Genomic DNA, 69,763 nt, shown 5'->3' with positions numbered 1-69,763 from the left:
GGCACCAGGCATGTATGCGGTGCACAGGCCTGCATGAAGGCAAAACACCTGTACACAGAAGAAAAAGAAAAAAAGACAGTCCCCCACAGACGTGTCACAGCCTGACAACCCTTCGTTGAGACTCTCCTCCCCCATGATTCTAGGTTGTGTCAAGTTGATAATTAGAACTAATACCACGTTCCTCCCACCCCTGCCAATGAGTCAGCACTTCCCCAATCCCAACAACCGCAGGCAAAGCCTTTGCCTGTCATTGGTTCCCGCTACTGCCCCAGAGTCCCATGTAGTGTGTTCTGCAGCTCCCGCGCTGGAGGCGACCCAGGAGCCTGGCCTGGGGTGTGCCCTGTGTTTGTGGTGATTCTCCTCCTCCTCTTCTGCCAGAGGTTCCGAGCCCACAGCCACACTGCACTTCCGCCCTGCCTGTCTTCCAGCAGATAGAGAAAGAAGGCTTGTACACACTGTCCCCTCCCCCAGTTTAAATCCTCGGGCCCCCCAAGCGGCCACCTTTGCCTTCTCTCTGGAAGTGAAATGGTTAGAGTGTCCTTTCCAGAGCCCCCTCCAAGGGAGAGGCCGGTTCCTACTCCTACTGCTAAGAATAAGAGAGAGCTGTGTCTGGATCTTGATCTGGGAGGCCGCACGCAGCCATTTGTGTGCACTGCCAATGCTCACTGAGAAGTCACAGCGCTGCCAGCTTTGAATGGGCCCCACAGCGGATTCGGGTTGCAGGTTAAGATTCTCTGTCACCCCATGACCCTGCAGACTCGATGGTGTGTACGTTCTTAGAGTAGGCATGTGCTGCGGTCTTCCCAGAAGACCTGAGTAGGGAAATGCTTGTGTCCTGCTATCATTTGGTACAAGCTCACGTTCACCTCTGCAGATAGGAACTATCCTTTTGAGAAGCAGCTTCTGGCAGGCCACTGGGTCCTGGAAGGGACACCACAGCTGAGCACACCAAGTGACTAAACAACCTAAGCTTTCCCTCATGAACCGGTATCAGCCACCCTCCGTCTACCCTTCCAGGCCTTGAACAGTAGCACGATTTCCTCAAGAGAAAGGGAAAGGGCGTGGTGAATACCGCCTGTCCTTCTGCAGCATTGACGTCTCTCTTACCCTACCCCCGAGTTCTCACAGCGGACTGCTTCCTGGCGGTCAGTTGATAGAGGCAGAAGGACCTCTATCCTGATACCAGAGTGGAAGTGGATGGTTGCAGCCCAGCAGGGCAGGCGTTGCAGAGGCAGATGCTTCTAGAAAAAGGAATTCTAAGCAGTACCTCTCAGAAGGTGGCCCATTTCACCAAGATGATCACAGAGGTTTTCACCAAGATGGTCACAGAGGTCCAGAAATATGGCCGCATGCCCATGAAAGCATACCATGCTTGGTGTCTTGCCTGGATGCCCAGGAGAATGGTAAGAGCTGGAAGATTGGAAGCAAGTAGATACCTGTGGAAGGACATGTGGCTGGAGCTCGCACAATAAGCACAGGATGGGAGGATAGTCTGGGCCTGCAGACAGTGCGGACAGCACCACTGTCTGGGACCACTGGACAGGTGCTGTGTTTTGGAGATGGCAGGCATTCTCTTTGCCTGGCTACCCTTGTGCTCAGTCAGTCAATCACTCACACACAGACTGGCCATGGCTGTAGGTTGATGTCATTATGCAGGTGAAGGCAGCTGAGATTAAAAATGAGACCTGTCATTGGACGAGAAGGAAGGGAGGCGGGAACAGAGGTTTTGAGGGAGATGCAGGAGAGAAGGAGCTGGGAGACCATGGCGGCAGATGTTAAGATTCTTCTCTGTGCATAGATAGATACAGGGTATTGATATTTTAAGGGGTGGGTGTGTACAGGATTTTATGCTGTCTAGATGGACAAACTATATCTTATCCATTGGATCAGAGGTTATTGTGTGGTGTGTTTTTTCATGTGGCGACTTAGTTGAGTTCAAGAGAAGGTGAGGTGGCAGGACGCACCAAGCCCGCCACAGAATTGGGATGTGTATGCCTGGTGTGGTAACAACCGGCCAAGGGACCTGTGAGTGAAAGCACAGCAGTGTGGCCACGCTGGAACGGCTCTCAGACTGCCCACGTTAGAGTACCAAGGGGGCCAGCGTGGAGAAGCTGAGATAGATTAGTGCTAGTTCCTATGGCCAGCCAGAGCTGGAACTTGTGAGAGAGTGACTGCCCAGGTCCGAGGGAGCCTGGGAGAGTAGTGCAGAGCCGTACGTGCCAGAATTGGTCACCGCTTTATTTTTTACTGTAACACGTGGTACTGAGCTACAGGTTGAAAATGGACATAAATTAGCCTTCCTCTCACCAAAAGCTGACTTAGAGTTCCTGGGATGACCCCACTCACCACAGACAGGCTAAATCGAATGTCTCCACTGTGGCAGGGAGAGTGCTTTTAGAACTTATTCTACCAGGGGGTGGGGGAGGGTTGCCTTCCCTGACCCACAATGCCCTGTTTCCAGTCTTGCATCTCACTAAAGATCTGATGATATGGCAAGAGAAATGTGGCTAGCTCTAGACCCACACGCTCCGATGCGTTTTCTTACCCAATAGCTGGAGTTGCAGGACCGGGGAAGGCTGCGTTCCAGGGTAGCTGGTGGACACCATAGTGCTGCTACAGTTCTGAACTACAGGGCACAGCCAATCCTGAGTGTGTGCCCCTGCAGTGGAACAGTGGGAAACCCCGAGTCCAGGAGAGCAGAGGTGGACATGGGAGTGTCCACTCCCATGATTACTTGTGCCCCAGGCACAACACTTGCTTTCTGTGATGGGTCATCTTCACTGTCTATTTGATTAGATTTAGAATCACCTGGGAGACACACCTCTGGGTCTGTTTGTGGTGGTCTATCTTCTTCAAGTGTAACTAAGGAGAAAGGACCCACCTTGAGTGTGGGTGGGGCCCTGGGGACCTGGACTGAATTAAAAAGAGAAAGAGGAAGCTAACTGAGTGCCAGAGTATCTCTCTGTCTCTGTCTCTGTCTCTCTGCCTCTCTCTCTCTCTCTCTCTTTCTCTCTGTGTGTGTGTGTGTGTGTGTGTGTGTGTGTGTGTGTCTGTTTGTCTCTCCACAGTATGAACTGCTGCCTCATGTTCTTGTTGCCATGCCTTCCTGCTCCAGCAGATCTCAAAATATAAGCCAAAACAAGCCCTTCCTTCAGTTGATTTCTGGGTATTTTGTTATAGCAATAAGAAATGTAGCTCACTTCCCAGTCTGAAATTTTGTGCTTTGATTATTTATTTATTTATTAACATTTTGTCTCAAGGAGGTCAGAAGAGCACATTCCAGATCCCCTGGAACTAGAGTTGATGGTTGTAAGCAGACGTGTGGGTGCGGGGAATAGAACCCAGGTCCTCTAGAAGAGCAGCAGGTGCTCGTAACTGCTGAGCCATTTCTCCAGCCATGGACTTGGATGGTTTAGAGATTATAGTTCCAAGTGGGAGGACGTCAATGGTGTCATCGAGTTAGGCATTCATTTTGAGCTTCTACTACTGGTACTATATGCAAAAGCATGGTTTGTCTCCTGGCTAGAGAGATTGGTACTTAGTGTTCAAGGCACACTGGGCTGCTCTTCTATCATGATGGCCCAGAAGATAATGTATGGAAAAGGGACGACTTCCACCTCCAACCATAAAAGATCAACAGAAAACCACAGCCACCCAAGGACTACTGGGTTATAAGTCATTTTCCCAGTACACTGCCCCAACTGGCTGGGGCACTGTTAAAACAGACCTGTAGGCAGTGGGCTTGCGTGTGTAGCTTACTCAGGGTGAACAAGGGTGATATGAACCTTGGAGCATGGGAAGGGACTTTTCAGGTGGATGTACATTGGCTGAAGCTTAAGGTCCTGGGAATGCTTCATTTGCAGAGAGGCATTTAGGTGCTTGCTGGGCAGGTTTTTATTGGGAGAAAGGGAGTTGAACCTGTAATTTTCTCAAGGACTATGTGACATTCCTTAGGTAGAGGATATGGGGGAGGGGTCAGGCTCCCCAGATAAAGACAGGCAGAGAAGAAGAAACCCCACTAGAAAAGAGAGTCCTTCATTTTGTTCTGAGCTCAGGGAGCTGTCTGGTCATGGTAGACTATGAACTCAATAGCAGGGTTTCCCAACAATAAAGATCAGTGGTAGCCTCGGGGTCAGTTTCAGAAACCGGTCGGACTTTCTTCCCTCTGTGTGTGTGTGTGTGTGTGTGTGTGTGTTGTGTGTGTTTGTGTGTGTGTATGTGTGTATATGTGTGTGTGAGTATGTGTGTGTGGAGTGTGTTTTGTGTGTGTGGTTGTGTGAGTGTATGTGTGTTTGTGTGTGTGTTTGTGTACATGTGTGTATGTGTGTGTGTTTGTGTGTGTTTGTGTGTGTATGTGAGTGTGTGTATGTTGTGTGTGTTTGTGTGTGTATGTGAGTGTGTGTATGTTGTGTGTGTGTTTGTGTGTCTGTATGTGTGTGTGCATGTGTGTATGTGTGTTTGTGTGTGTGTTTGTGTGTGTATTTGTGTGTGTGTGGTGTGTGTGTGTGGTGTGTGTGTGTGAGTGTGTGTGTGTGTGTGTGCGTGTATGTTGAAGGCAGAGTAGGAGGCTAGTGATGCTTACCCTCACATCTAATGTGTATATTACGTATGTGAAGCAGGATTGTGGATGCTGCAACTAAAGGAGACTCCAGTAGAATCTGGCCTTGCGCCTCCTCCAGAGTCAGGACTGAGAAGGGCTCTGAGGCTCTCATTCTGGGAAGAGGACCATGTCCTTTCATGGGTGTTTACCCCACTAGCACCCATATGATATTGTTCATGAATAGATTATTCATTAGGACTGAGAAGAATCTTAATGGATGCCCAGTATTGTAGACTGTGCTGGGCAGTTTCTGGGTCTGCAAATCCCATCCTTGCCCTGTCTTGACCATGGCTATTTTCATGTGTCTGAATGCTTCGCCTGCCCAGTGCCTGCAGAGGTCAGAAGAGGGTACGCAGTCCCCTGCAGGTGGAGTCACAGATTTGTTGTGAACCACTGTGTGGGTGCTGGGAATTCAACCTGGGTCCCCTTATGAAAAACCAAATGCTCTAAAATTCAAGCCATCTCTCCATCCCAATCTTTTTTGTTTGTTGGTTGGTTGAGAGAAGGTCTCACTTAGTCCAGGCTAGCCTCAGACTCACTACCTGAGGGTAACCTTGACCTTGATCCTCCTGTCTCCACCTCCCAAGTGCTGGGATTACTGGTGTTCAGGCACTGGGGGGGGGGGGGGGGGGGAATCAAACCCAGGACGTCATGCATGCTAGGCAAGCACTCTGCCAGCGAAAGCTCATCCTCAGCCCTATTTGTTTTCTTGTAACCTTGCTGAAAACACACACATTTTTATACTTTATAATTTTTTGTAAAATAAATAAAACTATGGGTTTTTTTTCTGGAATAATCTATATTTTCTCGTCTTTGAGCACTTTAACACGTTTCTCCCACTTAGTAATTAGGATGAGGACCTGTGCCATGGTTCACCCCCAAGAGCAAAGGTAAGCAAATGGATGCAAACATACTCTGTAAAGTTAGGTGCCCAAACGAAGTGGATGTATGACTATGCCAGAAGCTTTTGGCTGGAGGCGAGGCTGTCTCTGTCTTCTCTGTCCTTCTGTCCTTCCTCAGCCTCCCAAATGCTAGAAAAATAGTCAGTGACCACCTTGCCAGGTGAGCTTGCTCTCCAGAAGACCCGGATCTGAACCTCGTATCTCTAGCCCTCCGTCCTGACTTTAGAAATGAGAGTTGAGTAGAACCACACCGTTTAGAAATGAAAAGCAACTGCTCCTCCCGGATGCTTTATTGGGGACTCTAAGCATGAGCGGCAGTGACACCCAGACCCTTTCCCAACATGCAGAAGGCACAGGAAAGTGAGACCTGGGGGTGGGGGTTGTGTGGAGGAGAGACCCCACTGCATGCAGTATGAGGAGTTCCTGGGGGAAAAGGGAAGGTGGAGGTTGTGAGGGAGGCACCCCTGTTCTTGAGCTGAGAGTGACCTTAGGAGGGAAGGTCAACATGGCTTTTGCTGAAAGACCCACCCTGAAGGGCGGGAACTCAACTCAAGGTAGGAGTGGCTGATGGCTGCCGCCTCAGGGGATTTCTAGGTAAGTGCCAAACCTCACCAGCTGGCCAATGAGGAGGAAAGGGGTGAAGGGTGTGCCCATGGAGTTAGTTGATCCCAGCCATAGATGGGTACTGGGGTGCCACTGCTTGGCTTGAGCCATTGCTGTCTCAGTCCATGTCCAGGAGAAGAATGGGACCCCTTTGGTCTTCAGAGGCTTTCCACAGGGCCTCAGGCTCTCCAGTCCCAGACAGAGGTACTGGTTAGATGAGTTGAGTCTCCGTGTTGGCTTTGTCCTATAGAAGAGGTCCCTGCCAAGAGGGAAGGGGAGGCTGGGGTCAGGCTCTCTGGGTCCCCAGCACCTCCCAGAACCTGGGCCCTGCTGGGTGGAAAGTCCTGGGACTCACCTCAGATCCTAACCAGTCCCCACAGTAACGTCTCGAGTCCTTGAATCAGAAGAAAAGACATTTGGGTTTCCTTTCTCTCGCTTTCTCTCTCTGTCCTCTGGTAGAGCCGTGGCCTCAAATCACGGCGTTGACATTGTCTACTTCTAAACTATGGAATGTTGTCACACTGACAATAGAATTACTAGGAAGAAGGGGCAGGAAGTTCTGTCCAGTGCTCATGGGACAGTGAGTAACTGAGAGGGATTTGGGAAGCACACAGTACAGAGACACCGCCAGTCACACACCAGGCCCCAGCCTGGCTCTAGATGTATTTTTTCTTGAGGTACCAGTAGGCAAAGTAGCCCATCCCACCCAAGGAGCCCATGAGGAAGGACGCCCCAAAGAATGATGGCGGTTTCCGCTTCACCAGTCGGAACGCATTGGGGATAACAGCAGATAGCAGGGTTGTGTGGATGTCGCCCAGGACTTTCCGGAAGGCCAAGCGTCTCTGGACCCTCTCAAAGAAGGACTGCAGGTTGGGCCGGCTGCCGTCTTCCCAGTATTTCTTGGACAGTCCGAGGAACTTGAGGCGATGCAGGGTGGCTCCCAGGAGGACATCCGCCAGGGTGAAGGCACAGCCACACAGCCACAGCTCACACGTCTGCCCTGGACAGGAGAGGACACATGGTGCTCACCTTCTTGGAAGCCCTGGCTCCTCTGGTCTGCCTGCCAGTGTCTCCTGAGGCCATTCCCTCCCGAACCTCTTTAGCAGTTTCTGCCACATCCTCACACCTGCTGCCTTCACTCTTCCTTCAAGTCGACTGACTTGTAAATTGCAAAGATCTGTCTTATATTTTTCCTGGCTTGGGTTTGGTTTGCTTTTTTTTTTTTTTTTTTTTGAGACAAGGTCTCGTGCAGCTCAGGCTGGCCTCCGATACACTATGTAGTTAAGATAATCTTGACTTTCTCATCCTCCTGCCCACACCTGAGTGTTAGGATTGTAGGCCTATACCACCACACTAAGTTTATGCGGTGCTGGGGAGTCAAACCTGGGACTTGGTACAAGATAGGCAACCACTCTACCAACTGAACTATGTTCCCGGGCCTCCTCCCTCCCTTCCTCCCTCCCTCTCTCCCTCCCTTCCTCACTTACTCCCTCCCTCACTTTCTCTTTCTTAATTTGGAAACAGACTCTAAAGCCAAAACTGGCCTCAAACCTGTGATCCTCCTGCCTCAACCTCCAGAGTGCTGGAATTACAGGCTGCATCACCCAAAACTGTAGGCTTACAGACCTAGGCTGTCTGGCTGATAGCTCCACCTAGCGTCACCCTGTACTCCAAATTAAACCTGTCCAACAGAGAGTTCTGGAACGCTGCTCCCGAGCTCACCACACCCGGGTGCAGTAGTGTCTCTCCACCCTTCTTTCTTACTCAATACCAGAGCCCAGGGGCCACCAAGAACAATTTCTTCCATTGCGCACATAGTCAGTCCACCAGTACGTCTGATTAGCTTTCTCTTCAGAGCACACACAGACTCTAGTGTCTCTTCTGGCACCATCCCAGCCTGAACTACCACTCTCTCCTACCCCCGTGATCGCAGTGTTTCGTAAATGGTTCCCTTGCCTCAGCTCCTGCCTCCTTAAGCCTACTCACAGTACGGCACCCACAGAGCACACTCAGCACACAGATTCTGTCATGATCAGCTACAGAACTCATATACATAAAATAAATGAATAAACAAATCTGTATTTTATACGAGTACACTGTTGCTGTTTTCAGACACACCGGAAGAGGACATCGGATCCTATTACAGATGGTTGTGAGCCACCATGTGGTTGCTGGGATTTGAACTCAGGACCTCTGGGAGAGCAGTCAGTGCTCTTAACCACTGAGCCAGCTCTTCATCCCCTTAAATAAGTCTTTAAAAAGGACCTAAGTGGGGCCTGTCAAACTCGCGCCTCACTGTCAGAGCAAAGGCTTAGCTGTATGCTCTGCCCCATTCCCTTCCAGGCCCCAGATTCTGCTTCCCTCTTGAGTCTTTTTTTTGGGGGGGGGGTTCTTTTTTTCGGAGCTGGGGACCGAACCCAGGGCCTTGCGCTTCCTAGGCAAGCGCTCTACCACTGAGCTAAATCCCCAACCCCCCCTCTTGAGTCTTAGCCACCACACTGATCTCCTGCAGATCCTCATGCCAAGCCCGGTCTCACCACAGCTCCCTGCACTGGCCGTCTCCTGCGCCTGCAGCAGTGTTCTCCTACGGCTCTATCTACCTCCACCGTGGGTGTTTGCTGTCTTTTCAAGGGGTGTCATAGACTGTCAATCTAAAGCTGAGGGGACTGAGGCATAGCTCAGTCGGTAGCACGCACCGGGCCCCAGGTTCGAACCCTTGCCCTGAATAAACCGGGCATGGTAGAGCATGCCTTGTAATCCCAACATTTAAGAGACGGGAGTGGGAGGATTAGAAGTTTTCGGTCATTCTGAGCAAAGCAAGCTCAGAACAAACGTGGGTTACCAGCTGATGGGCAGAGTGGCATGGAGGGGACACCAGGCTAGAGTTGCTGCAAAGGTGTGGGGTGGGAGAGAAGCTGGCATGTCAGGATCCCAGACCTGCTCTGCGGCAGTAAGAGCCTAAAGACATCCCCTCAAAGGGTCCTGTGAGACCGTGAGGGCTAACGGTCACCATACTGTCCTCTTCACCCACAGAGGAAACGCATGCCACGTGCTGCCACCCCGGGTACGCCGAGTGTCTTAATGATTCTGTCATTCTCCCCACTGTGTAGATGGGAGACCAAGGTCCCAGCACAGAGTGGGACTTGTCAAGGCCACTGCAGCCCTAGAACCCAGGTCCGCCTTCCTCTCCAGCTCCTGATCCTAACCAGCTGGCGGGGCTCTGGGATCTATGGCTGAGAGAAGGAGGCTGGGGGTTGGCAGAGTGGGTAGGGCAGGCAGGTGGGCTGACCCCTTTATCGATGGCATGGCACCTACCCTCATTCTCCAGTTTCCTCTTCTCCAGCTCTGCTTCGATCTGGTCCAGCACCATAGCCAGCTCCCCGAGGATCTTCTTCAGGTAGCCCACATCGTCGTGCTCTAGGATCTTGGCCTACAGGGCGGGACAGGCAGGAGATGTGCTCCAGTGTGAGCTGGTCTCATGGGAATCATGATATCCAGAGATAAAGGAGTGTGTCTAACATGCACACACACACACACACACACACACACACACACACACACACACCTGCCTTCAAATACCCACCTCCAGTATGTGGCACCACTGACTGTACCCTTATCCAAGACTGAGCTCGGCCATTTTGCCCACATTCCCTGTCATGGGACTGGGGCAAGGGAACCACTGCTGTGTGCTAGGTGCACCGATGTTCTTTGCCCAGAGAAGGGCTCTCTGCCAATGAGGAGCCATCTTGCTCAGAAGCACACGGAAGATGATCCCCACCCCAACAGGCAGTCTATAACCAATGGCTAACTGATACAGGGTACTGAGGCATGGCCAGCCATATGGTGCCTTTTATATTCCAGAGCTTCTGGTGGGGCGAGGGGAGGCTCAGCCACATCCTCTTCCCTACCTCCCCCATATCCTTGGGACAATCTCTCCATACTGTCTGACGCAAGAACCTGCACTCAGGGACAGCATAAGAAACCAGAGGCAGGGGTAGCAGTGGCTATCCATGGCCCAACAGCCAAGATATGATGGCTAGAGGAGACATGATTGGGGAGCCAACCAGTACTTTTTCCAGGTCAAAGCATCTGCTGATCCTCCATTTAGAATCATTTATGCCTATGTCTGTGGGAGGGATGGAGGGAGGAAGGGGATGTGGGCAGGACACTTACTATAGTTGCCCTTGTCTGTGGGAGGGAGGGAGGGAGGGAGGGGATGTGGGCAGGGTACTCAGCATAGTTGTCCCTGTCTGTAGGAGGAGAGGACAGAGGTAGGGCACTCACCATAAGCTTCTTCTGTTTAGAAAGGTAAGGCTCAGAGAGCTGTGGTTCTTCATGGTCCAGTTTCATGAGGTCTGTGGTGGCGTTGGCTAAATGTCCTAGAACAAAGTAGGAAAAGTCCTGTCCCCCTGTTCTCTGGGGCCTCTCCTTTCCCACATGACTACGAGAGAGGCACCTGCCTGGGGCATAAGGGCCAGCAAACCTTGCTGAAGGCAAGACCTTGAAGAGGAGGGAGAGGAAAAGGAAAAGGGAAGAGGAAGAGGAGGAGGGAGAGGGAGAGGAAGGAGAGGAAAAGGAAAAGGGAGGGGGAGGAGGAAGAGAAGGAAGGAGAGGGAGAGGAAGGAGAGGAAAAGGAAAAGGGAGGGGGAGGAGGAAGAGGAGGAGGAAAGGGAGGGGAGAGAGGGAGAGGGGGGAGACGATGCTGGATATGTATAGAACCTGAAACCCAGAGCTCTTCACCTTTCCAGAATCTCTTCCACCAAATGAAACCAGCCCAGCCTGGGGTGTCCTCAGAGCCCCTTACCTTAAACCAGGCCCTTTGGGCTCTTCTTCCAGCACTCCTCACAGGACATTCCCCACAGAGATTGTCATCACTCACTGCCTACCTGTGATCACTTACTTAGATGAGTTTCACAGGGTTTGCTATGTAGTCCTGGCTGGCCTAGAACTCGCTGTATAGACCAGGCTGGCCTCAAACTTGTGATCCTCCTACATCTAAGTGTGGCATCACCCTATTCATATCCACCTCTTCCAAAGAGCTTCTGTGCAGAGCGCTTGGCCTGCCCTCAAGAACCATGGGAGGATTCCCCCTCTCATCTATCTATCTATCTATCTATCTATCTATCTATCTATCTATCTATCTATCTATCTCTATATATATTCTATTGAGCTGCCCCAAACCCTGTCCCCACTGGGTACATCTTAGACATACAAATAAATTCCCATGTCCCAGACCACTCTAAACCCCAAGGACCACATCTCCTTTCTGGAATAACCATGTCCTCTATTCCTTTTTTTTCTTTTTTCTTTTTTTCGGAGCTGGGGACCGAACCCAGGGCCTTGCGGTTGCTAGGCAAGCGCTCTACCACTGAGCTAAATCCCCAACCCCTCCTTTTTTTTCTTATGATTTATTTATTTTTGCAGAGCAGTGGTGGCGCACACCTTTGATCCCAGCACTCGGGGAGCAGAGGCAGGCAGATCTCTGTGAGTTCAAGGCCAGCCTGGTCTACAGAGCAAGTTCCAGGACAGCCAAGGCCACACAGAGAAACCCTGTCTGAAAAAATAAAAACAACACACAAAAAACGATTTATTTATTTTTGATCTTTATACATTTGGGTGTTTTGCCTGCGTGTCTATACACATGTGTAATACTCTAAGAATCCAGAAGAGGGTGTCAGAGCTTCCAGAACTGGTGTTAACAGTTCTAGCTGCCCTGTGGGTGCTAGGAACTGACCCTAGCTCCTTTGCAAAAGCAACAAGTGCTCGTACCCGCTGAGCCACCTGTCCAGCCCCCATGTCCACTATTCTCGAAAGCCTCCTTCCAGATCTAGCTGACCATCTCCCCTTTATGAAGCTCCCCCTATCTTCCAGGCCCCACCTCAGAACCTTTGTTCCCAGTATATGCTCTGCAGACCTCTGCCAGGAGATGCAAAGCCGCCAGCCAGGGTTGCAGCAGCAGCACAGCTCTTCTGTGGCCTCTGGCAAAGGCGTTCCTTGCACAGTGCAGCCTACAGCCTATGCTGTTTGCCAGATGTGATGATCTGAATGTTTGTATACGTATCTCTTCTCACAGCCTCTAAGCTCCTGCTGAGCTGCAGCTGTTTGAGACTCACCTCTGTCCCCTAAAAGCCCAGCACAGGCCTAGGCCAGAGCAGGACTCAGTGATTATTGAGGAAAGGAAGGGGATGGGCAAGAATGTGAGAGGCTTTGGACCTCTGTATCTTTCCTCTGAGGTCTCCTCACCTACCTCCTCCCAGTAAGGCCTGGTGCAGCCACAGTTAACACTGTCCGCTGGCTCCTCCATGCCCAAGCTGTATTAACCCTCACTGAGGTTTTATGAATGTGAAGGTCAAGCCAATCTCTCTCTCCCTCCATGGCTGCTCTTGTGCCTGACTTTAGTCTGTGAGAAAGACCTTGAACCACTTTCATAGTCACTGCAAGCTGGCTTGCTCTTCTGCACCCTGTGAGGTCTCCTGTTCCCCCATTCTTGTGGGATCCTGAAATGATCTCTGCTTCCTCAAAGGGGTGAAAATTGGGCCTGCCCTGAACCCCACTGCCTTCCAGATCCCATGAGATAGCTCAGGTGCCCACAACCCTGCCAGGCCACAGCACCACTCACTTAAATGACAGCCAAGGTGTCACACTTCCTCTCTCAGGGAACTTCTCTTTGAGAAATGTAGAGCTGCCCATGTTTCTCTGTAAAGCTCCCCCTCCTCCAAACCTTCCCTTCAGATCCACGAGAGACGCTGCCACTGCCCCATGTTCCACTCTGCCTCCACTAGACTTTCTTTGGCTCTCTACACCCTGCACCTGCCCTGCACCTGTCCATCTTGCACCTGTCCTACACCTGTCCGCCCTGCACCTGCCCTGCCTGCACCTGTCCTGCCCCACAAGCTGATGTGATCCTCTTCTCCTTTCACAAATGCTCCCATTTGTTCTTGGATGTTGCCATAATCCCAGGTCCTAGGATTTTGAGACCCTGTGTTGTCCTGACCCTGATATTGGAACTATATTTTAAAATGTTTTAACTGATTTTTGTACAGTTATACAGGCATTAAAACTTCATAATTAAAAACACAAGCTAAAGCAAAAGACATGGGATAAAAATAAATCTTTGTGGTTAGGTAGGGTGACAAAGATGTCCCCAGCACTTGGAGGCAAAAGGATCAGAAGGTCATCCTCTGCTATGTAGTGAGTTCAAGACCAGACTGGGCTACATAAACTGTCTCAAAAAAACCCAAACAAAGCCAAACCACAATTACCTCTCTATCTTTAAACTCTCAGCTCTGTTTCTTGTACACCTTTCCAGAAACATCCCTTACACAGACAGCCTGGGCATTCTTCAGGACTTGCTAGAGCACGGCACACTACATGCTGGGTCTCTCCTGTTTTTCCACCCATTAGTGTACCTTCGAGAACATTCCATATGACTATCACTTTTTCAATATCACAGCGCCTTGATAAATTTACTCAGTCTCTATCTCGTAGACACCATAGCGATATTTCTCACCATGTTGGAGTGAATCTCTTCCCCTAACACCCAAGACATGGTTTCTCTGTGTAACAGCCTTGGCTGGCCTGGAACTTGCTTTGTAAACCAGGCTGGCCTGGAACTCACAGATCAGCCTGCGTCTGACACCTGAGTTCTAGGATTAAAGGCGTGCACTACCATGCCTGGGTGATATCTGTGTGTGCACTTATCAAGTGCACAAGTGTGACTCAGGACTAATCTTCAAGGCGTGAACCTTTTTGGCTTTTGGTACGGAGATCTCCACCCCCACTCCTGGCTGTCCAAGTTTCCTTATCTTGCACTGTCATCAGCTGACCTTGACTTTACTCGCAGGAGTGGTGACCCTGGGGTGGAAGAAGCTGTGTTATCTTTGTCTGTTAGCAGCTTCATTCAGGTTGTGGCTGACTGAATGGGAACACCAGCATAGATAGCTCCTGAGTCTTCCTCACAGGACTCTTCGAGTTAGGGCTGAGTCCCACAACTGGACCCCTCCCCACCTTTGTACAACAGTGGGACAGAGGAGGATGGGAAGGAGAGGAGGTGACCACTGACTGAGTATGTAGGACCTCTCAGACATGGTCATGGCTCTTCTACCTATAGGACCACCAAATACCATAACAGAATCTAGACTCAAATCCCCACGAATGAGTAAACTAGTGTTGGGCCATCTGACTGGGTCTAATTTTCATCCACTGACTATAGGCAGACTGGTGAGGAGAATATATGGGTGACTTTAGATCAGAAAACAGAGACCTACTGGGTGCCTTGCCATGGCTGGGCAGCCTTCTATAGAAACCTCAACCCTGCTGTCACTCAGTGTTCTTGGCTACCTATGCAGGGCCCATTCCTAGTCTTTGACCTCAGGTATCTGCAGCTGGGTGTCCCCAGGGGCTCTCACAGACTGGAGAGAAGAGCTACTAGTGAGTAGACCTCTGTGCATATCTGAATAGGGTGGCAGGAGCGGGGGTGGGGGTGGGGTGGGGGTGGGGAGTGCACCGGGAGGAAAGATAAAAGGGAGGGATCAAGGGAGGGAGAGGAGGATGAATAGACTCAGGAGGAAGGACTTTCCACAAGGAAAGAGGTCCCGGGTGGCGGGGGCATCCACGGGGGCAGCACTCACTGCGGATCTCAGCCGTGGCATACTTGGGGATCATGGAATCTGTGGTGAGCTCGGGGTGCAGGATGCAGCCGTGCGTGTAGGCGTCCATGGGCAACGCATCCAGCAGCTCCCGGTACTGCAGCACTCGGGCGTGTTGTGGGCTGCCTGCCTCGGGCATCAAGGCCACCACATGCTCTGTGGATACCAAGCAAGAGCTGGAGCAGCGTCCATGTCTGGTCCCACCTAGATATTCACCCCCTAGAAACCCGGAGCCCCCAAAGTCGTACTCAGAAGTCCCCGAACAATATTTCTAGGATTCAGCCCGCTGGCTATCAGGAATCCTGGTGACCCAGTAGCTGCTCTGGGCTTCACTAAGCTGGACCTCAGGGGGCCAGCACCTCTCAGTACCAGATAGTAGCCAGGTGGAGATATACGCCCAATGTTGCCTGCTTTCCGTGGGCTGCAAACCTGGATGACTTGGCATAGTTATATTATATTTATTCATATTTATGCTTCTTCATTTTGAGATAGGATCTCAGTATGTAGTATAGCTTGTTCTCTTCAAGTCTTTTTTTTTAATTTATTAATTATATTTAAACACAGATCTCATTACAGATGGTTGTGAGCCACCATGTGGTTGCTGGGATTTGAACTCAGGACCTTGGGAAGATCAGTCAGTGCTCTTAACCACTGAGCCATCCCTCCAGCCCCAGCATGGCTTGTTCTCAAATTGGAGATTTTCCTGTCTGGCCTCCAAAGTACTGGAACTATAGGGCATAAGCATGCGCCACCAAGCCCAGAAAATGTATATATATATATAAATTTTAAAAATTTATATATACATTTTACATATATATATGTATATATATGTTAAAAGTTGCTGTTTTGAGGTTTTGAGGTGGCACAAGCCTTTAATCCTAGCACCTGGGAGGCAGAGGCAGGGGGCTCTCTGTGTGTTCCAGGCCAGCCTGGTCTGCATAGTGAGTTCTAGGCCGAATTGTTTTGAGTTGAGATGGGGATCTCATGCATGAAGTCCAGCATAGCTTTGAACTCAGCTGTGTAACTGTCTGGCCTTGAGGTCCTGATCCTCCAGCCTCTCCCTCCTAAGTGCTTAAAGTACTAGCATGTGCTACCACATCCTACTTGCACATTCTTGTTCTTAAAAATAGTACAAGCCCGTGCCCCGGGCCCACTGTCCTGGCTGCCTGAACTTCTGCCACAGGAAGCAAGCACCTGAGCCTGCAGAGGCCAAAGGGTGGGAGGGAGGGAGCAGAGAAGTTCAGGGTTCCACATTGCCCAAGAGGATGCCAGGGGTTCTTGGGAGTCTGGTCCTGACTATTATTAGAGGGTTGTAGGGTTTTGGGCCCTGAGAAAATTTGATCCTACCTATGGGAGCCTAAGGGAAACCTGAGGGCCACAGCTGAACCTGAATGAGGTCCTAGAGAAAGAAGAGAGCTATACCCCAATTGACCTGGGTTACCTGGGCCATGCCTTCCCTGGGGTACCAGGGAGGGGGGTGTGGCTCTCAGGCATTTAAGCCCTGACAGTAGCCTCTTTGGGGGGGGACACTGAATCCTGCTCACGGCTCAGTGACTTGCTTAGGTTCAGAGATGCTGTCTGAGCCCATGGGATCCCCGCCCACCCCATGGGGCCATGACCTACCTCCTGTGAAGGTGCGTTCCACATAGTCAATGATCTGGTCGTAGTCACTGATAATGTTGTCTCTGTGGATAATGACCGGGACCTCCTCACCCAGGTTGAGCCTCATGAACCAGGGTTCCTTATGCTCACTCTGAGGCAAGCTCACGTCTCTCTCTTCACAGGACAGGCCCTTCTCAGCAATCACCAGCCGCACCTGCAGGTGCCAGGGTCAGAGCGGGGGAGAGGCGGGTGGACACAGGGGACACTCTGCCCGGGTGGGGGAGGCATGCAGGAAGGGAGGTCAGAGGTCATACACAAGAGGGGACACTTGCTTGCAGCCCATTCTTGGGCACTTGAGTGGGGGCTAAGGCTCAGGGGCATGTGCTTGTGGATTGGAGAGGAACATAGCCAGAGGCTAGAACACAGGGCAGTGCTAAGGGGCTAACATGTTGGTCTGGGCTTTCATCAATGCAGATGTGGGCAAACTGCCTAAACTTCTAGGGCCAAGTGGAAGTATTAATAGTTCTAAGTCCGTGTCTAGCATACAGATGGGCTCAGTTCATGCTTAGTGTTACCACGATGAAGGCACTCGGCCCGGACTCCAGGGGTGGATCTGGCCAGGGAATTCACAGAAATTCCAAGTAGCATCGTAACCGAGAGCTAAATGCCTCCACTGATTTGGGGGACAAAACGAGGTAGGGGATAATGTACCCATATCCACATTGTCCCAAGTTGTTCCAAACACCTTCCCATCTCGACTGCCTGGATAGATTCCGGCAACAGCAACCAGAGGTAGATGGATGGAGGGGGGAGCGGCTAAAGCTAAGAGAGGGCAGGCATCAATCCCAACATCACACAGCAGCTTAGGAGCCAGCCTATAACGTGGTGGTTCCAGACCAGGGCCCTTTTTCTTTTCTTTTCTTTTCTTTTCTTTTTTTTTTAAGATTTATTTTATGCATGTGAATACGCTGTCACTGTCTTTAGACACACCAGAAGAGGCCATCAGATCTCATTATAGATGGTTGTGAGCCACCATGTGGGTTGCTAGGAATTGAACTCAGGATCCTTAGAAGAGCAGTCAGTGCTCTTAACCGCTGAGCCATCTCTCCAGCCCCAAGGGCCCTTTTTCTTGAGGGTTTCCTCTAGGGAATTCCTGGGGCTAGTCTCTCCTGAGTCTTCCCTTGTCTCCAGGGGCCCAGCGAGGGGGTGCACTCTCCTGACCCAGGCTGTGTTTGGGAGCTGGAAGATGCCCCAGCTGCCCTCACATATGAAGTGAGACTCAGAAGGAGGATGGTCTCGTCCTAGACCCTGGAAACGGGGTCATAGTAATCCACTCCTATACCACCCTCCCCTCTGGTGGCTCCAGTCCAGGGCCACGAGGCCACCCACGAAAGAGGGTAGAGGCCAATTCTTGAGCACTTATGTCCTCCCACTCCATCAAACATGGGCCAAGCATTCTAATCCCCTCCAAGATTCCAGGTTTAGTATCCGAAGGGGGGGGGGGGCTGGTGTCAGAATCACAGGTTTGCTGTGTCTGATCCAACCCAGAAGACTTTAAAAGTCTTATTCTGGGAGCCTCCTGTTGTAGGACATCCTATGTTCCCCTCAGAGGGCTGTGGGAGAAGTAAAAGCTCAATCCTGTATGGAGTTCCAGCACACAGTAGGGTAAATAGGTATTAGCTACTTGGATTAGACCTGGTATTCTGGCTAGCATTTGTCAACGTGACACAAGTTAGAGTCATTTGGGAAGAGGGACGCTCAACTGAGAGCATGAGAAAATGCCTCTATAAGATCCAGAAGACTGGGGTTGGGGATTTAGCTCAGTGGTAGAGCGCTTGCCTAGCAAGCGCAAGGCCCTGGGTTCGGTCCCCAGCTCTGAAAAAAAGAAAAGGGAAAAAAAAAAAGATCCAGAAGACTGTAGGCAAGTCTGTAGCACACTTTCTTGATTAATGTCAATGTGGGAGGGCCCAGATTACTGGGGACAGTGATACCCCTGGGCAGGTGGTCCTGGGTGTGTTAGAAAGCAGATTGAGTGAGCCATGGGGAGCAAGCCAATAAGCTACTCTCCTCCATGGCCTCTGCTTCAGTTCTTGCCTCCAGGTTCCCACCATGCTTTCCTTCCTGTCCTGACTTCCCTCAGTGATAGGCTGTTTATTACCTGAGAGTTGTAAGCTGAAATAAACCCTTTCCTCCCCAAGTTGCTTTTGGTCAGTTTTGTTTTTATCACAGCCATACAAAACCAAGACGCCAGGTTTGATAGAAACACTTAGAATGGAAGTCCGGCTCTACTGGGTGTTTGCCGTGTGATCTGGAAAGCCACTTCATCGCTTTGACCTCTGGAGGGGTCTAGTTTATTTCTATGAGGTTGAGATGGTGTGGGTGAGTTGGAGTAGTGTGGACAGAGTCCCAGCACAGGGAGTTAATCCATGGTCCTAGCGCGGACACACACACACACACACACACACACACACACACACACACACACACAAACACCCCACTGCACCCCACTTAGGTTCTTGGAGCTCTTCGTGGCCCACACTCACAGCTAATGTGAACACCCTTCCTTCTGTTTCGTGGCTGTGCAAAGGGAGAAGAAATTCATCCTCGAACATCCAACACCAACTCACAGCTTTACTTGCTCCATTGACCCACAGCTAGTTCTATAAGGGGTGGCCATGGTATCGACAGAATCCCTAGGGTATACACAGGGACCTAGCTCATCTTTCTGGCCCCACCGTGCAGCTTCAGCTGTCTCTGATCCTTTCTGGGCACACTTTTCCAGTTTTTTTCCTTCCCTCCCTGCATCCCTCCCAGTGGTAGTAGGAGGGGTTTCTGGTTCCACCGGGAGGAACCACTGCAGAGTGAGCAGCCTTGGGGCAGCATCTATTCGATCTAGGTGTGTGAGTGGGCAGGTGTGAGTGGGCAGCTGTGTGCGCATGTGTACAGCGTACTTGTGGGAGGGTAAAGAAAGTGTGTGTACTCGGCTTGGTAGAGTGCGTGTTCGTGGGCAGGGTGTGTGTGGATGTGCATATGTGAACCGATGGCAGTGGCTGTTGGGGGTGTGTATGCCTTGGAGAAGCCCCTAAGCTTTGAGGTGGAGCTAGGCAAGAACACAGCATTCTTCCCTTCGTCCTGTGTATCCTGGTGGTCTTTGGCTCTGCCAAGCAGGGAGAAGGGGCTCCTGGCTCCTTGGCTAGAAAGAAAACTGAACCAGGCCTTTGCCCTTGGCCTTGGCCTTCTACCCTGTCAGGGCACCTTTCCCCAGAAGCCACATGCTGAGCTGTGCCCTGAGGCTCCCTAGAGGGAGTCAGGTATGGGCTTCTGCCTAGGAAGGGACTATCTTTAGAGACACAGTAGCCCTGACGGGAGCTGCCTCAGGTCATCCTGGCAGATGGCCGAGGAGGCTTTCACCTTTAGAGGAGCTGAAGGCCACGGCCATGTGCCATTCTGCAGGGGAGGGAACCCAGAGAGGAAGCCGGGCCCAAGGGAAGGGCACAGCCACCACAGCCATCTGCCACTCAGTCTCCTGGAGACTTGGTTAGTTAGACCCAGGGGGTCACCACAGGCTGTGTCACCATTCCAGGGGAATTTACTTCCTCTGTGGATGCCTGGAGAGTGTTTCTCGATGCTTCGTTCGGACGACACACAGTAGGATGGTTGTGACACACAGAAGGATGGTTGTGATGGCCTGGCTTGGCTTTTCTACCCAGTAATGTAGTTGCTGAGTGACTTTGTAAAAGACACTCAAAACCTCTGAGCCTTACTTATTTTTCCAATGCCCTCTCCCCCGTTTATGACTATGAACAGCTACTGGTTTATTGAAGTGGATATTTTTTTTTTTGAGACAGGCTGACCTCTCCCTCTCTATATAGCCAAGAGTGACCTTGAAATCAGCCTCAACCTCTGTCTCCCTAGTGCTGGGGTGACAGGCATGTGCCACTCCACACCTGGTTTATCAAACACCAACGGCTTATGAACACATCACTTTTTACCACATGTTCATTTTGAACCTACAAGCCAGGGCTTGCTCTAGGTGCTGGAGGCTCTGTGGTGAACATAGCAGACCTCCTTCTGCTATTGCTGATGCTCTCACAGGACGGATGAGGGTAAAATGTTAAGACCATAGGGCCGCCATATCAGGGTGTCACGGAGACAGGGACAGGTTTGAACAGGATGTACATCAGGCAGGCCTGTGAGGAGGAAACATTTCAACACAACTCTAACAAGGGGGTGGAGAGATCTCCATGAGGACCTGGGCAGGGAGTTCAGTGGAAGAGCATCCACTGCAGAGGCACAAGGCAAGGCCATGGGGAGATGTCTGAAGCATCGGGAAGCCAGGATGGGTGGGTGAGGACCAGGAATGGAGTACGGGATTGTGTACTGCAGCTCAATGAAGACTCCCAGACTCAGGTGGGGAGGAGGGTATGCGCAAATAAATACAGGGAGTTCGGGAGTGAGGGCATCGATGACATGATGTCTCTTTAGTGACAGAAGCTACATGACGGTTATCCCTTCTTTAAGGACGTGGGCAAGCAAGTCTGGTGTGGGCGTGGTTTGACAGTTTTGCGGTTACTCAAAGTATGTATATACTCATGGGGACTTGAACAGGACCTGCCTCCAGACTGTGTTAGAGAGTGGGCTGGAGCAGAAAGACTCCATTGCATGGAGTGGTGGTATTAAAAATATTTCCATAGATGACCTTGGGAACAACTGGGTCCTTTTCTGCTCTAATAACCCTATCATGGGACGTTACTCAACTGAAAACGGTGTGCTGAGACGGGTCCATGGCTATCTGTGGCTGCGTCCTGACTCCCAATCGAGTTAGGAGCTCTTGGGCCAGTGTGAGGACTCTGGGTCGCTCCTGGAGGGACCGGGGAGCTACTGTGGATGCCTGAGCAGGAATGTACTGAACACACAGTAGGTCAGGCTGATAGGAAGTGCCTAGGAGTTTGAAAGGCGAGATAGTTACCCTTCCAGCTCTTGCATGGTATCAGGAGGACTGGTTCCCGACAGGACCCAGGCCTAAGGCTTTTAACTCTGGGGGGCTGAAGCCTGGTGTAGGGCCCCTCACAGGCATAGCCAGGACAGTACCAAGGCCCAACCTCAACTCAGGTATGTTGCAGGGGGACAGGTTGATGTACGGACAGCCCCGTGTGAACTAAAGCATATACTCCCTGCAGATATTCAGGGATGTGGTACCAGTACCTAGGAGTACCGGAGCACTGGCCATAGCCAAACCTTACAAGAGGAAACAAGTCCAGAGACTATGAGGTACCTGCAAAGCTACTTAGTAACAAGTAGTTTAGTTCTGTAAACAAACAAACAAACAAACACAACCTAGCAGATATAAGGGAATTGAGGGAGTGGTGTGTGTCTGCGTCCGCGTCCGCGTCCGCGTCCGCTGCCTCTGCCTCTGCCTCTGCCTCTGCCCCTGCCCCTGCCCCTGCCCCTGCCCCTGCCCCTGCCCCTGCCCCTGCCCCTGCCTCTGCCGCCTCTGCCTCTGCCTCTGCCTCTGCCTCTGCCTCTGCCTCTGCCTCTGCCTCTGCCTCTGCCTCTGCCTCTGCCTCTGCCTCTGCCTCTGCCTCTGCCTCTGCCTCTGCCTCTGCCTCTGCCTCTGCCTCTGTGTATATAGAAGGCAGAGGTCACTGGGGTGGGAAAGGCTGTTCTTTCTGTATGGGGAAGAAAGGATCCTGGCAGGTTGTAGCTGATATCTTTACCTATTGAGGAAACTGAAGTCCAGAGGAGACCAGGGACATGTCCAGTTAGTGGAACTGTGCTCCTCTGACTTTTGCCTCTTTCAGCCTCCCTCCTGTCCTGAGAGGCAGAGGAAACTGGAGAAGGAACATCCCTGGGAGCCATGCTTATGTTCCCAGTATGCATCCCAGCCTCCTCCCAACCCCATGGCCTCCGACCATCCAGGATGGTGCCTAAGCACTCGGTCAGCGTGCATGTGTAATCAGGAGCTCCATCCTTGACCCTGCATGACATCCCTCAGTCCTCGAACCCTCAGATAGAGTTACTATTGTTGCCCACCAAAGACCAAACAAAGTAAAACCTGGAGAGGTTATGATATCTGCAGGGCCATGTGGCTGAGAGGGACAGGGATCAAATGTGTCTCAGGTCACAACTGGTGTCTTCATGGCAGCCAGTGATCACAGAGTCCTTGGCACATGCCATGCACTGTCTAGGCGAGGCTCAGAAGTCCACTGGGGGTACTGCCTTTACCCCCCAGATTATCAAATGCATAACTGAGACACAAGAGGCAAAGTAATGTATGCATATTGTCCTGCTAGTCAGGGGCAGCTCAGCTGTCTGGGCCCAGAGTCTAAGCTTTAGGCTTCTATATGGTCCTGCTGCCCTTGGGATCTACTACAGTCCCCAGTGCCCGCAGGGATTGCCATCACTCTCCCAAGTAGGATATTTCTGCGAGTAACAGCTCAGATACAATCGAGGAAGGGCTTCCCAGGGGTGCCTGTGAGGAGAGCCTGCTGCACATATGGTGTAAGGGTCAAAGGGGAAGATGGGACGCACCCGCAGAGTTCCCGCTGTGCATCAGGCCCTTAACGCACACCTGTGTCCTGGAAATGCCCTCAGGCAATCTGCAGGGCCCAGAATAAGGGCCCGTTCTCAGGTGAGGATACTGAGTCACAGCCAGGTGAAGTGACTTGCCCAGAGTCACTCAGACGGTAAAAGCCAAGAGGAGATGAACCCAGCCATAGGATTGCCAAGCCCATCCTCTTCCTGTGTGCTGCTTTCAGGCTGCTGTGTCTGTACCCAGGTGGAGGAGGCAGGGGGATGCCTAACTGGCTTGAGAGACACTTAGCCTAAAGGAGTGCTGCTGTGAGGAGGCCGTTCCCTAACTCCAGCCTACCTATGCTCTGTGCACAGGCTGAATAGCGGGTCTTCCCTGGGGAAAGAGCCAGAGAGTCTCTTGAGGGACAGCAGGGGGATGTCTCCCACTACCCTACATTGTGTCCCAGTCACTGAGGCCTGCTTTCTGAAGGTTTGGACTGGGAAGGTTCTAGGATCTGGAGGTCAGTCTGACCCATCTCCAAATCCCCAGTGCCCTATACAACCCAGGACACACTCAGCAAGCAAGCAGGTGCTTGGTAAGCACATGCAAATGGCATGGGCAGGTCTCAGAGTGACCTTGGCTAACTTCGACTCTTCCGTGTCTAGCAGTTTTTCCTTTGATGCTGAGACTAGGCCAGGACCTCATTCATGTGAAGCACAGTCTCTGTTACTGAGCTGATCCCTGTTCCAGCACCTAACCCTTTAACAAATCCTCACATCCTTATCAGCAAACCCTCCATCCCTTACCAGACATCAATGGCAACACTCTCTGTACACAACAATTTCACTTCATCCTCACCTTAGCTCCCTGCAGAAGTGACACAGTTTATTCCGTTTTTACAGATCAGATCACTTAGCCTTTGGAGAAGCAAATAGGGCCACCCAAAGCTTCATGGTGGGCACGTGAAGAAGATGGTTCCCCTACTGGGCCTTGCCTGGCCTCAGACTCAAGGACTCTAAGAGTGACCAAAGAGTGATAGGTAGTCCAACTTTCTCAGTATCACCTAGGTGGGCCTCTAGATTAACAGCCATCTGGGGCAGAATCTGGCAGGCTGTGTCTTAACCGAGGATCATGAAGTGGTTTTAAGGAGCAGTGGGGGTGTGAGTAGAGCCAGCCTAGAGTACTGTTGTGTCACCCCTTAAACAGCCCCTCCAATAACTTTACTGAGGGGCTAAACTTCCTGGTGGCTATTATTACCTCTAACACTAGCCCATTTTCCAGGTTATAAAACTTAGTCTGGACCAAAACACAAATCCAAGACTTTGGCTTCCAAAGCATTTATCTTCAGCAACACTCACCCTCCCTTAGGTGCACAATGAAGGCATGGGACAAGGAGATGAAGCGCTAGGGTAGTCAGCTAGCAAACAAACCTTAGAACGAGTTCTGGGCTCTGGCCATGGTGCTGAACCCACAGGCTACAGACAGGGCCGCTACCCAGAGTGGGTAAGTCCCTTAGAGGCACTAGGTATTGGGGCGCAGTGTCTGATCTCATCCCCACAAAGAGGGGATTCATAGAAAGTAGGGGAGTATTCTAAGTGGTCTAAGGAGCCAAAGCCGGTCTGTGCCTTTAAGAGCAAAACAGATCTGACGGGCAAGCCAGCTGCTCCGAGGGGATGGGTTAACTCCTTCCTTCTCAGCTCTAGAGAAAAGGTGACGGATGGAGACAGACTTTCCAAGCCCCTGACTGAAGAAGACCCCAGCCAGAATGAGGGCCTGGGAGCTGTGCCCGAAGAGCTCAGGGTGTCTGGAACAGTGGATGGGGTGAAAGTTGACTTAAAGTGAGGCTTCCTCTGCTCAGCCCCATCAGGCCGCTTGCAGGCAGGGCCGGTCTGTCCCCGGCCTTTGTCTCTCTGTTCAGGTGTACCCAAGAAGGAGCAAGGCCTAAGGAGATACTCCTGGCTTTGGGGCTGGGTTCGGCGGCCGGTCCGGACAGTTCCCTCCGGGAAATCCCGGTGCTCCCTCCCCCTTTCTCCGTTCCCCTTCCAGCCTCCTGTCCGCACCCCGCGCCCGCTCTACCTTCTGCGAGCTGAAGGATTGGGTCCAGTGGTACAGAACCAGGCTCTCCTTGGGCCAATGGGCGGGGCTGGCTGCCTCGGGCGCGTCGGGGGCTTCCACCGGCTTGGCTGCATCGCTCTCCAGCGCCGAGATGGGCCACCAGCTGCAGTTGGTGGGGGTCAGGTTGTTGGGGGTCGCCATGACAGCCCGCGATCCGAGGAGGAAGGAGGCGGCTCGGCGGCGGCTCGCTGGCGCCCAGCATCACATGGCCTCGCGGAGCCTGCCCCTCTTCCTCCTCCCCCTCCCCGCGATGTCATTACTCACTGGGTGTAGGGGGAGGGGCAAGGGGATCCCGGGGCTCTTTCCTCCTCCTCCCAGCTGTGGGTCCTTCCTGAGGGCCCTAGGGAGGGAAGGATGCAGAAACCGGGGCCGCGCCCCCGCCAGAGCGCTCACAGCTGGCCAGTCACCTGCCAAAGACTTCATCATTACGCATTTGTGCCTCTCAATCTTGAGAAACACCTCTTAGTTTAGACAAACGGCAGTATAAAGATCTATTTAATCCTTTTCACAAGTCATGTCTGGAGATAGCTTTATTTGGAACCTCATTTTCTGACGTTCCCCTTCCTAAAAGGCTTCTTCCAACCGCAGAAGGGAATGAAGGGCAATTTGTTAGCTGCATCGCCACTTACTCTCTGCGGGGCATGGTACTAAGGGCTTTACCCCATTGGCCTGTTTACGGAGGAAAAAAGGGAAGCTCAGAGGAGAAGTGACTTCCCTCAAGGTCATCGAGCTGCCAACTGGTAGTGCGGAGATTCAAACTCAAGGCTGGCTTCATGCGGGACAGGACCAGCTGGTGATTCAGCAGTCCTGCTACAGCAAATCAAGCCCTTTAAAGGAATCATGTGTCTTAGCTATGTAGACAAGACTTTCCCAGGTGAGGAGGGGTGCCATTGGTGGGATCCTAGGTCATACCATTACCCCAGAATATGTAGCCAGGTAGGAGTCTGGAGATAGCCCTTATGCCTCGACTGTAGGGGATCTTAAATGCTCTTTGGAACTTACATAAAGTTACTTAGCGTACCCATGCTTCCCTTGGAAAGTATTTTACTTGAGATTTATTTATTTTTATGTGTATGGGTGGTTTTGTCTGCCTGTATGTCTGCACTAGATGCATGCCTGGTGCCCTCAGAGGCCTCTGGAATTGGAGTTATCGGTGTTAGCCGCCATGAAGATTCGAACCCCAGGCCTCTGGAAGAGCAGCCAGTGCTCTTAACAGCTGAACCACCTCTTCAGTCCCAGAATATAAATGTTATTAACGCTTAATTTATCTTTGAGAAGTAGACCCTGAGGTAGTGGTTGAAAATACAGTTGCTGGCTCCATGAGCAATATATCCTTGGGTAATGTCTGCAAATGTCACAGAATGAACTTACGTAAACCAGTTTTTACTGAGAACCCCTGTCTCATGAGCTTGTTTGTCGAACCCTGCTCTTGTGAGTTAATGTACCTGGGAGAGCAGGCCTCAGAGTTTGCTGTTTGGGACTCCTGGACACATCTCCTCACAGACTGTGCTGAAGAAATGGGTGTCTGGTTTTTGTTTTGTTTTGTTTTGTTTTTTGTTGTTGTTGTTGTTTTTTGATTTTTGGGGTTTTGTTGTTGTTGTTGTTGTTGTTGTTGTTTGTCTGTTTCCTTCTACTAAGTGAGCAAACTTCTGTGGAACCCATTCTTTCCTTTCTGGCATGGCTGCCAGGGACTTGGAGCTGCATTTTCTAAGTCTCATCGTTACATTAGCCTTCTGTACAGGAAATCGTGTCATGCCTTATGATTTTTTTTCCCCACTTCTTTCTCCTTGGAGTGTCTGGTTCACAGTTCAGTTTTGCAAAGAGAGATGTACTAGTCAGGGTTCCCTAGAGGAACAGTCCTTGCATAGTGAATGTATGCCACAAAGGGTTTTGCTTTGTTTTATTAGATTGCTTTCCTTTGCACAGGCTGAGTACTGGACTCAGTAGCAGCTATCTGCATGCTGAAGAGTCGGGGAGCCCAGAAGCTGTTTAGTCTGTGGGGGTGATGTTTCATTTCGGCAGTTCTAACTTGGCCCCACAGGCCTAGAGAGCCGCTGATCTTTGTGTTGGAAGGTCAAAGAAGCCGGGTTCTGTACCAGGGAAGGATGATGGCGGCAGAAGCAGCTGCAAAGGAGATGCGCTCTCTAGTAGGGCACGAAAGCAGGCAGGCAAAAGGCAGCCCTTCTTTTCCTTTAGATCTTTTTATACTGGGCCACCAATAGAAGATGCCCGTGGTAGGGGAGAGAGTAGTCTCTCTCCTTCAGTTAATCATTCTAGAAAATCACCACCGCTAGATTTGGTAAGGGTTACTATTGCTATGAACGCCAAGACTAAAAGTAACTTGGAGGAGAAAAGGTTTATTAAGGTTATATATCCTGGCCAGAAAGTAATGGTGCACACCTTTAATCTCAGCACTTGGGAGGCAGAGGCAGTCAGATCTCTGAGTTTGAGGCCAGCCAGCATGGTCTACAGAATGAGTCCCAGGACAGTCAGGGCTGCACAGAGAAAGCTTGTCTTAAAAAAAAAAAAAAAAAGACAAAAATGATTACATATCATGAATTGTAGTTCACTGAGGGCAGTTGAGGCAGAACTTCAAACCAGGCAGGAATAGGGAGGCAGGAGCTGACACAAACAGTGGCGATGGAAGGGTAATGCTTAATGGCTTTCTCCCCACGGCTTCTCAGCCTAATTTCTTATAGAACACAGGAAGGACAGTCCATGGGTGCCCCTCCCCCCCACACACACACACTGGGCTGGGCCCTCCCCCATCAATCACGGATTAAGAAGATGCTCGACAGCCTGATCTCACGGAGGTGTTTTCTCAAGCGAGGTAAAAGATGCAACTTAATTCTAGCATTTTCCTTTGCCTGTTTGGTTTCAGTTTTCAAGCACTTAAAAAAAAAAAAAAAAAAAAAAGGAAAGGGAGAAAGGAAGGAAGGAAGAGAGAGGGGAAGAAAGGAAGAAAGTTCAGTGGAATTTATATATCCATCACTAGAGTAGACACAACTGTCATAAAAACGTTGTCCCCCTTCCATTCTTGTTTAACTGAAGGCTGGATAACTTGGAGTAAATTATAGGTATCATATTTTGTAACCGAAATACTTCAGAGAGAGACACTTATTTTTTTCTTTGCTATTGTTTAACTGATTTTAATGTGTCTAATGGCCAGAAGAGGGTGTCAGACCCCGTAGGAACTAGAGTTACAGATGATTGTGAACTGGGAATTCACTGCCATGCTGGGAGTTAAACCCAGGTCCTTGCAAGAGCAGCAAATGTTCTTAACCACTGAGGTATCTCAGTGAGCCACCGCCATCTCAGATACTTTATAAGGTAACAGGCACCTCATATCTAACATGGCTGTTGTATGTGTACTCATGTTTGTATGTGCATTCACATGTGAATCCATGATGGCAGGAGGTCGATGACGGGCGTCTCATTCACTTTTTCTTCACTTTATTTTTTAGACGAGGTCTCTCACTGGACCTGGAACTTCTGATTCACTGAGACTGGCTGACCATTGAGCTGCAAGGATCCTGTGATCTGTGTCTCCCAGCTCCAGCTCTGGGCTTTAACATGGCATTGGAGTTCCAAACTCAAGCCAGAAGGCAATTTATCCTGAGCCATTGTCTCAGGCTCCTTCTCCTTCTCTTCTTCTCATTCTCCAGCTTCTTTTCCTTCCTTCCTTCCTTCCTTCCTTTTCTCCTTCCTTCCTTCCTTTTCTCCTTCCTTCCTCCCTTCCTTTTTTTCTGTGAGATAGTGTTATCTAGCTTCAATCACTCTAGTGCTGGGGTTATAGGGTAAAATACTGTGGCCAGCTTTAACATAAATTATTTTCTTGGGCTGGAGAGATGGCCAGTAGTTTAGAGAACTGACTGCTCTTCCAGAGGTCCTGAGTTCAAATCCCAGCAACCACATGGTGGCTCACAACCATCTGTAATGGGATCTGATGTCCTCTTCTGCTGTGTCTGAAGACAGCTGCAGTGTACTAACATAAATAAAATAAATAAATAAAATTTTTTTTTCCGGAGCTGGGGACCGAACCCAGGGCCTACCACTGAGCTAAATCCCCAACCCCTTCAAATAAATAAATCTTAAAAAAAAAAAAAAAAAAAAAACACTCTGGTGTTTGTCAGACTGATAAACAGTGGTGCCGTTTGGCTTCTTGGAGAGTCTCTCTCTCTCTCTCTCTCTCTCTCTCTCTCTCTCTCTCTCTCTCACACACACACACACACACACACACACACACACACACACACCTTTTATCCTTTCCTTGAAGTGCTAGGGACGGAAGAACCTGGGAGTCTCATGTATCCAGGCAAATGTTCCAGGCCAGCCCCTGTGTTTCTTTTTTTCTTTTTCATTTTTCATTTTTTTTTCAGGTGGGATCTCACTATTTAGCGCTGACTGGCCTGGAACTCACTACATAAACAAGCTAACCTCAAACTCACAGTTATCTGCCTGCTTTTGCCTCCTAGGTGCTGGGATTAAATACACGGACCATCATGCCTTGCTAGCTTCTGTATTTTAATAACTAGTTAGGCTAGACAACTAGAATTTAATCTGTATTCCTGGGTGGGGCTATGTGTTAGGGGTTGGTCTGGTGTTGCTCTCTGCATTCAGAAGCTAAATACCAGCCCCCAAGATCTGGTTGTCCCCATGAGCAGATCCTCACATAGACCAAGTGATGCTATGTAAACCTTGCTCCCCAGTTTAAAACTATTGATTAAATAAAGGTGGCTACAGCCAATCACTGGGGAGAATAGAAGAGGTGGAGTTTCAGTTACAGGCTGGGGATTACAGGTTAGACCAAGCAGAAAGAGAAAGAAAAACCAAGGAGGAGGAAGATGGACAGATGGACCAGGAGCATGTGCCCCAGTGAAATGCCCCACCCCCACCCCAGGGCAGACAGCAGTCGAGGTTCAAACAGCAAGCATTTGGGGAGCACAGCTGGGAATGAACATCCTAGCAAATAGATGTATAGATTAGGGGTGACCCCCCAGTAACTGTACGAGAGCTGATTAAATCATCCAGAGGACTCTGCCTCTGTTAGTGGGAGGCTGACTGGGTAATAATAATAATTAATAGTTTATTAAAAGTCCATTTACAGGGGCTGGGGATTTAGCTCAGTGGTAGAGCACTTGCCTAGCAACCGCAAGGCCCTGGGTTCGGTCCCCAGCTCCGAAAAAAAGAAAAAAGGAAAAAAAAAAAGTCCATTTACAGCGACAGGTCCCCCTTTCTCCCTCATTACAGTCACAGTGTCTTACTGTCCCACTATTAACCAGGCCACCAGGGTTGGTCGTGTAGGGTAAGTCCATCGTGCCCTCTCCAGCACTTTCCTACCTTCCGATGTCTAAGAGCTCTTCAGTTTCTTTCTCAGTGAACTGTTTCTGTGGGAGCCTTGGCCATCATAGCACACTGTGGCAAGTGCTGTTACAAGGACACATGAGGGGTTGAGGGACACCAGGGAAGAGCAAACAGAGGGAGACCCCAGGCTTGTCTGGGGGAGACACATAAATGGCATTTATCTTCACCTTAAATCTTGTTTGTTTTGGGGAAAGGGTCTCACCAGGTGTCCCTAATTGTCCTGGAATTCACTACGTTGACCAAGCTGGCCTTGAACTTGAAGTGATCCCTCATGGCATGCTGGGAGGCAAGCCTCCTACGTGACTCCTGTCAGCCTGACAGTATTAGCAAACCCAGCCTTTGTTTACTCCACTCTCCATGGAGACTGCTGTCTGGTTGGGAGGTGCTGTCCTGGCCTGCCTAGAAATGGCACGGCATACGCGGGACAATCCTGTGTTCCCTTCCTACAATCCTATGAAATCTGAATCCCAAACTTGCCCTGGATAAGACACTGTGAATAAACTGAGCCTTCTAGGAAACACATTTGGCAGGACCTAGCACACGTCTTTTGAAGGTGTCTGCATCTGGACTCACTTTTGAAATCATTGGTCAGTTCCAGACTCAGGCTTATCAGAACCAGCTGGATCCAAACCAGAGGTCAGCCACACGTAGGAGAGAGAGGTTCTGCTCTAAGACACAGACAAACGAGCTCTTACTGGAGGGACAGTATTAGGTCTCACAACTAGAGCTGTCTCCCCCTCCCCCAACACCTGTGGAAGCAGCAGAGCCTTTCCCAGCGTCACCAGCACAATCTGTCCTCAAAGGTCTGGGCCGTGTTGCCCCCATGCTGTGAACCATCTGTTCTCTGGTAGAAAGTCTGAGCGTGCGCTGGGCTTGGTGAATCAACAGGGAGCCTGCAGGCTATTCTGTCAGGGAAGGACTTCACGATCATAAGACAGGCTGCTTTGCCCGAAGGTGTAAAGGCCGGAAGAAAATGACAGACTTGCTCTGTAAGGCTCTCAGCCAGTCATAAAAACAAAACAAAACAAAAACAAGCAGACAAACAGACAAACACAAAACCCCCCTCCAAGATTGAAGTTGCAGCTGAATCAGGAAGAATTTCAAAGTAGCAGGAAAGGGTGGAGCCAGGGGGCGGTGAGCTCCCTGGATGATCTGCATCGTGAGGTGTTTCCACTTGAAGGAGGCTTCCACTATGCCTGACACATGCAGCCATCTCCCAAGCAGTGTGGCTGGGTCACAGGGTAAGGAGAAAGTCATGTGGTGCTTCCTCCTGTGGCTGTCTACACAAAGCCTTTATGAACTGAACAGGGTCTGGGTTGCTCCCTCCTTATTCCTAAGTCCCAGGTCAGAGGCTGCTGTTGAGTCCCCAAGCATCTGTCACAAACATCTGACATAAAACAGTAGCTGCCCAAGAGATAACTGTTGACTTAGATATAACTGGTCGAGAATGAGTGTTAATGCCGTAAGGGTTCCTGACTGGTTATTCTTGTTCAGTGTTTGTTTTTCAGTGGTTTTCTTCTTGTGTGCTCATTTTCTTCATCTGGCTTCTAAAAAGCAACTAAAATATTCTAAGAGGCCACAGAAGGGGGGTTGTTAAGTTAGGCACAGACTAGTAATGATTGAATTAAGTGTCTACGAAACGTGTCAGTTAACTGTGTGCGAGCAATTGCAGTTAACAGAGCACCTTCCCAGCACTCGTGCAACCCTGGGTTCTGCCCTCGAGCACCATACGCTAAGTGTGACAGCAAAGGCTTGTTTCTCCAGTGTCGTGAAAGGGGAGGTGGGAGATCAGAAGTTCAACATTAGCCTCAGCTCTGAGGTGAATTTGAGGCCAGCTTCAGAGACAGAGACAATATTAAAGAAACGATTTTTTCATACTGTGCAGGTGGTCAATTTGAACAAAATTCCTGGGAGGGGGGAAATCTCGAAGGGGGATTTACCTCTGCTCACAGTTCCAGATGTCTCCGCCTACCCAGAGTCTGGTCCATGGTGAGGCAGACGCCATGGCAGGAGGAGGAGCCCAGCAGTGCTGCTCACTGGGTGGCAGTGGAGAAGCAGAGAGACCCGAAGGGGCTGGAGGCAAGACGTGAATTTCAAGGGTAAGCACCTAGTGGTTTCTGCATAATATAACCATATTGTGGATCCATCATGGGATTAACCCACTGATTAGCTCAGAGTCTTTAGAATCCAGTCACCTCCCCTGAGCCTATACTGGTGCTAAATCTTCATTGCAAGAGCCTTTCAGAGGCCAAGCCTAAGACTGAATGAAACAGCAGGTTACTAAGCAGCTTTAAAGACTTTCGCATTTTGTCTTTTTAGTTTTTTTTTTAAATTAAAAAAAAAACACATTTAGTTACTTATGACTTATAAGTACACTGTTGCTGTCTTCAGACACACCAGAAGAGGGCATCAGATCCCATTACAGATGAGCTACCATGTGGTTGCTGGGATGTGAACTCAGGACCTCTAGAAGAGCAGTCAGTGCTCTAAACCACTGGTCATCTCCCCAGCTTGTCTTTTTGGTTTTTTCTTGAGACAGTATTTTTTTGTAGACCAGGCCATCCTGGAACTCAGAGATCTACAAAACCTGGGATTAAAGACACGGTGGCCTGTCTCATAAAATATGTTTTTAAAATGTGCCAAGAACATAGCTAAGACAACAGGTTTTGTTTAGAGGAGAACTTGAAAGTTCTGGAAACTGAGTGGAAAGGAAGAAACCCCAAGCCCACAATTTTGGTGGGATCAGGGGCTCCCTAAATCTGTCCTACAATCTAGGTTAAGAACCAGCTATCAAATCACCTGTCTAGAAGGACCCACTAAGTTCTTAAGAACTTGTTAGTGGGAGTTGGGGATTTAGCTCAGTGGTAGAGCGCTTGCCTAGCAAGCGCAAGGCCCTGGGTTCGGTCCTCAGCTCCGGAAAAAAAGGAAAAAAAGAAAAAAAAAAAAAGAACTTGTTACTGGATCTTTCTGGAATAAGCACTCCAACACTGGAGTGGAATGGAGGGACAGTGGACTGGAGCTAGAAGAGCTCCTTCGAAGGCCTCAGTCCTGGGTCCTGTTTGCATTCCTGAAGTAGAGTGAAAGAGACAAATTATTAGACATCGGCATACTGGTTTGTTGAGTACTTTAACTAAAGCATTGCTTATAGTGCCTATTTGCTGAGCACGACTTCACTTGCTGCCTGGAACTAAGTGACCTGCAGAAATAGCTAAAACAATGGGGGGGGGGGGTGGCCCTTAACTGCCTGCCGACTTCTGTAAAGTCCTGCTTACCTGTGTGTCTCACCGTGTGGCTTTAGAGTATAAAATGAGAATACAAATCAGACCCCGGCACTGAAGCCCTTGAGGGGCCATCCGACCACAGTGATGTCTACTCTTGTCCGTTCTCATCGGTGCCAGACTGCTAATTCCAGAAAGATCCCTGTGACATTCTCATTTTATGGCGGAAAACAGTAAGGTGGAGCAGACAAACAAGTGAGATTTTTACAGGACTGTTCATGGTAACGGTCAGGTTGTTTTGAAAGGCATACCTTAAAGTTGGCAGGTGTGAACTTTTGTGGTCAGGTTGTTAAGGCAACAGCCCATTGCTCCAGGTAGCATGTGAAGTCGTGCTTAGAAGTGAGCAGTGGTGCAAGGCCCTGGGTTCGGTCCCCAGCTCCGAAAAAAAGAACCAAAAAAAAAAAAAAAAAAAAAAAAAAAGAAGTGAGCAGTGAAGTACACGCAGTGCTTTAAGTCGATCGCTAAGCAAATCAGTAACGCAGTATCTAATACTTGGCCTTTCCTGCTGTATTCTTCTTCAAGCTGTTTTCTGCTTAGCAACGTCTTCTCTCCCACTCTTTCCCCTCTGCTGCTCTGAACATGTTACTTACAAAGAAGTAAAAGAAATAAATAGGACCTGGAATTATCCCAAATCCCTAACACATCTTTTTTTTTTTTTTTTAAGATTTATTTATTTATTTTATGTATGTGAGTACACTGTCACTGCCTTCAGACACACCAGAAGAGGGCATCAGATTCCATTACAGATGGTTGTGAGTCACCATGTGGTTGTTTGGAATTGAACTCAGAACCTCTGGAAAAGCAGCCAGTGTCGTTAACCACTGAGCAATCTCTCTAGCCTGCAGCTTTTCCTTTCTTTAGGCACCCCACCAGCACCCCTACCATCTTCCAAGAACACTGTAAAATAACCAGTAGAAAAGGAAGGAAGAAAGGGCAGAAACCTTGCTCAAGTCCAGCCCGCCCTCCCACCCTCAGCAGCTCCAGCCTGAGGGCTTCCTGGAGGGCCTAACTTTCAAGTTCCCAAGCCCACAAGTATCCTGCAAACCCCATGCCAGGTCCTCAAGCAATTCTCCTAACTTGGCAGATGGGACAGAAGTTCCACTTTGCAAGGGTCTGAGCAGACTCCAGGCAGTACTGTAGCTTGCTCAAGCTCTCACAGAAGTGCTAACCGAAGAGATCAGGAGGAATCTAGCTCTTCCAAGTCCCCACTGCCAGGTCCCTGTACTACCTCCCTGAGGTGGTTAAAGCACTGGTCCAGCACCCACACAGTGGGAGAGCCCATCAACGTCTTCCTCCAAACATCTCTGATGCTGCCTGCAGCTTCTAGCACTCATTGTCTTAGAGTGAGGGATTGCCAGCGGACAGAGCCACTCCCAGGTCCACAGGCATCTCGCTTTCCTGGGGCTCATCTGTAAGTCCCAGATAAGCATGTCTAATCCTTGAAGTTACGTTGTGTGTGTGTGTGTGTGTGTGTGTGTGTGTGTGTGTGTGTGTGTGTACAATGTAATTCAAAGTACTTCACAGTTGAAGGTGACATTACAGATTGAACCTCTGCTTCTCCTCCTGGGAGTTAGAGTAAAACCATCAAAGTGCCTGCACATGAGATGGCACTGCTAGAGAGTGGCAACAGGCACTAGGTTGGTCACCGAGTGGGAGAGGTTTCATGGAATTCAGACCACGTGTCTAGGAAGTTAGCCATTTCTTCTAGATTTCCCAGTTTTTCTTTTTTTCTTTTTTGAGCTGGGGACCGAACCCAGGGCCTTGTGCTTGCTAGGCAAGCGCTCTACCGCTGAGCTAAATCCCCAACCCCAGTTTTTCTAATATAAGTTTTCAAAGTAGAACCTCAAAGATCCTCTATATTTCATAGAAATTTGTTTTATTTTTTTAAAGATTATTTATTATATATAAGTACACTGTTGCTGTCCTCAGACACACCAGAAGAGTGAATCAGATCCCATTACAGGTGGTTGTGAGCCACCATGTGGTTGCTGGGAATTGAACTCAGGACCTCTGGAAGAGCAGTCAGTGCTCTTAACCTCTGAGCCATCTCTCCAGCCCTCATAGAAATTTATAATGTCCCTACTTTGCATCTCCAATTTTAAAGGTTTATTTATTTGTGTATGTGTACACGTGTTTGGTGTCCAGAGCCCGGAAGAGGCTGTGGATCCTCTGAGGCTAAAGTTACAGGCTACTGTGACACGCCCAACACGGGTGCCAAGAACTGAATTCTGGAAGACCAGGAACCATTAATTCCTGAACCATTTCCCCAGCCCCTACTCTAGATTTTTATTTTGAGTCTTCTTTTTTGATTAGTTGCTTAAAGGTTAGTTCTTATTTATCTTCTCAGAAGATCAGTTCAGTGCTTCATTGGTTATTTGTATTACTTCATTAGTCTCTGCCAAAAGTAGTCAAGAGGGGGACACTGTGCCCAGTGTCAGACAGTGCCCCACAGTGCCCAGACTTCAACCATGGCTACTGGACTCAGCAACACAAGGAGGTTATTCAGGAAGAGATAATAGATTAGATAGATGATAGATAGATAGATAGATAGATAGATAGATAGATAGATGAGATATAGATAAGTAGATAGATAGGTAGATAGATAGATGATAGATAAGTAGATAGATGAGAGATAGATAAGTAGATAGATAGATGAGAGATAGATAAGTAGATAGGTAGATAGATGATAGATAGATAAGTAGATAGATAGGTAGGTAGATAAGTAGACAGATAGGTAGATAGATAAATGATAGATAAGTACATAGATAAGTACATAGATAGATAGATAGATGAGATATAGATAAGTAGATAGGTAGATAGATGATAGATAGATAGATAAGTAGATAGATGAGAGATAGATAAGTAGATAGATAGGTAGATAGATGATAGATAGATAAGTAGATAGATAAGTAGATAGATAGGTAGGTAGGTAGATAGATAAGTAGACAGATAGGTAGATAAATGATAGATAAGTACATAGATAGATAAGTACATAGATAGATAGATAGATAGATAGATAGATAGATAGATAGAGTGTAAATTGAGATGCTGACTAAGGCTCTGAAGGGACAAAGGACAGTTGCTTCAGAAGGTACCTGAATGAAAGGGGTTTTGCGAGTTTTGGTCTTATTTTTCCTCCATTTTGTTTTGGAGTTTTAAAACGGGAGAGAAATTCTCTATCTATAAATATAACCTACCCATGTGGTGGAGTGGGGTGTTCTGAACCCTTTTGGGTGGTCTGGACTGCTGCCTGATTTTAGAACTGCAAATAAAGCCAATTAAGACTAAATATTGGCAAGTCAAAACTGAAAGACAGGAGAAGACAGACAGACACAGCGGACAGAAAACAGTGTTTCCAGAGAAGGTGTGAAATGTGGATGCTCAAGGTCTATTAGAGCAGGGCTGGTGTCACGCAGGACTGGAGGCAGACGTGGGAAACACACACAGAAAAGGTCTCCACCCATCCACTCTGAGCAGACAGGCAAACCTTTCGTGTGTTACTTTCTACCCCACCAACCAGAATTATTAGATGTTGTGTAGATAGCTAGACTTTTAGTTTTGGTTTTACCAAATCAACGGGGCTGTTCACTTCAGAGTTTGACCCAGCAATGCATGAACAGACCTGCTACCACTGCGCACCCACTCTTCCATGTCCACAGTCTCCAACAACCTGCGAGACTTCTGCCATTCTAATGGGTTGAAAACAGTCCTCAACTGGTAATAAACATTTATCTCTGAAAGGCTGAAGCCTGGAGAAGACCCTACAGCCACCACCTTGATAAACTAGCATAATGCCTAAGTACACTCTCTATATATTTGTCCTTATACTCAAAGTAAGTGTAGTCTTTACTCCTCACCAAGAAATCTTCTCTTTGCAAAGCACCAAGACTGTCATGGTTTGAATATGCTTGGCCTAGGGAGTGGCGCTATTTGGAGGTATGACCTTGTTGGAGTGGGTGTGTCACTGTGGATGTGGGCTTTTTTTTTTTTTTTTTTTTTTGGTTCTTTTTTTTCTTTTGGTTCTTTTTTTCGGAGCTGGGGACCGAACCCAGGGCCTTGTGCTTCCTAGGTAAGCACTCTACCACTGAGCTAAATCCCCAGCCCCGTGGATGTGGGCTTTAAGGCTACTCCTCACTGCCTGGAAGTCTGTATTCCACTAGCAGCCTTCAGATGAAGATGTAGAACTCTCAGCTCCTCCTGCACCATGCCTGCCTGGATGCTGCCATGTTCCTGCCTTGATGATAATGGACTGAACTTCTGAACCTGTAAGCCAGCCCCCATTAAATGTTGTCTTTCCTTATAAGAGTTGCCTAGGTCATGGTGTCTGTTCACAGCAGAAAAACCCTAACTAAGACAGAAAGGTATATGGGAAAGTTTGGAGGCAGGAGAGGGAAGTGAGAAATGATATACTACTATAACCTCAAAAAAAAAAAAACCACTGAGGTTGAGCATCTTTTCTTCTGAGGTGAACATCTTTCTTTGTGCTTCAGAGCATTCTGTAACCTCTTCTGGGCTCTACTGTCTCTACCTGGTGTTCCCTCTGTTGCTGCAGAAACTCTCAGCTGGGCTTTGTGGTTAGCTCAAGGGTCCCATGACCTTGTCAGCATTAAGGACAGTGATAAAAGATGTTCTGCCCTATCCTCAGACTCACATTACCACATTGCATCACCGCATAGAGGTTTATTTGTGTGTGTGTGTGTGTGTGTGTGTGTGTGTGTGTGTGTGTGTGTGTAAACGTTTGCTGTAGTACACACTGGAGATCAGAGAACAACTTTCAGGAGTCTGTTCTCTCCCACTATGTGGGTTCCAGGGTTGTCAGGCTTGGTGGCCAGAGCCTTTGCCCACTGAGCCGTCTTGCTGGCCTTGAGGTTTGTGGATGTTGTTACTTATTTTATAATTTTTAGATTCTGAAACTAAATTGGGTTTAAATCATGCAGAAACACTCAGATAGATATCTTCATGTATCTCGACAGGTTGAACACATTCCTTTAACCAGTATCAAATCAAGAAATGGGTGTTTGAGGAACTTCAGAAATCCTTCTTGATAGTCCCGGACCTCACCATAAACTTTCCCTAGCAGCTTTAGTTCTTGATCCCGGTTTCCACTTGAGCCTTTCTTATATCATCACACACTGTAAAAGTCAGTGACAGAGGGTTGGGGATTTAGCTCAGTGGTAGAGCGCTTGCCTAGCAAGCGGAAGGCCCTGGGTTCGGTCCCCAGCTCCGAAAAAAAGAAAAAAAAAAAAAAAGTCAGTGACAGAGGCCAGCTAGTCACTTGCCTGGGGTCTTTCAAGCTTTGAAAAGCTTTAAAGAGAAGCTGCTGTCTGTCGCCCTCTGCTGGCCAGAAATAGCTACTAGAAGAGTCTAACTCCTGGTGAGGCTCATTGAACAGAATCCAGCTGTGGCTGTGGCCAGTTTTACCGGGAACCAGGAGAGGCGAGCTGGTGTACTCATAATACAACACGGTAGCAGCCCTTTCCCTCCCTATTCTGTTTCCCAGCATTTGAGGAAAGCAACTCCCTAAATAAGAGTACGACAGCCTTGGGACCTAGAGAGAGGGTATAAAGAACAGCCCGTCCCTACATACCTTACCCTTGCCAATTCTCCCAAAAAGCCTGTGGTGAAAAGCCCCATTGCCCAAAGGCTAATGGGATCAGCTGTCATTACTTGTGCTTCTAAATTGCCAATAAGCAACTGGAGGTCTTTGCTGACGAGACTGACTGATGGGAGGGGCTCCGTAAACTTGCTCATTCATTCGGCACCGTGCCAAGGCTGTGCGGGACACGGGTGCGGGTGGGGGATGGGATGGGGACGGGGACAGGGACAGCACAAGATGTGGGTCCTGCTCTGAAGAAGTGACCATGAAGTGCCATGGGAGCATCTAAAACCACACAGGCAGATGACGGGCTGTGGGGAGAGAATGTAGCAGGCGCTGCTTGCCAACCGGACTCGGCATACAGCGGTTGAAGATGTCTGGGTAGCCTGCTTAGTTGTCTTTTGTTTTTTGTTTGTTTTTGTTTTGTTTTTTGTCAAGTTGACATAAGTTAGAGTTATCTGGAAAGAGAAACCTCAGTTGAGAAAATGCCTCTGTCAGATTGGCTACAGGCAAACCTGGTGGCGATTTTCCTCATTGATGATTGATGGGGGAGGGCTTAGGCCACTGTCTGAGCCATTTCTAGGTAAGTGGTCCTGGGGTGTATAAGAAAGCCAACTGCCCAGGTCAGAAGGATGAACCTTGTGAGTAGTCTTCCTCTATGGTCTCTGTTTTGGTTCCTGCCTCCTGGCTTCAGATCTGAGGTCCTGATTCCCTTAGTGACAGTGACTTAGGACCCATAAGCAGGTGACAGCATTGAATCACCAGAGACAAGGTGATTGTAATTATTATAATGGACATCATGGACAAAACAATATTTACAGTGACAAAACCCATAATGGTCAGCACAGCAGAGGTGAAATTTGTAATGGCATGATTTGTTCGGACCTTTGGTACTGGTTAATCAGTCGTGGTGTTTCCAGGCATGAAATAGACAGGAAGCCTACTGCTTATCTGTTTGATCTGTAAGAGCGGAAAAATTCTCAAATGAAAGAAAAACTACATTGGGGGTTGGGGATTTAGCTCAGCGGTAGAGCGCTTGCCTAGCGAGCGCAAGGCCCTGGGTTCGGTCCCCAGCTCTGAAAAAAAAGAAAAAAAAAAAGAAAGAAAGAAAGACTACATTGGACTGTGGCAAAAGGCGATTTCTGCCAGTGAATCAATTTCCAAACTTGAGCCAGTTTGCAGACCCAGAACCCCTTGAATGAAGGGGTGGCCAGGATCCCCTGATTTTTTTTTTTTTCTTTTTTTCGGACCCATGGACCCATGGAACCTGAGGTGTCGGTAGCAGACAGAGATGCTCTTTGGAGCCTCTGGAGGCCCCTGTAGGTGACTCACAGAAGAGAGCTTTGGGATTTTGGAGCAAAGCTCTACCATCCTCTGCAGACAACTATTCTCCCTTTGAAAAACAGCTCTTGGCCTGCTATTGGGCCTTAGTGGAAACTGGACGTTTGACAATAGGACACCAAGTTACCATGCGACCTGAACTGCCCATCATGAGCTGGGTGTTATCAGACCCTCCAAGTGCACGGCAGCGTTCTGTTCTATTATCAAATGGAAATGGTGATATACGTGATTGGGCCCGGGCAGGTCCTGAAGGCACAAGCAAGTTACATGAAGACGTTGCTCAAATGCCTGTGGTTCCTACTCCTGTTACAATGCTGTCTTCTGCCAAGCATGCGCTTGTAGCCTCATGGGGTGTTCCCTGTGATTGGTTGACGGAAGAAGAGAAGACTATGGCCTGGTTTACTGACGGGGTAGATTGTAATGGCTACTCCTGGGTGTCAACTTGACTGTATCTGGAATGAACTACAATCCAGAACTGGAAGGCTTACCTGTGATCCTGATCTTGAGGCTGGGAGATACAAGTTTCTGACCTGAATCTTGACATGGAGATCTTGAGGCAAAGTGGCTAAGAATCCCAGGAGACAAAGAAAAACATATCTCTGAGTTCAAGGTCATCTGGGACAAAGCAAGTCCCAGATCCAGGCGTGGTGGTACACACCTTTAATCTGGTCACACCTTCTGCTGGAGACCTAAATAAGGACATAGGAAGAACAAAGACCCTCTCTTCTGCTTGCCTTCTGGGACTGAGCAACTGCTAGATCCTTGGACTTCCATTCACAGCTGCTGCTGACCATTGTTGGGGAGTTGGGACTGCAGACTGTAAGTCATCATCAAATTCCCTTACTCTTATAGAGACTGCCCATAAGTTCTGTAACTTTAGAGAACCCTAATACACCATTCTTCCCCAAGTTGGGTCATGATGCTTTTATCACAGCATAGAAATCCAACCAAGACACTGTGTAAGGCTGGAAAGTACCTGACAGGTCTGCCAGTGAACCCTGGTGGAGTGTCACTGGAGTACTGGAGCTGGCCTGGAGCTGGCAGGTGACAGGGAGAGGCTTGAAGACTGTAGGGAGGGTCACACCCATTCAGGGCAAGGTATGCAAGTCATGGTCCAAAAGTCTTTGTCAGGATGCCTAGATCAAAAGGTCTGACTCCATATATCTTGACTGGTGTTCTATATAATGGATACCCACAGAGTGGGTCCTTTATTAGCTGAGTTTTGCTTTAACCTGGAGTTTCAATTCTTTTTTTTTTTTTTTTTTTTTTTTTGGTTCTTTTTTTCGGAGCTGGGGACCGAACCCAGGGCCTTGTGCTTCCTAGGTAAGCACTCTACCACTGAGCTAAATCCCCAGCCCCGTGGATGTGGGCTTTAAGGCTACTCCTCACTGCCTGGAAGTCTGTATTCCACTAGCAGCCTTCAGATGAAGATGTAGAACTCTCAGCTCCTCCTGCACCATGCCTGCCTGGATGCTGCCATGTTCCTGCCTTGATGATAATGGACTGAACTTCTGAACCTGTAAGCCAGCCCCCATTAAATGTTGTCTTTCCTTATAAGAGTTGCCTAGGTCATGGTGTCTGTTCACAGCAGAAAAACCCTAACTAAGACAGAAAGGTATATGGGAAAGTTTGGAGGCAGGAGAGGGAAGTGAGAAATGATATACTACTATAACCTCAAAAAAAAAAAAACCACTGAGGTTGAGCATCTTTTCTTCTGAGGTGAACATCTTTCTTTGTGCTTCAGAGCATTCTGTAACCTCTTCTGGGCTCTACTGTCTCTACCTGGTGTTCCCTCTGTTGCTGCAGAAACTCTCAGCTGGGCTTTGTGGTTAGCTCAAGGGTCCCATGACCTTGTCAGCATTAAGGACAGTGATAAAAGATGTTCTGCCCTATCCTCAGACTCACATTACCACATTGCATCACCGCATAGAGGTTTATTTGTGTGTGTGTGTGTGTGTGTGTGTGTGTGTGTGTGTGTGTAAACGTTTGCTGTAGTACACACTGGAGATCAGAGAACAACTTTCAGGAGTCTGTTCTCTCCCACTATGTGGGTTCCAGGGTTGTCAGGCTTGGTGGCCAGAGCCTTTGCCCACTGAGCCGTCTTGCTGGCCTTGAGGTTTGTGGATGTTGTTACTTATTTTATAATTTTTAGATTCTGAAACTAAATTGGGTTTAAATCATGCAGAAACACTCAGATAGATATCTTCATGTATCTCGACAGGTTGAACACATTCCTTTAACCAGTATCAAATCAAGAAATGGGTGTTTGAGGAACTTCAGAAATCCTTCTTGATAGTCCCGGACCTCACCATAAACTTTCCCTAGCAGCTTTAGTTCTTGATCCCGGTTTCCACTTGAGCCTTTCTTATATCATCACACACTGTAAAAGTCAGTGACAGAGGGTTGGGGATTTAGCTCAGTGGTAGAGCGCTTGCCTAGCAAGCGGAAGGCCCTGGGTTCGGTCCCCAGCTCCGAAAAAAAGAAAAAAAAAAAAAAAGTCAGTGACAGAGGCCAGCTAGTCACTTGCCTGGGGTCTTTCAAGCTTTGAAAAGCTTTAAAGAGAAGCTGCTGTCTGTCGCCCTCTGCTGGCCAGAAATAGCTACTAGAAGAGTCTAACTCCTGGTGAGGCTCATTGAACAGAATCCAGCTGTGGCTGTGGCCAGTTTTACCGGGAACCAGGAGAGGCGAGCTGGTGTACTCATAATACAACACGGTAGCAGCCCTTTCCCTCCCTATTCTGTTTCCCAGCATTTGAGGAAAGCAACTCCCTAAATAAGAGTACGACAGCCTTGGGACCTAGAGAGAGGGTATAAAGAACAGCCCGTCCCTACATACCTTACCCTTGCCAATTCTCCCAAAAAGCCTGTGGTGAAAAGCCCCATTGCCCAAAGGCTAATGGGATCAGCTGTCATTACTTGTGCTTCTAAATTGCCAATAAGCAACTGGAGGTCTTTGCTGACGAGACTGACTGATGGGAGGGGCTCCGTAAACTTGCTCATTCATTCGGCACCGTGCCAAGGCTGTGCGGGACACGGGTGCGGGTGGGGGATGGGATGGGGACGGGGACAGGGACAGCACAAGATGTGGGTCCTGCTCTGAAGAAGTGACCATGAAGTGCCATGGGAGCATCTAAAACCACACAGGCAGATGACGGGCTGTGGGGAGAGAATGTAGCAGGCGCTGCTTGCCAACCGGACTCGGCATACAGCGGTTGAAGATGTCTGGGTAGCCTGCTTAGTTGTCTTTTGTTTTTTGTTTGTTTTTGTTTTGTTTTTTGTCAAGTTGACATAAGTTAGAGTTATCTGGAAAGAGAAACCTCAGTTGAGAAAATGCCTCTGTCAGATTGGCTACAGGCAAACCTGGTGGCGATTTTCCTCATTGATGATTGATGGGGGAGGGCTTAGGCCACTGTCTGAGCCATTTCTAGGTAAGTGGTCCTGGGGTGTATAAGAAAGCCAACTGCCCAGGTCAGAAGGATGAACCTTGTGAGTAGTCTTCCTCTATGGTCTCTGTTTTGGTTCCTGCCTCCTGGCTTCAGATCTGAGGTCCTGATTCCCTTAGTGACAGTGACTTAGGACCCATAAGCAGGTGACAGCATTGAATCACCAGAGACAAGGTGATTGTAATTATTATAATGGACATCATGGACAAAACAATATTTACAGTGACAAAACCCATAATGGTCAGCACAGCAGAGGTGAAATTTGTAATGGCATGATTTGTTCGGACCTTTGGTACTGGTTAATCAGTCGTGGTGTTTCCAGGCATGAAATAGACAGGAAGCCTACTGCTTATCTGTTTGATCTGTAAGAGCGGAAAAATTCTCAAATGAAAGAAAAACTACATTGGGGGTTGGGGATTTAGCTCAGCGGTAGAGCGCTTGCCTAGCGAGCGCAAGGCCCTGGGTTCGGTCCCCAGCTCTGAAAAAAAAGAAAAAAAAAAAGAAAGAAAGAAAGACTACATTGGACTGTGGCAAAAGGCGATTTCTGCCAGTGAATCAATTTCCAAACTTGAGCCAGTTTGCAGACCCAGAACCCCTTGAATGAAGGGGTGGCCAGGATCCCCTGATTTTTTTTTTTTTTCTTTTTTTCGGACCCATGGACCCATGGAACCTGAGGTGTCGGTAGCAGACAGAGATGCTCTTTGGAGCCTCTGGAGGCCCCTGTAGGTGACTCACAGAAGAGAGCTTTGGGATTTTGGAGCAAAGCTCTACCATCCTCTGCAGACAACTATTCTCCCTTTGAAAAACAGCTCTTGGCCTGCTATTGGGCCTTAGTGGAAACTGGACGTTTGACAATAGGACACCAAGTTACCATGCGACCTGAACTGCCCATCATGAGCTGGGTGTTATCAGACCCTCCAAGTGCACGGCAGCGTTCTGTTCTATTATCAAATGGAAATGGTGATATACGTGATTGGGCCCGGGCAGGTCCTGAAGGCACAAGCAAGTTACATGAAGACGTTGCTCAAATGCCTGTGGTTCCTACTCCTGTTACAATGCTGTCTTCTGCCAAGCATGCGCTTGTAGCCTCATGGGGTGTTCCCTGTGATTGGTTGACGGAAGAAGAGAAGACTATGGCCTGGTTTACTGACGGGGTAGATTGTAATGGCTACTCCTGGGTGTCAACTTGACTGTATCTGGAATGAACTACAATCCAGAACTGGAAGGCTTACCTGTGATCCTGATCTTGAGGCTGGGAGATACAAGTTTCTGACCTGAATCTTGACATGGAGATCTTGAGGCAAAGTGGCTAAGAATCCCAGGAGACAAAGAAAAACATATCTCTGAGTTCAAGGTCATCTGGGACAAAGCAAGTCCCAGATCCAGGCGTGGTGGTACACACCTTTAATCTGGTCACACCTTCTGCTGGAGACCTAAATAAGGACATAGGAAGAACAAAGACCCTCTCTTCTGCTTGCCTTCTGGGACTGAGCAACTGCTAGATCCTTGGACTTCCATTCACAGCTGCTGCTGACCATTGTTGGGGAGTTGGGACTGCAGACTGTAAGTCATCATCAAATTCCCTTACTCTTATAGAGACTGCCCATAAGTTCTGTAACTTTAGAGAACCCTAATACACCATTCTTCCCCAAGTTGGGTCATGATGCTTTTATCACAGCATAGAAATCCAACCAAGACACTGTGTAAGGCTGGAAAGTACCTGACAGGTCTGCCAGTGAACCCTGGTGGAGTGTCACTGGAGTACTGGAGCTGGCCTGGAGCTGGCAGGTGACAGGGAGAGGCTTGAAGACTGTAGGGAGGGTCACACCCATTCAGGGCAAGGTATGCAAGTCATGGTCCAAAAGTCTTTGTCAGGATGCCTAGATCAAAAGGTCTGACTCCATATATCTTGACTGGTGTTCTATATAATGGATACCCACAGAGTGGGTCCTTTATTAGCTGAGTTTTGCTTTAACCTGGAGTTTCAATTCTTTTTTTTTTTTTTTTTTTTTTTTGGTTCTTTTTTTCGGAGCTGGGGACCGAACCCAGGGCCTTGTGCTTCCTAGGCAAGCGCTGAGTTTCAATTCTTTATGGGCGAAGCCAAGGCCTCTCCTCTCAAGCCTAATCCTCCTGGATTCCCTCTCTTAGTGAACTACATCTGTGTCTAGCACCCAGAGTCCAGTCTTCCTGGATCCTTCTCCATCTCGTGGCCTTTCCTCATTTCTCCTAGGCTCACCCTCGTCTCACTTGTTTTCTCAGTACTTGCTGGCACACTGCCATCGTGAAAATAATTGAAAATAATTCACGACATTCCAAAGTCCAGGCTCTCTAACACAATCCTCTCACGTACACGGGGCTGGCCTTACCCACAACAACTGGTCTCATCTGGTCTCCTCTTGCTCCTCCCTTCACCCAGGCAAGCCTGCCTTTTCAATCTCGAGAATCTGTCCCCTATGCACTCCCAAAGCAGGCTGGGTACACACCTCACACCTACTAGATGCTGTGCTGTGCTTCTGGCTCAGTGGCGCTCTAAGTAGAGTCTTTCCTTAAAGGTTTATTTATATTATGTATGTGAGTGAGTACACTGTCCTCTCTTCAGACGCACCAGAAGGGGGGTTCAGATCCCATCACAGATGGTTGTGAGCCACCATGTGGTTGCTGGGAATTGAACTCAGGACATCTAGAAGTGTAGTCAGTGCTCTTAACCACTAAGCCATCTCTCCAGCCCACAAACTCACTTCTTCAAGGGCTTTTGCACAGCACCGGGCAAGCAGTGATCAGTGAGGTCTGTGTGGCAAACCACACACAGCTCTCTTTGCTCTCCCAGTCTTCCCAAATGATTACAATGCCTTGCCTTCCCAACTGTGGCAACAGGAAACATTTTCAGATAATTGTCAAGATCAAAGATATTTAAATTGTCACAGTGAACTTTCAACCCTTTCCTTTGAGGGGTAATTACCAAGTACGAAGTTTGTGTATCACAAGACTTCAGGCCCTGGGGATACACCATATTTTCAGCTCTAAGATATCTCTTCCCCCTTTTATTTTTGGCATCAGATGAACTCAGGGCGTTTCCATGTTGGACAGGTACTCCACCACTGAGCTATCTCCCCAGCTAACATGCCATTTTAAAGATTTACTATTTATTGGAGGTGCAACTAAGAAAGAAAAGAAATGTGGGGAAATGTGCGCTTAATTAACAAGTAGTGATGAAGAGACCAAATCTGTCTTCAGGGTAGCTCCCGTTTATGTGAGCAATAGTAAACTTCTATAGTGAAAGGATGTTGAAAAGTGACAGGATTTTTAAGGAAAAAATGAAACGGTGAAAAAGAGATTGGGAGTGAAGGAGACCGGAGTAGTCATGGAGACTCGCCTGGGGAAAGGAAGGGTATGAGCAGAGACCTGAATGAAAAGCTGAGCTGTGGGGAAACAATGTTCCAGTCGAGGACATAGCAAATCTGGGGAGACAGAGAAATGTCTGGTAGGTTCAAGGCCACACAAAGAGAGGGTAGCTGGAACTGAGTCCCAGACCTAGGCAGTCAACTTCATGCTGACAGTGCTGTGGTCTGGCAGTTAGATGTACATCAGGTGTTAGAATGTGGAGGTTAAGAACTGTAACAGACCAGGAGGGAAGGGTGTAGCCAGATTGTTCCTTCCTTTCCAGGCACCCCTTGGGTGTGAAGTCACTTTCTCATAAGGTGCCTAACTTAATGGAGATGTGCTAACACAAAAAGTTGCTTTTGCTTTTTAGTACTTAATGTCATCCTAGATAAAGGATATAAAATAAGGAAATAAGATAAATTGGGAGGTTATCAGAATGGTATTGAACATCCATCCACTAACTCTCAAGGATTGCGCTCCACACTATAGGAATTCCTTAGTGACCTAGAGATCATCTTAGGGGATTGCAAAGATTTTTTACCAAGCAATGTTTTGAAATAGTAGCTCAAAAACACATATTTGGGGCTGGAGAGATGGCTCAGCCGTTAAGAGCACGGACTACTCTTCCAGAGGTCCTAAGTTCAATTCCACACAGTGGCTCACAACCATTTGTAATGGGATCCGATGCCCTCTTCTGGTGTGTCTGAAGACAACTACAGTGTACTTGTACACATTAAATAAGTCTTTAAACAACAACAACAACAACAACAACACATATTTGGTTTAGATGCAAGTCAGCTGGCAACATCTGAGAAAGAAACTTCTCCTTTACTACTTCCCAGGAGATGTTGAGGAGAGCACCCCTGAATGAACAGGTTTGTAAAGACATTTTGAAATAAAAAGAATCTTTTATTTATTGTTCATATGTGTTACTAAGGTGTGTATGTGTGGGCGCAGACGTAAAGAAAGGCCACGTTATGGAGTTGGTTCTCACCTTTCATCTCTATATGGGTTCTAGGAACCAAGAGGGATATGACCTTTACCAAGGAGCTATCTTCCTAACCTAACTAACTAGCTGTAAGACACAGAACAAATGAAGCTAGTAAGTTAGTTATCTCCTGAATCCCAGCCATCCCTAGCTGTCTGTAGGATGTGTAAAATCACAGGAGTATTTGAAAAGACAGTATAGAGTTATTACTGTTACCAACATCTGTTACAACTGTTATTAGCCACCAGTGAGTTATGAGAGTATTTTTTTTTCCATTGTGGGCTGGTTACTGTGCAGAGAGAATTTAAATGTTTTATTCAGGAACCATCACAAGCTTTATGTTTTAACAACCCTATACAGAAGATCCTCAACTTATGACAGGGTCACATCCTACTCAGCAGATCACAAGTGGAAACATCCTAGTCCCAAACACACTTAATTTAACGACACAGGGCACTGGGAACATCAGCTTGCCCTTGTGATCCTGTGGCTGAATGGGAGTTGCAGCTTCTCTGGGCCAGCACCCCAGAGCCTATCACGGGGTGTAGTTTAGCTTGGAAAAATACTAAAATTCAAAATCCAAGGAAGTTCCCATCGAATGGAAAAGGCTTTACATTATTATAAAGCAGGATCAGGATTAAAAAAGAAAAAACAAACCAAAACAAAAATCCAAGCCATACCCTGGAGACGGGGGTGGGGGAGGGGTGGACTGTCTGTCCAGTGAAATGTAGATTCCATTCTCCGTGGGTTGACTCTAGTTAAGCTGGACATGGCTATCCTCTCTAGCAGCCACTTCTAGAAGAGGCAAGTTTGGGTTCAGGGGAAAAACCCACTGTAGGGTTTAGTTGCCAGAACCAATTCTATTGAGAAAAGTAGTCTTTCCACACAAGGATTTGAGAAGTGGAACTCCGGAGTGGCAGGCCATGGGGATGCGACCAAGATAGAAACGGGTCATGACAATGGCGGTAGGGGGAGATATTTCACAGCTCACCCTTGCCAGTTCACTAAAAACTAGAAACAGGTGAACTGCTTAATACCTTCTTCTTGCAGATTTTAATATGTACATGCATTTCCCTGTATTTCCCACCTGATGCTCCCAAACTATCCTTGAAAACAAAACAAAACAAAATGCCTTCGCTGAAACCCTTTTAATTTCCAGACAAAATAACGGGAGTCCTGAGAGGCAAACAGTTGCTTCCAGTTATCAAAACAGAAGGCACGGGAGCCTGAGACAGGGGTAACAACGTGAGTTTCAGGCTGGCCTAACAAATGGGATCCTGTTTTTAAAAAAGCAAAAACCATAAAACCTAATTTCCATTCCAATTCCGGGCTAGCATCCACTGCCTGGGCCTAGTCCAAGTAATACCTTCTTGGCTTCTCTGCGGACCCAAAGAGACGAGGGTGGTGGACCGAGTGCAAGCACCCTTGGTTGCAAGTAGGAAACTCTGCCGAGCATTCTTGGAGGCATCGGGTGGCGCAAACGCTCCCGCAGCCCACCGAATGCCGTTGGCTTGGTGACTTCAAGAGGACAAGAAGGAGGCCGATTATGCCTCGGGAGCAGCGATGGTTCTACAGTTGCAAGACAAGCCGCCAATTCACGTGATAGTAGAGGAAGAGGAAGTAGGCACGCCCTAAAGCCTGCCGGGAGCGAACCCAAGCCAGGGGGCGGAGGGAGCGAAAAGAATAACAGGAAATGACTTAAGACGCACGTGCTTCGGAGAGGGGTTGGAGTAGGAGCTTCGAGAGGCGGGGCTGCCACCGTGCGCTTGCGCAGTTACCTCTGGCCGTGTTGCCGAGTCACCGAGGTGGGAGGAGCGTGAGCGGTGGGCGGGGCGCGAGCCCAGGTTGCGCAGGCGCAGTACGACTCTAGTGCGCGGGCCACCCTATCTGCGGGGTTTGGATCCGGGTCAGTCAGGCGCGGCGGTCGCGGAGAGACGCTCGGAGCCGTCGGGGCCGGGTTCCCGGGAGCGCCCCAGCTGCGAGGAGGTGAGCGGCCTGTCAGGACGAGGAGGACTGGGACGTCGTGTTCGCCAGGCCTCCCACCCGCCGGAGGCGGAGTCCCGCCCTCCTGTCCGGTCACGGCGTCTCCCTGCGCTGACTGCCTGACCCGGCCTGGCCCTCGGCTGCCGCGGCCTGGAGTGCGAACTTGCGCGGCCTTCGCTTCCCGCCTTCCTGCGTTCCCGCGGTGCCCAGGTCGCGCCGGCCGCAGCTTCCCCTTTCGCTCTCCTTGCCGCTCTTTGCCCCTTCCCGCCTTTTCCCGCCCTGCGAGCCTCACTCCCCTCCGCTTGCCTCCCGGGGCTTCACTCAACGTCTTTTCTCAGAGTTTGTGGTTGGCAGGGACGGGTAGGGTAAAAGCCGAGACAGCTCCCGGCTTGGGTGGCCCCGGGTTCTCACCTTTCCCCGCCGACTCCGCTTAACCGTGATGGAAAGGAACGAACGTGTTGCTTTGCCTGTAGTCCTGTGATTTGAAGGGTTGAGTGGGTGTGCCCAGAGAGGTGTGGATATGTTTTTGTCCTGGGGACAGATTGATTTTATCGGGGCCTTTCTGGAGGGTTGCTGGACAGGGTTTGTTTATTTTTTTTCTTTTCTTTTCGGGACTCTGTACTTCCGAGGGGTCTGGGGGGCAGTTTTTTCGCTTTAACTTTGTGAGGACGCGTGCAGATCTCATTTTCGGGCTCCTCAAAATGAGTTCGATTTGAAACTTAAGGAGAGCTTAGTTAAAAACTTCAAAAGTGTAAACTATGCACGCGGTATTTGTGGAAAGAAACTGTGGTGTGATTTGAGTTAAAACCGCGCAACGTAACTTCTTACAGGCTTTTTTGCAAGTCTGAACTCTTTGGGCATTCTTTGGAAATAAGTGCAGCGAAGGGGTAGGAAGAGAATCACCTACGATGTGATGTAAATGAAGGTAGGCGATCCAGTCACCTGTATAGAGCTGTTGAGTTGTTGAGCTGATGCCTCCAGAGTGGAAAGCTAGGAACTAGTGTGAGCATAGTAAGCCTTTTGTAATTACCAGCGTGCTCTGATCTAACCCCTGAGGTTACGCTTAAGATACTCACCTTTGCTCTGGGTTAAAGTAACTGAAGCAAAACATGAGCAGTCACAATGGTGGAGTTTTGAAAACAAGTTAGGCGATACTTAATTCTCGAAGTTCTTGGTCTGCAGCCAGATTTTTATTTTGGGTTGTTGGGGTTTTTAATAATATACCTGTTAGTGTCTCAGCAAGAATGCTAAGTTTGTATTAACATCTAGGGTGGTCATCTGCCATACTATTAAGTCGGCACTGTGTAATTAGAAGTTGTGAGGCTTAGCTGGGAAGCTTCTTAGCCAGGTGTGAGTCCTGGAGGGTAGGAGATGCCATCCCTTCTAAACTGGGATTCCCAGGACCCCTGTAGTCAGTTCAGCCCCTGTTGTGGCATCCAAGGTAGTACGTAGTACTAGGAATCCTAGAAGTCCTTGGGAAAGGAGTGGATTTCTGCCTGTGGTGTTTACCAGTGTGCATGTGGCCTGGTGTGGATTTAAAGATTGACTGATTGCCACACAAGTCAGATTGAGAGAACTAACTATAAACCACACTATTAATTTTTTTACTTGTATTATGTGTATGAGAGTGTTTCATATGAAGGGCAGAGTGCAGCTTGAGGAGTTGTTTCCATCTGTCACTCAGGTTCTAGGAAACAGCCCAGGTGGTCAGTCAGTATCCATGGGCCCTTACTCTTTGAGCCACAACTCTTGCAGATCCAGCTTTCATGGAGTTGTGGTAGCAAGAAAATTTGTTTACAACCTGTGTTAGAGCTTTGTAGATGTGGAGCTCGAGACATACTAGAACTTAGCCCTCTGCTTAGTATATAGAATATTGTGTATTTATTTGAGGAAGCCTCCTCCTGTGAAGAATTAGAGATCAGTGAAACTTGCAGTTATGTGGGCGAGTTTATGACCTGGTTAAATAAACCATGTATTTGGGAGAGTGGGTTTGTTGTTTTCTAATATTGAAGTGAAAACTAGCTAAGTTCTTTTGAGGCTATACATACAAATGTCAAACATTGTGACCTCTTGACCTTTGGAATATTAGAGGTCTCATAATAACATAACTCTCTTCTGAGAAATAAACTGATCTAGAATCAGTGCCTAAAGGTCTACAGAGAGGCACTGCTCTCTCTAAGTGGCTGGGGGTGGGGGGTGGGGTGGGGGGGTTAGGGGTACGAGGTTAGATGGAAAGGTAAAAGTATATCCTTGGTTAAAAATTAGTGTTTTTTGGTTTTGTTTTGTTTTTCTCCTCTCTTCCTTTTTGGGTCCTGGTGTGTTTATTTGTTCAAGATTGAGTACATTGGTAATTCGAAGATTAGATTTGAGAATTTATTTGTGATGTATGTTTGAGTTGATCCCTTATCCCCTTCCTTTGTTTAAATGGAAAAATCAGAGTAGTAGAAACTGAGACTTTGAGTAGTCAAACTAGTTGGTTAAGAGGACAGTACATGGAGTCATATCTTAGAACACTATTTTATGAATTAATTTCCTACTCCTAACTAAAGAGTTCTGCTTTGTTCTTTACCTTCTTTTGAGTATTGGCATCATTTCTTTGTAATAGCTACAGTACCCAAAGCTTACAAACACCAAATAAAGTTTTCAGTCAGAGGGGTAGAGTATAAAGTAACCAGGGATGACTGAAGTCTTTATTCCTGTTCTAACAGCAGCAGAATACGGTTGGTTCTTCATGTATGCTGATACAGTGGTTAAGATTGCTTTGTACAAATAATGTGGTGTCATAAAATGATACTTAGAATTGTGAGGATCAGACTAGACACATACTCAGCAGCATTTTAATTAATCAGAGGGTTGCAGTTTGAGATTCTCTTGTCTCTAATGGTAAATTTGTCCATAGGTTTCTAGGCATGTACCATCAGGGAGCTTTTCTCCCCTCATTTAATAGTATGAAACATAGTTCTTAGATATTGTTTCCAAAACTATAAGAGTTTAAAGCATTAACTGTTTGTGTGGTTTGAGTACTGTTGGTGTGTGCGTGTGCATGCATGCTAAGCTTTGTAGTCTGGTTATGTAACATGCTGCTTAGAAATAGGGATGTTGCTCTCCTAACAGTAACTGTAAGGAAATATCCTCTTGGTCCCACTGACTTCCACCTTTCTTATTCCTTTTTAGTATTAACGGGAGGGAACATCAATAGGAGTACAGAAGCCTTCACAATGAAATCTGAAGCCAAGGATGGAGAGGAGGAAAGCCTGCAAACTGCCTTCAAGAAATTAAGAGTGGACGCATCAGGGTAATTGAATATGTAATATGTGATTTAGGATTATTTATTTCCTGGATTTAAATAGTCTTTGTTCAAATGTTACTCTTGTCACTTTGTTCACCCTAGGGTATGTAGGGCACTGTCTTGTCTATTCTATTGCCCTAGGGTATGTAGGGTACTGTCTTGTCTATTCTATTCTGTGTAAATGTTGAAAAGCAGCAGTTCATTTTACTCTAAGGTGCAGTGCTTTGGTTTTCCTTAACTCTGAGGAGGTTCTTCTTTCCTATTTAATGTGGATTTTGTTGTTGTTGTTTGTTTATTTTGTTTTTAAAGATTTATTTGTGTTACATATACACTGTCAATCTCTTCCTGCACACCAGAAGAGGGTATTGGATCCCCTTACAGATGGTTGTGAGCCACCATGTGGTTACTGGGACTTGAACTCAGAACCTCTGGAAGAGCAGTCAGTGCTCTTAACCACTGAGCTATCTCTCCAGAACCCCTATTTTAATGTTAAATAATTAAATGTTAGATCAAGTAGTATCTCACCAGGGACTTCTCAAAATGCCTCAAGGGAATCACAGTAATTTTTATTTTTATTTAAAGTGAATTGGCCTAGTGAAGGTCTATGAAGACATTCTTGATTGCACAGTTTCTTAATTGTTAGATTGAATCTGTATTCAGTAGGGATCTGTCACCAAGATCAATAAATAGTCTTAGAGCCTTTGGCCAAACTAATTGGAACATTTGCAGACCAGCTGCTGTCTTTATTATTTCACCCTTTAAAAATGTTGTGTGCAGATAGATCTCTCCTTACGCTAGTTCTTCTGGCCCTAAGCCAGATGAAATCTCGTGTTAATGAATATTTTTTTTAAATGAGTATATAAACTGAACACTGAAAGCTCAGTGTTGAGCAGTGTAGTACTAATAGTCCTAGTCACCAGTATTTCACTCCTGCCCTGAGTAGTAAGTACTTGGAACACATTTAACCCTCTCTACTCTCTTAGAAGTAAGTAAGTAAGATGACACTGCTGTCATCTTAGGCTGCACACAAAATTAGGTCACTTTCTACTGTTAGAAATTACAGTTTGAACCCAGAGTGTCTTGCTCCAGAACCTGTTCTTAGCCATTCTTCCTTGTGGTCCATTGCAGATGGCATGGAAATACTTTACAAACTAAAAACTAAATAGATGCTGATAGCTGCCTGCCTCCCTATGACTTGTGCGGTTTCTGGCTTACCTAGAGTATTTATGCTAACAGCTCTGCTCAGTGGATGTTAAGATGCTCAGGTTTGCTCCCACGGTACTTTAGACAAGTGTCGTGTTCCCAGTGGTTTTCCAGCACAGTTTTTGCCATGCTAGTACTCTTTTGTTTTGGGCTTTTGAAACAAGGTCTTACTGTGTATCCCAGTCTGGCCTCCTAATCACCAGCTTCCTTGCTCAGTCTTCTGAGTGCTGGCATTATGTCCATGCACCACCATTCCCAACTCTTTATTGTGGCTGTTACACTCTTTGTTTTTGATGGAGGTACTCTGTCCTGTGGATAGAACTGGGGATTTGGCTCACGGTAACTAAGTGTTGTACCACTGAGCTGTATCTCCTAGCCCATGGTAATCCTTTTGAGAAAATGAAATGAAGTGGAAAAACTTAACTCTAGATTGTAGTTTTAGTATATTCTTTGTGATTTTTGCTGTATAGGTGAGTTTTAAATTTTAAAAAACTGTAGAACTAATATACATGTATATAAATCCTCTAGTATATACAGTCTATATAAGTAACTCTTTACAGGGACACTTCTCCTGATGTTCTAAGAAATTGAAATGTAAGCATTGTATTGTGGTACACAATTTTAATCCCAGCACTTAGGAAGCAGGCAGATCTCTGTGTTATGAGACCAGTCTAGTCTACATAGGGAGTTCCAGGACAGCTAGGGTTACATAAAAGAGACTTTACTTCACAAAGAAAAAAGAAATTAGAATGTAAAATTAAGCTAAAAATAAAATTAAGCTATTGATGGCACTACGAGTTATTTAGACCCTTATAAAATGCCTTGCAAAATATCCATGCAGTTTATGGTTGTAAATTACATATTGGGCGCTGGAAACAGGGCTCAGTGGTGAAGAGCACATACTACTCTTGCAAAGGATCAAAGTTCAGTTCCTAGCACCTACGTCTTTAGCTATTTGTAACTGTAGCTGCAAGGAGATCCTGTGCCTCTGGCTTCCACTGCAAGTTGTACTCAAAAGCACATGCCCATTCACAGAGAGAAGTAACAAATAACCAAACATGCCTTTTAAAGAAATGACATACTTGTAGCATGTGACATGCCTCTGTTAGAATTATAGGAGGATGAGTAATTCGTGTGACTAAGCAGAATGAGACTTGGAGAGTCTGTGCAGTGCATGTTCCCTTCTGTTGCCATACATCCTGCTGAGCACTAACTCATTAAGCCTTACTAGGAGTTTACATGATCCTGTTCAACAGGTTTTGATTTTCAGTGGTATTTGTCTTATCAGAACAAGCGTCTTTGTATTTGTTGTAAATCAATAAGCCTTTTAACTTGACAACAAAATAGTTCAGAAAAAAATAAAAGGATTAAAAAAAAGTCACAATTTACTTTAACCTCTAGGTCCTGTATATGCAATGCTGTATATGGTGTTCTTTTTATTTGTTGTTTTTCTGAGAAGTAGACATGGTCTGTCTATTTAGCCAGGCTGACTCCAGGCTTGTGATCCTCCTCAGCCTCCTGAGTGCTGGGATTGTGGGCATAGTGTTTTAGATCATGCCGTACACTGGCATTTTCCATGGAGTTTCTTATGGTAACTCAGACATGCTCTCATGTCATTAAAAGTTCTTCATGGTGGGTTGGGGATTTAGCTCAGTGGTAGAGCGCTTGAGGCCCTGGGTTCGGTCCCCAGCTCCGGGAGAGAAAAAAAAAAAAGTTCTTCATGCTTATATTTTTAGGGATGATGTTAGGACAGGGTCTTAATCGGTAGCCCAGGCTGGCCTGCACCTTTCTATGTATGTAGCCCAGGCTGGACTTCTTTAATTCTTCTGCCACTGCTTCTAGAATTACATTCAGGTACTACCATGTTTGACTGTGGGGGGAGTATGGGGGAAAAAATATATGTGTGTGTGTGTGTGTGTGTGTGTGTGTGTGTGTGTATTGCATGTGGAGACAAGACAACATGGAATGCTATTCTATGGGTGCTATCCATCTGTTTTTTGTTTGTTTTTAAAAGACAGTGTCTCACTAACCTGGAACTTGCCAAGTAGGCTAGGCTGGCTGGCCAGTGAGCCCCTAGATCCTGTCTTCCCCCAGCCAGCTCTGATCACAAGCACACACCACTACACTCAGCTTTTTACTGTTAACTTTAGGGTTCAAACTCAGGATCTTGTGTTACGTGTATTTTGGAAGGACATATCAAAATGCTTATGTTGGTAGTCTTGATACAGATGGGTCTGGTTTGCATTTTTTTAAAAATGTTCTTTGCTCAGAATCCATGGTACTTTTGTATACTTTTAAAGTAGAGATTTAACTGAGAAAATTTCAGATTTACTAGTTGCAAAAATAGAAAAATCTTTCTAAAAGTTATAAAATACTCAAAAGTGTCATCCTTTAAATGGACTCTTAACAATAGGTTCTTAACTTAGTTCTGTCTGTGATTTCGTAGGCGAAAGAACATCAGTGTCATTAGCATTCTCCCTGAACATAAAAGGCTTTGATCTGCCTGGATAAACAGCCTGAAAATCTATTTAAAGCCCACCGCTGGTTGCAACCATCGGTTTTTAGGAATCTTTCCAGTTTGGTTTTGGAGGAAATTTTACATTAAAAGCTAAATTTTTCTATTTATTTTCTTATTTATTTATTTATTTGTTTGTTTTTGAGATAGGATTTCTCTGTGTAACTGTTTCCCCTATCCCACTCTGTGATTATAAGCACATACCACACCATGCTTTGGCTTTTATCATAGTGTCTCTTACAGTAATCCAAACATGTATGTGGTTTCTCTGTTCCTCTGTGTTTCTCTCCTGGAACTCACTTTGTAAACCAGGGTGGCCATAAATTCAGAGAGCCACCTGCCTTTGCCTCCTGAGTGCTGGTGTGTGTCACCAGGCCCAGCTCAAAGTGAATTTTGAGAAGTGTAAACTACAAAGAAAATAAAGGTGGCATTCAAAGTTGTATTAGGGTTGGTGAGGGTAGAAGGTTGTCCGCAAGATCACAGTGAACGTGTTCTTGTCCTCAGGTCCATCGTATCTCTGTCTGTTGGAGAAGGCACAAGTGTCAGAGCGTCAGTCAGAACAACAGTAGATGACACCAAACCGAAAACCATGTGTGCACCTAAGGACAGTTGGCATGGGTAAGAGTGCCCCCTTCCCTTTTAATTACACTTACTTATTTGGGGTATGGTAACTGCCAGGGAGTGTCTATAGAAATCAAATGACAACTTTGAAGACTTAGTTTTCCACCATATATGTTTCAGGGATCAAACTCGGGTTGTCAGGCTTAGTTTAAGCACCTTTATTCTAAGCCATCTCTTTGGCCTGGGTACCTGCGTCATATGGAGAAGAATGTTTTCTTTTGGGCTTTAAATGTGTGCCTACTTATTTGCATGTGTATGTGTTTGTGCCTGCTTATTTGCATGTGTATGTGTTTGCATGCTTTTTTTTTTTAAATGTATATGCGTGTGCCTGTGCAGGTTAGAGACAGTGTTGGAATCCCTGGAACTGGAGTTACAAGGAAGATGTGGGCCACTTGGGTTCTCTGTAAGCGAAGAAAATGCTCTTAACTACCGAGCCATCTTAGTTCCCCACTCCTAAAAGACTTTTGTCTCGTTCATTTTTCGTTGTGAAGAGATGCCATGGCCAAGGCAGCTGATAGAAGGAGTTTATTTGGGGCTCACAGTTTCAGAGGTTGGAATCCATGCCCATTGTGGCAGGGAGTGTGGCAGGGTGGCAGGCAGGAATGGCGCTGGAGTGGTAGCTGAGAGCTCACTCTGGAGACACAGCTGGGAGGAAGAGAGCCACTGGCTGTGGCGTGAGCTTTTGAAACCCAGAGCCCTCTTCCAGTGACACACCTCTGACAAGACCATACCTCCTAATCTTTCCAGACAGTTCCACCAACAGGGAACCATTCTCATTCAAACCACCACATTGAGTAATTTAGGATTGGGCTTTCTTTCTCAAGTGTTGAGGAAGAGAGTATGCTGTGATCCAGTCTGAGACCCAGTGATTCTCTCAGACACTCTACTCTTGGGCCCAATTTGGCCGTTAACCTATTAAGTAGCTCAGGCTGGCGTCAAATAGCTTCCCAATTTCTGTAATTATAAGCCCGAGCCACCAGGCCTGGCTTCACAGTTCTTAAAAATGAGTTTACTGAGACATTTTCTGTGTCCTGGCTTGTTTCTGCTAGTGCATGGCAGACAAGCACACTTATCAACTGAGCTACAGCCCCAGCCTTATTATTATTATATAGTATACTAGCTTTTGTCCTAAGGTTTGCGTGGTCTGAAATTAGTGTTAGTCTCATTTCCTGCCAGCTTGTGAACAGTATATTTATTTCCTGGCCTTTTTATCACTTTGCTTTTAAATTGTTGGTGGGTCACATAAATAGCATGTGGCTTGATTCTGTTTTCTTCAGTCTATTCAGGGCATTTTTTTTGTTGTTTGCTAAGTTTGGTGCATTTGATAATTGATATATTTGCACTTTTGCCCTTTTTTTTTTCTAAAGATTAATTCATTTATTATATATAAGTACACTGTAGCTGTCTTCAGATAGACCAGAAGAGGGCATCGGATCTCTTTACAGATGGTTGTGAGCCACCATGTGGTTGCTGGGAATTGAACTCAGGACCTCTGAAAGAGTAGTCGGGTGCTCTTAACTGCTGAGCCATCTCTCCAGCCCCACTTTTGCCCTTTTAATTTGTTTTATAACACTTACAGCCTTTATTGAGACATGAGGCCTCACTCTATAGCCCAGGCTGGTTTAAAATTCACTGTGTAGCCCAAGCTGGCTTTGACTTTCCTGGCCAATTCTCCTTCGTTTACCTGTCAGGAACTGTGCCTAGTGTTGTTAGGTTTTTTCTGTTTTCTCTCCCTTACTTACCACCCTTTTTTCTCCCATCTTTTACTAAATGATTAGGAAAAAAAATATTTTTACCTCTACTAATTTAGAAGGTATTTATCATCTTTTAAAAAAGTAATTGGCTTTGAAGCCACAAGCTTCAAAAAGTTAAAAGATCAAAAGTTTAGATTATAACCTCTTGGAAACCCACCCCTGAGGATCGACTTCAGGCCCGAGACCAGAGGTAAGACCAACTTAGCTGCTCCAAGTGACCTGCCTGGTGTACTCAGGGCACACACAGGCAAAATTCCTCTGGGCCTGGACACTTCAGGTTTCTAGCTAGAGCCCAAACCTCCCTGATTCCGGCCCACAGCTCCCTGTTCCCAAACCCCATGGGAGAGAGAGTTCATTGCCTGAGACTGCAGGGCAGGAGAGATCACCAGTACTGCCCATCCTTGCCCACATCCCTGTCCCAAGAGGAAACTGTATAGAGCCTCTGGGAACAGGAAGATAGGGGCACTCAAGCTGCAGGTGCTCTGCGGTCCAGACTTCGCCTGGATCTGAAGGGACCTGGTCATACAGCTTCCTGCACCCAAATCCCGTGAGAGGGAGAGCTAGACCTCCAGAGGGGCAGACGCGCCCACATTTCTGACTGTAGAGGGAAACTCCTAGCGCCATCTGGGCCCCCTGTGCACTGGGACCTGAAAGAAGGCGGGACAGGCCCTTCTGGTTGCTACCCTCACGGAGAGCTGAAACCCACTCCTGAGGAGCTACTTCAGGCCCGAGACCAGAAGTAAGACCACCTTTTCTGCTCCAAGTGACCTGCCTGGTGGACTCAGGACATAGGCCCACAGGAACAGCTGAAGACCAGTAGACAGGAATTCCAATCCAATTCTTCAGAACAATTTACAAATTCATCTGGAATAACAAAGAACCCAGCATAACTAAAACTATCCTCAACAATAAAAGGACTTTGGGGGAATCACTATTCCTGAACTCAAAGCAGTATTACAGAGCAATAGTGATAAAAACTGTATGGTATTGGTACAGGCAGATAAACCAGTGGAATAGAATTGAAGACCCAGAAATGAACCCATATACCTATGATCACTTGATTTTTGACAAAGGAGCCAAAACCATCCAATGGAAAAAAAGCATTTTCAGCAAATGGTGCTGGTTCAACTGGAGGTCAGCATGTAGAAGAATGCAGATCAATCCATTCTTATCACCCTGTACAAAGCTTAAGTCCAAGTGGATCAAAGACCTCCACATCAAACCAGATACACTCAAACTAATAGAAGAAAAAGTGGGGGGAATAAAATCTTGAACACATGGGCACTGGAGAAAATTTCCTGAACAAAACACCAATGGCTTATGCTCTAAGATCAAGAATCGACAAATGGGATCTCATAAAACTGCAAAGGTTCTGTAAGGCAAAGGACACTGTTGTTAGGACAAAACGGCAACCAACAGATTGGGGAAAGATCTTTACCAATCCTGCAACTGATAGAGGGCTCATATCCAAAATATACAAAGAACTCAAGAAGTTAGACTGCAGGGAGACAAATAACCCTATTAAAAAATGGGGTTCAGAGCTAAACAAATTATTCACAGCTGAGGAATGCTGAATGGCTGAGAGGCACCTAAAGAAATGTTCAACATCTTTAGTCATGTGGGAAATGCAAATCAAAACAACCCTGAGATTCTACCTCAACACCAGTCAGAATGGCTAAAGTCAAAAACTGGCAAGGATGGCAGATACTGGCGAGGATGTGGAGAAAGAGGAACACTCCTCCATTGTTGGTGGGACTGCAAACTGGTACAACCATTCTGGAAATCAGTCTGGAGGTTCCTCAGAAAATTGGACATTGCACTACCTGAGGACCCAGCTATACCTCTCCTGGGCAAATACCCAAAAAATGCCCCAACATATAACAAAGACACATGCTCCACTATGTTCATAGCAGCCTTATTTATAATAGCCAGAAGCTGGAAAGAACCCAGATGCCCTTCAACAGAGGAATGGATACAGAAAATGTGGTACATCTACACAGTGGAGTACTACTCAGCTATCAAAAACAATGACTTTATGAAATTCATAGGCAAATGGATGCAACTGGAAAATATCATCCTGAGTGAGGTAACTCAATCACAGAAAAACACACAAGGTATGCACTCATTGATAAGTGGATATTAGCCCAAATGCTTGAATTACCCTAGATGCACAGAACACATGAAAGTCAAGAAGGATGACCAAAATGCGAATGCTTCACTTCTTTTTTTTTTTTTCAAAGTTATTTATTTATTTATTATGTATACATCATACAGCTTTCTGCCTGCATGTATGCAACTACAGGCCAGAAGAGGGCACCAGACCTGATTATAGGTGGTTGTGAGCCACCATGTGGTTGCTGGGAATTGAACTCAGGACCTCTGGAAGAACAGTCAGTGCTCTTAACCTCTGAGCCATCTCTCCAGCCCCTCACTTCTTCTTTAAAAGGGGAACAATACCCTTGGGAGGGAATAGGGAGGCAAAGTTTAGAACAGAGGCTGAAGGAACGCCCATTCAGAGCCTGTCCCCACACGTGGCCCATACATATACAGCCACCAAACTAGATAAGATGGATGAAGCAAAGAAGTGCAGGCTGACAAGAACTGGATGTAGATCTCTCCTGAGAGTCATAGCCAGAATATGGCAAATAACATAAGTGAATGCCAGCAGCAAACCACTGAACTGAGAACGAGACCCCCATTGAAGGATTCAGAGAAAGGACTGAAAGAGCTTGAAGGGGCTTAAGACCCCATATAAACAACAATGCCAACCAACCAGAGCTTCCAGGGACTAAGCCACTACCCAAAGACTATACATGGACTGACCGTGGGCTCCAACTGCATAGGTAGCAATGAATCGCCTAGTAAGGGCACCAGTGGAAGGGGGAGCCCTTGGTCCTGCCAAGACTGAACCCCCAATGAACGGAATTGTTCGGGGGAGGGTGGTAATAGGGGGAGGATGGGGAGGGGAATACCCATATAGAAGGGGAGAGGGAGGGATTAGGGGGATGTTGGCCTGGAAACCGGGAAAGGTAATAACAGTTGAAATATAAATAAGAAATACCCAATTTAATAAAGATGGAGGGAAAAAAAGAACAAAAAATAATTCTGAAAGAGAAAAAAAAGATTATAACCTCTTAGTACTTACTTGATTGCCTGTCTTCTATGATGTGATTACTCAGTGTGCTGATCCTGCTTTACTTTTAATCCCACAGGTCAGGTTTTGTTGTTATTACTAGTGTTAATTTGTTAATATTTGCATTTTAGTTTCTTTTCCCAGAGTTCTTGTAACCCTAGATCATGCCACATACAACCTCCTTTTCTACTCCTAAATAGTTCGTTTGATGAAAGTCTGTTGGTGAATAAGGCTTTACATTGCTCTGTGTAGAGTACATTTGTGTTGTAAAAATATAAAAAATAAAAAAAGTATAGATGTCGTTTACCTCGCTAGGTCCACGCCACAGTGCCCCAAGATATCTGCTAGATATTTTGGTGGAAACACATCCCAACCTCACTGTGGTGGCCCAGTGTCTCCAGCCGCCGCATACTTTCTTACACTCAAACCCTCACATAAAAGAACACACAACACAATAATCTTAGATCCAATTGATAAGATATAATTGCCCACTTAAACATACAAAGCCCGGTACCATCCATCCCTTAAGAACATTGATAACAACCTGTAAATACACAGAACCGAATCTTTATGTCAGCCTCCATTGTCCTGCCAGGGCTTCTCTCTCTCCCTCTCCTCTCCTCTCCTCTCCTCTCCTCTCCTCTCCTCTCCTCTCCTCTCCTCTCCTCTCCTCTCCTCCTTTCCGTTCCAGTCTCCTCCTCTTCCTTCAAACTTCTCTCCCACCCATCCTTCCTTCTCCAATGGCAGACCTCCTTTTGTCCTGTACCTGCCCCTCATCTGTATTTTACAAATCCAACGGGGAGAAAGAAGTTTCTGGTGAAGTCACACATGACTAGGCTGCTGTCCTTAGGGCAGTGGAATTATTAGCATCAAAATACTGATAACTCTGGGGCAAACCACAACACTTTTGAGTGGTTTTCCTTGGGCTGTCCAAAAGCTCAGTGGTGGAGTTTGCCTAGGGTATGACAAGCCCTCCTTGTCTGTTCATTCCCCAGCACTGCAAATAGTTAGGATTGGTTACCTCTGGAATCATATAATATTGTGTCCTGTTGGTAAATACTTTGCCTCTCTTCCCAATCTAGCCACATTGAATAAATCTCAATTTCTGGTCTTTACTATTTTTGTCTATTTTAATTAGTTTCTTGAGGATTTAGAGCCTAGCTTCTTGGGCACAGATTGTAACCCCAACTTTGATGACAGTTATATTTTACTTTATCTGAGAATACTTTTATTTCATCTTTGGAAGATAGATTGGTTGTATCTGAAATCATTGTTTCTGGGTTGACAGTTTTAGCTCTTGGTGACGTTTGTTGTCTTCTGACTTTATTGTGCTGCTGTTGAAAGGCCTACATCTGCCTAAGGTCTTTGTCATGATCTTCTACATTACATCTGCTCTCATTGTCTCTTCCTAGTCCCTCTGCTACTGGGGCTTGAACCTAGGGCACTCTACAGCTAGGTTGTCCAGACCTCTCTCTGTTTTCTCTTGTTTATTTTAAGGCAGTGTTTTGCTGTGTAACATCATCCTGGAACTCACTCTGTAGACTAGGCTGGCCTCCATCGAACTCAGAGATCGCCTGCCTCTGCCTCCCAAGTGCTGGGATTACAGGTGTGTGTCAACACCACCTAGCCTGTTTTCTATTTTTCAAAACAGATTCCAAATTTAGAGCTCTTCTGTTAGACTGACTACTTTATATGCTATTTTTTCCTTTTCTCTAGTACCTTTTAAGCCATGGGTTAGCAGACCTTTTATAGAATGGTAAATACACCTGTAACCCCAGCTCATGAGAGACTGAGAAACAATGTCCAGTTTGAGACCTGCCTTAATCCAGTGAGGCAGTGTATCAAAAAACCAAGTGGCAGAGGGTTAGGAAGAGAGGAACAGACAGACCCACGAGGCCAAAGCCAAGGATACTGTGTAGGAGCTCACTGAGGAGAAGACTCATCACTGCTGTTGCAGTTTTTCTGGCACTTGAGTGGCTGAGGCAGTGTCAAGAGGAAGTGGTCAACCTGGTGGGGGTTCTGCTAGAGTGCGTGATAAAGGGCACCTGCTTTATTTTGTCTGACATATAGACCCAGCCTCCCCAGTGTGCGCTCATCTACCTTCCAGATTCCATTGTGCTCTTGGATGTTGTATTTTATAGTATCACTTGTGTGTGTGTACCACAGATATGGAAATGTGCCACAGTACACATTTGGAAGTCACAGTCCTGTGACACAACAGTCCTGTGTTCTGGGGAGTTGGTTCTCTGTGTCCACTGAAGGTTCTAGGGATTGAACTCAGACTACTAGATTTGTGAAACAATTACAGATCGAGTCATCTCCCTGTCCCTAGTTGGATTCTTGAACTAAGATGCTACCTCTCAATGGCCAGCTTGTGGGTGGTAGCTAAGTGGGCTCCAGAAGGTGGGAGAGAATGGAGAGAAGAGGAATGTAGTGTCATCCTATCCACATCTCCATAGCTCACAGTTGTAGCCACTAAAGAGCAGGGTTCACAGACTGCACAGAAGAAACAAGATGGTGTGTAAGGCCCTTGACTTGGCCCAAGCTCCGAGAGGGACAGATCTAAGTTGCCCTACAGGTTACAGTTTGCTGTCCTTTGTTATAAATAGATTTATCTCACCATCAGTAGTTCTTAATAGCAGCATTTTATTTAGTCTGTTTCATTTAATTCCAAATACAGTTTTATTTTCCTTTCTGTGAGACAGGGTCTCACGGTAACTCAGGCTGGCTTTTTTTTTTTTTTTTAAGATTTATTTATTTTTATGTATATGAGTATACTTCAGACACACCAGAAGAGGACATCGGATCCCATTACAGATGGTTGTGAGCCACCATGTGGTTGCTGGGAATTGAACCTCTGGCAGTCAGTGCTCTTAACCGCTGAGCCATCTCTCCAGCCCTCAGGCTGGCCTTATAATCCCTCCATCCACTTCACTTCCTGGGGACAGGAGTTGCAAGTGTGTGCTTCCTGCCTAGTTGATTTCCCCACCCCTTCTATCTCTCTCATCACTCCCCTTTACCCCTCTCCTCCCCTATTCAACCTCCTTTTAGACAGGTTGTTTGTTTGTTTTTAATGTAGCTCTGGCTGTTCTGTAATTTACTATGTAGCCAAGGTTGGCCTTAAATTTGTAAATTCGAAGATCTGCTTGCCTGCTTCCCAGAGTGCTGGGATTAAATGTGCGTGTCACTATACCTGGTTTGCTTTTATTAAAGTTCTGTATCACGGCCTTGAAGATTGGTTAGTGGGTAAAAGGTGCTTTAATGCTGCCAAGCCTACAGCTCTGAGTTCATTTTTGGAATCTACATGGTGTAGGGAGACCCAAAAGATGTCCATCAGGTGTGCACCCTGGCACTTGCATGCCACCTCCTCCCCAAATAAATACTATTTTAAAGTCTTATCTGCTGCTGCTTTGTCGTCGTCTTCCTTTTCCTGTTTTCTGATTTGCTTGGCAGTTTTAAGTCTCTTTTTTTCATCCAGCTTTTTATTTAAATGCTTGTCTCTATAGAGCACTTAATAATTCTCAGTTTCTAGAAACTTGAAGCACACCAAGTCCTCTGTGTTCAAGTTTGTGTGGGTCTGTGCGCTCGTGAATACATATGCACACTCACATGTGAAGGCTAGGGGTTGATGTTTGTCTTCCTTGGTTGCTCACCCCTCTTCTATGTTTTTGTTTCTTTCTCACTCCTCTTCTGTGTTTTTTTTTTTTTTTTTTTTTTTTTTTTTTTTTTTTTTTTTGAGGTAAGGTCTTTGACTCTGGAGCTCCTTTTACCCAGCTGGACTCTGGCTGGACAACAAGTCCCAAGGATCTTCCTGTTTCCCCAGCATGAGGATTACAGGTGCACCCACTGCACCCAGCTTTTTTACATAGTTGTTGGCCAGCTCTCCCTTCTGTTACTTTCACTGTTTGGTTTTGTTGGCTGTTACCAGTAACAGTGGTTTGTAAGCCAGTACCCTGCTTTGTTAGTGCTGGCAGTGGCTTTGTAGCCTTAGCATTGGTACTGGGGCCATATTCAGGCTGATAGGACTGCAGTTTGTTCTTACTGCATCAGTTTATCTGCTTCTCCCATGCTCACAAGCCAAGAATGGAAGAAATAAGTGTTCTACACCATGTCTCCCATATGTCTGGCTTGGGTAATTGTGTTCTCTCACTTGTATCATAGATTGCTAGTAAGGGATGCTGAATTTTTTGAGACACAAGGTAGTTTGAAAATGGAAGCATTGATGACTTACACCCAAAGATCTGTCTCTAGCAGTCATGTGACCTCTCTCAGGACAGCTCTGTATCTCCATGTCTTGTGTCATTTTCTCTTTTAGGTCTACAAGGAAGTCTTCACGAGGAGCAGTGAGAATCCAGCGTCGTAGACGCTCTAAGTCTCCTGTTCTTCATCCTCCCAAGTTCATACATTGCAGTACAACAGCATCTCCCTCCAGCAGCCAGCTTAAGCAGAGAAGCCAGACTGAGCCACTGGATGGCAGCAGTGGACGGGGAATTTCAACACCCAAAGAGTTCAGCACAGGAGAAAACTCTACTTCTCTTGATATTAACCACACAGGAGCAGCCATCGAGCCTCTGAGAAGTTCCGTTCTGAGGCTCCCATCAGAGAGTAAAACAGAAGAGCTCTCTGATGCTACCCAAGTCTCCCCAGAAAGTCTTACGGCCAACGATCTCTCTGACTTTCAATCTGTTTCCAAGCTAAGCCAGGGCAAGCCATGTGTGTGTGTAGGCAAGGCGTGCCAGTGTAAGAGGTGGCACGATATGGAAGTGTATTCCTTTTCAGGTCTGCAGAATGTCCCTCCTTTGGCCCCAGAACGAAGATCACTTGAGGACTACTCTCAGTCACTGCACACCAGAACTCTGTCTGGCTCTCCTCGATCCTGTTCCGAGCAAGCTCGTGTCTATGTGGATGATGTGACCATTGAGGACCTAGCAGGCTACATGGAGTATTACTTGTATATCCCTAAGAAAATGTCCCACATGGCAGAGATGATGTACACCTGATAACAAGAAGCTAATTCATGTGCTTTAAACCAATGAAAGGTTGTCAGAGGTTTAGTTAACGGCAGACCCGGTGGCCACTCTGTGAGAAGACATCTCTTTCTGCTCACTGTGCTTGCAATAAAAACTATTCTTGGCATCTCAGTTAATCTTCATTCTGTCAGTTTACTGAGTTCTTACGTACCTGTCAAGGCAAGCAGGTCAATGAAAATCTCTCCTAAAAATGTTCTGAGGGCTGAAGAAACCATAATGACTGGAGACTGGCAGCAGTGGGGACATGGTGAAATCCTTATAAGACAGCATATTTCAGACCTGCTTACAGTGTGGCAGCAAGAAACTCAAATGTGCTTTTGTAACCGAACTGAACACTTGTCGTGTAGATGCCAGCCCATCAGTAGTAGAGCTTTAAGACTCACCTAAACTGTCTTTGGTTTAACACGGGTTTGTCATTAAAGGTTTTTATGTTACTGTTGAGTCAGATCTAAGGTTTAGATTCAGTTTGAATAAACCAGGTGGCCTGTCCTATATTGTTTGAGGGAATCATTAACCTTACTGTCACTAAATAAACCCCTGCTGGTGCTGTTTATCCAGAGGTATTGTGTGTTGTTGTTTCTCAAGCAATGGGACTGCTAAGCACTTGGTATGTGTAAGTGTCAGTGTACTTGAGGCCAGTGTGTCACCTCCGTCTGTGGTGTGTGTGTGTGATGTGTTTGTGGCGGTTAGTTGCAGTATAGGTCTTAAACCACTCCCTATGCTTTAGATGTTTCCCTCGAGGGTTTCATTCCTATCCTGGTAAACCTCTGGGGAGTCGTTGTAAAATCTCCTCCCGAGTTTGGTTAAACGACCCAAGCTCACTTTAACTGGAAGGATGATTCTTACTTTTTCCAGGTGATTTGTTTTGTTTCCCCCTAGGGGCCCTGGCCTGGTACTCCCTCTGTAGACGAGGCTGGCCCTGAACTCAGAAATCTGCCTGCCTCTGCCTCCTGAATGCTGGCACTAAAGGCCTGTGCCACTACGCCTAACCTGCTTTTACAGTTTATATGTGCCATGTACCTTCTGTTTGACTTGCACTACACATACCTAAAATTATGCAGATGTCCACCTATGACAGATACTAGGAAGTTTGTTTCATTCACTTTGCAGGGTAAGTCTTCACTGTTCACAAAAGTGGCTCATTGGCCTTAGAGTTGACTCAAGACTGGATTGGGTTTCTCAAAGAGAGTCCTTTTCACTTGGGAGAAAGTAGGAAACTCTACTAGAAAAGTCTAGAACCTAAGCTTTGGGAGATAGCTGCTAGCTTAGTATGCATCTGGTAAGGAGAAGGCCCTCGTTAGAGCGGGGAGCAAAATGTCACCATGGCACTAAGTCTGACAGGACATGGACGGTTTCATATGTCTTAAGGCAGCTTTTCCAGGACAGGACAAAGACTAGAATTGTTTACATATCTACCTAATGTTTGAGTTCATAGACATCTGCATATAGTCTCTAGACCACAAGTTAGGTGATCACCAGTAATTCCACTAGAGATACACTATATCTCTAAGCCTCTTCGGAAAGTCCAAGCTCCAGGGTTCCCAGACTACACAGAGCGATTCAGGGTATTTTTGATTGTAAAGATGCCATTCCAGCAAATAGTGTTTTGTGTTACCTGTGGAGAAAATGTTGTAGTCAGCAAGCTATTTAAAATGAATTCAGATGCATTCCTAAATCTCTTAAGTTTTTATGTTTTGTTTTTATAAAGGACAAAGTCCCAGTGACTTAAAAACTTCTTGAAGGGATCAGATCAGAGCATAGACCTTGCAGATTTGTGGGAATAAACTGTAAGTTATTTGCATCGCTCAAACTCGTACTCAAAAACTTTCTGGGTGTGGTCTCACAACACTCAGGCAGAAAC

General features: G+C 47.2%; 2 protein-coding genes and 2 long non-coding RNA genes across 11 annotated transcripts; 2 read left to right on the top strand and 2 right to left on the bottom strand.

Moving 5' to 3' along the window:
- Nucleotides 1-5,755: 5,755 nt before the first annotated feature.
- Nucleotides 5,756-25,191, bottom strand: Gdap1l1 (ganglioside-induced differentiation-associated protein 1-like 1). Of its 4 annotated transcripts, none has more exons than XR_015683024.1 (7): nucleotides 24,946-25,191; nucleotides 16,377-16,569; nucleotides 14,736-14,909; nucleotides 10,390-10,484; nucleotides 9,421-9,535; nucleotides 6,461-7,105; nucleotides 5,756-6,364 (listed from the first exon to the last, which is right to left on the bottom strand). XR_015683024.1 is itself a non-coding variant. In XM_087652378.1 (6 exons), the coding sequence occupies exons 1-6, from the start codon at nucleotides 25,123-25,125 to the stop codon at nucleotides 7,093-7,095; spliced, it is 765 nt and encodes a 254-aa protein (XP_087508504.1). In that variant the 5' UTR covers nucleotides 25,126-25,191; the 3' UTR covers nucleotides 5,756-7,092. The 4 variants fall into 4 exon arrangements, 2 of the variants coding, with proteins under 2 accessions (XP_087508504.1, NP_001101268.1); XR_015683025.1 differs by having other exon boundaries at nucleotides 6,461-7,100; XM_087652378.1 differs by having other exon boundaries at nucleotides 5,756-7,100.
- Nucleotides 25,192-25,300: 109 nt separating this feature from the next.
- On the top strand, nucleotides 25,301-29,099 carry LOC120101779 (uncharacterized). Its single transcript, XR_015684787.1, has 3 exons — nucleotides 25,301-25,858; nucleotides 27,669-27,814; nucleotides 28,449-29,099. It is a non-coding gene; the product is annotated as an uncharacterized LOC120101779 (long non-coding RNA).
- A 3,538-nt stretch (nucleotides 29,100-32,637) lies between these two features.
- LOC147995797 (uncharacterized) lies at nucleotides 32,638-45,314 on the bottom strand. Its single transcript, XR_015684786.1, has 3 exons — nucleotides 45,238-45,314; nucleotides 41,052-41,128; nucleotides 32,638-33,415 (listed from the first exon to the last, which is right to left on the bottom strand). It is a non-coding gene; the product is annotated as an uncharacterized LOC147995797 (long non-coding RNA).
- A 4,969-nt stretch (nucleotides 45,315-50,283) lies between these two features.
- On the top strand, nucleotides 50,284-68,461 carry Oser1 (oxidative stress responsive serine-rich 1). 5 transcript variants are annotated; one of them, NM_001430199.1, is made up of 5 exons: nucleotides 50,284-50,360; nucleotides 51,188-51,282; nucleotides 53,532-53,652; nucleotides 57,869-57,982; nucleotides 67,188-68,461. In NM_001430199.1, the coding sequence occupies exons 3-5, from the start codon at nucleotides 53,576-53,578 to the stop codon at nucleotides 67,870-67,872; spliced, it is 876 nt and encodes a 291-aa protein (NP_001417128.1). In that variant the 5' UTR covers nucleotides 50,284-50,360; nucleotides 51,188-51,282; nucleotides 53,532-53,575; the 3' UTR covers nucleotides 67,873-68,461. The 5 variants fall into 5 exon arrangements, with proteins under 5 accessions (NP_001417128.1, NP_963854.1, NP_001417127.1 ...); NM_201560.3 differs by lacking the exon at nucleotides 51,188-51,282; NM_001430198.1 differs by lacking the exon at nucleotides 51,188-51,282 and having other exon boundaries at nucleotides 50,284-50,567.
- Nucleotides 68,462-69,763: the final 1,302 nt, after the last annotated feature.

This window comes from Rattus norvegicus, chromosome 3 (genome assembly GCF_021556685.1).
Source record: "Rattus norvegicus strain SHRSP/BbbUtx chromosome 3, alternate assembly SHRSP_T2T, whole genome shotgun sequence".
NCBI lineage: Eukaryota > Metazoa > Chordata > Mammalia > Rodentia > Muridae > Rattus > Rattus norvegicus.
Note: the sequence above shows the minus strand (reverse complement) of the source record. Positions and strands in the feature narration are given on the sequence as shown.

Coding starts and splice junctions, on each gene's coding strand:
- Gdap1l1 (NM_001107798.2), bottom strand. CDS start 25,125: ATGGCGACCCCCAACAACCTGACCCCCACCAACTGCAGCTGGTGGCCC. Junction 16,570..24,945: donor AATCCTTCAGCTCGCAGAAG/GTAGAGCGGGCG, acceptor TGGCACCTGCAG/GTGCGGCTGGTGATTGCTGA. Junction 9,536..10,389: donor CTAAACAGAAGAAGCTTATG/GTGAGTGCCCTA, acceptor CCCGCCCTGTAG/GCCAAGATCCTAGAGCACGA.
- Oser1 (NM_201560.3), top strand. CDS start 53,576: ATGAAATCTGAAGCCAAGGATGGAGAGGAGGAAAGCCTGCAAACTGCC. Junction 53,653..57,868: donor TTAAGAGTGGACGCATCAGG/GTAATTGAATAT, acceptor TCTTGTCCTCAG/GTCCATCGTATCTCTGTCTG. Junction 57,983..67,187: donor CCTAAGGACAGTTGGCATGG/GTAAGAGTGCCC, acceptor TTTCTCTTTTAG/GTCTACAAGGAAGTCTTCAC.